Source organism: Brassica napus, chromosome C4 (assembly GCF_020379485.1).
Source record: "Brassica napus cultivar Da-Ae chromosome C4, Da-Ae, whole genome shotgun sequence".
NCBI lineage: Eukaryota > Viridiplantae > Streptophyta > Magnoliopsida > Brassicales > Brassicaceae > Brassica > Brassica napus.
Window position 1 is genome coordinate 12626519 of NC_063447.1, and position 70975 is coordinate 12697493.

The following is a 70975-nucleotide window of genomic DNA, read 5'->3' on the forward strand; positions in this document are numbered from 1 at the left end:
AAGAAGAAGAAATTATGAGGCACGTGATCTTTTGCTCAGATAATTATCTAATTCAATTTACCTTCTGCCTCGGGTCGACCACACACTCCTTTTAAAACAAAATTCAAAATCCAACCATACATAAATATCTGTAACTGAAAAAGAAGCGCTTAGTTAAGCTTTTTTAAGGACAAGTTAAGTCTTTTACACCAAAAATTACCTCAGTATAACAAATTGACTTGTCTTGTAATAGAAAGACAGAAACTACCTTTTTTCATTTACTACTTGCAAAATATACAAAGTATATGTATAATGTTTAGAAAAGGGATTTATAGAATATACAAAGTGTATGTACAGTATAAGGTTTAGAAAATACATATAATATACAAACTGTGTATATGTATAAGGTTTAGAAAAGGTATCCAAGTTATTTCCGTTTCCTATTATCGATTCTATTATTTGACTATTGTATATCATAGCGTGTTTCTAAATATTGTTTCTACTAGTATTGAAATATTCTAATTTCTTTTATTTATATATTAGATTTTCTTGTGATAAGTAAAAGATTACAATCTTTTACGTTTAAAGTATAGAAAAATTTTAGGAATCCGATAGTTATACACTAACCATGTTAAAAATATTAAGAACAATCTTAGGAAGTAAAGAATATTGTTAGTATTCTAATCGTAAAAAGAATACACTAAGAAAGGGTTTTCCTTTCGATTAATAATATTCAGGAAAAAAAATATCTAGGAAAAATCAAGAAAAAGAAACACTAAAAAAACAATCTTAAGTCGTTACCATCGTAGAGTAGAAAGACTGCAAAGCAATAAAGCATTTCTTAAAATAAAAAAAACATCAAACATGATTATCTACATAGTGTTGTGTACATAGTGTTGTGTACATAGTGTTGTGTACATATATCTACATACAAACATCATTACAATAATGTACACAAAAATGATTCATACTTCAATAATGTACATATCAATTGAAGTACATGTGGATAGTAAATTTTGTGTACATAGTGTTGTGTACATATATCTACATACAAGCATCATTACAATAATGTACACAAAAAATGAATCATACTTCAATAATGTACATATGAATTGAAGTACACGTGGATAGTAAATTTTGTGTACATAGTGTCGTGTACATATATCTACATACAAACATCATTACAATAATATACACAAAAATGATGCATACTTCAATAATGTACATATGAATTGAAGTAAACGTGGATAGTAAATTTTGTGTACATAGTGTCGTGTACATATGTCTACATACTTTAAGGGCGAACCGAGCAAAAAACAGAAACTTAACAATTGTTGCTCTCTAGATTTCACTCTGCTACGAAATAAAAATGAACACTAGAAATTTGGAGATGGAATCAAAAAGTCGTTTTTGCTACTTCGAAAGTCTGAAGAAAAAAAGATTAAAACTCGAAGGACCAAACATGCAAATATCAGAATCTTGACCATTGTTGCTCTCGAAGCTCAAACTCTACGACGGAGAGGACGAGCCACAAGGACTCCAAACGCCAATGAAGGTGGATCTAAGGTCTGTAGCGTTTTGCGGTGATTCTTCGACGACGAATGATGCAAGAGTGATGCATAGGTTATTTGCCGTTACGGTAGGAGCTAGCCGTTACGGTAGAGCTGAGCGCGGTGGAGTGATGCGGAGGCGATGCTTCAATGACGAGTCGGTGGTGAGCAGCAAGTTACAGACCAAACAACACATTGAGGGGTTAGAATTCACAATTTAAAAGTCGGGGTCGCAATTGAAAAAAAGAGGCATATTTTAGAATTATGTGGCCAAAAAAAGAGTAAAAATTTGAAATACCAAAGAAGAAGAAATTATGAGGCACGTGATCTTTTGCTCAGATAATTATCTAATTCAATTTACCTTCTGCCTCGGGTCGACCACACACTCCTTTTAAAACAAAATTCAAAATCCAACCATACATAAATATCTGTAACTGAAAAAGAAGCGCTTAGTTAAGCTTTTTTAAGGACAAGTTAAGTCTTTTACGCCAAAAATTACCTCAGTATAACAAATCGACTTATCTTGTAATAGAAAGACAGAAACTACCTTTTTTCATTTACTACTTGCAAAATATACAAAGTATATGTATAATGTTTAGAAAAGGGATTTATAGAATATACAAAGTGTATGTACAGTATAAGGTTTAGAAAATACATATAATATACAAACTGTGTATATGTATAAGGTTTAGAAAAGGTATCCAAGTTATTTCCGTTTCCTATTATCGATTCTATTATTTAACTATTGTATATCATAGCGTGTTTCTAAATATTGTTTCTACTAGTATTGAAATATTCTAATTTCTTTTATTTATATATTAGATTTTCTTGTGATAAGTAAAAGATTACAATCTTTTACGTTTAAAGTATAGCAAAATTTTAGGAATCCGATAGTTATACACTAACCATGTTAAAAATATTAAGAACAATCTTAGGAAGTAAAGAATATTGTTAGTATTCTAATCGTAAAAAGAATATACTAAGAAAGGGTTTTCCTTTCGATTAATAATATTCAGGAAAAAAGTATCTAGGAAAAATCAAGAAAAAGAAACACTAAAAAAACAATCTTAAGTCGTTACCATCGTAGAATAGAAAGACTGCAAAGCAATAAAGCATTTCTTAAAATAAAAATAAAAGACTGCAAAGCAATATCGGCATTCATAAATAGAAGCAGGAGCACCATTCACTAGAAAACTAATGGTTAATATATATAAATAAAGAGATAGTATCAAAGCTAAGTGTCGCTTCACATCCAATCTTCAAATATCAAAAGAAAAAAGAGATTGATGTGATGTGGTGATGCAGAACTACCAAAGAGCATAAACTGATAACATATAATTGGCTCTGGTGCCCTTAAACGATACCTGAATTAGATCGTTGCTCATGAAATGACAGTATTAATTTTATTCCGTAATTTACCCTACTTCCTCATCCCATGCTTGTCTGAAGCTTTGTCAGAATTTCACCTTTTTGTACTGTTCGTTTGCAACATCCATGTAGTTGTGTCAGTCTTCTCTCTAACCTATTATCCACTAGATATCTCTATCATCTTCTCTCATATTTTTTATCTTCTTATCTTATGATTTTTTTTATTCTTCCCTAATTTACTAAACACAATCCTCTCTGTTTTTAACTTTGATCTCTAATTATTATACAAAACTCTATCATTATATATATATATTTCGCTAAAAAATTTCGTCATCTATTTTATATGTGGCTTTAAATCTCTTTACGAATACGGTGTTCTCTGGAAATTTTAAAGTTACTGCAATGTTGATTTCTTCAGCCGGTGATAAAATTAAAATACAAGGTACAATATTATTTTGTCATTTAGATGTGTTTGCAAATCGGAGCTGAGATATGTTTTGGGACGTAGGTGAAAATTGTGTTGGATCTAAAGTTGGAGTAATTGATGAAGTCCTTTTCAAGATCTGAAAAATTTGTAAAGAGTGGAGTTTTTTTTATTCTGGTCATGATGAGTTCTTGAAGTTATTTTCCGATGTGGATAACTTTTATGTTAGTCATTATTATATTTATTATCTGATATTATTTAGATTTCAGCGAATTTTATATCTTATTTCATTTTGGAGATAAATGTTTGTTAGTTGTTACCAACATGTACCACAAATCATAAACGTTTTGTAAGCTGTCATATGAATACATATAATTTGTTAGTTGTTATATTATCGGGGACATGATTTATTTGTTTATATGTGAGTTATCATTTGATAAATATTTTGTTAGCTAATACACGACTTAGGACCCAAAGATGAATATTCATTAATATGTATGTTATTGAGTTGTTTAACATATGACGAATAAGTATACTTGTTAACAAAAAATGTAGTTGTTACATGGTTTATTAGATGTTACATGGTTTGTATACATGACCTATTGGTTGCTACGTTTTTGGGTACATAGTTTGTTCGTTTATAAGTTAGCTATTATCAAATACATGACTTGTTAAGGGTTACTTTTTTCTTGATATATGAGTTACTAGCTGATACATTATTTGTTAATTGATTCATCTTGTCGTAGTAGATACATTTTTTTTCTTTATTATACATTGTAACAAATCATATACCAGCTAACAAGCCATGTATCAGCTAACGAAACATGTTATATGTTTTGCCAACTGATATATGGTCTGTTAGCTGATAAAAAAAATTTGCTATCTGATAAATGCATTCGTAGGTTGATACATTATTTAATATAAAAGACTTGTCGTTAATTGATACATAATTTATATAGCTTATAAATTATCTGATAAATGGTTTGCCAACTTGTATACTTTTATACTTAGTTTGTTAGTTGACAAATGAATTGATACATGATTTGATTTAATATGTTAGTTTGTTAAATGATTTTTATCTAATACACATTCTTTGTTAAACGTACTTGCTTTATTAGTTGTTGTATACCAAAGAATAAATAAGGGAGAAGATTCAAAATTTTGAAAAATTGTTAATAAGAATGAGATAAGGAAGAGAAAGAGATTAATGAATTTTTGATGGTGACAAACAAATTTCTTATAGCATGTAACTCATATTCTTACCACTAATTGCATTGTTAACTATTAATAATAGTTACCTTCTTGGACATACCCCATATATATTAATTGAGAATCATTTAAAAAGTTGTAATCTTAAGTTTGTACTAATTAAAAAGAGACCATAATATCAATTTAGCATACATGACAGTTTAAGAATCAATTGAAAAAAATGTTGATCCAAAATCCAATTACTAGGGAACATTATATTATCCCAAAATATAAGAAGCGTGTGTTCTTTCCTTAAATAAAAGCTACGGAATTACCTAACATGAATAAAATATATATGACAATTAATAATTATGAATAATAAATATTTGATAACATTTTTTGCATTTCTCCTCATTTTTTAATTGTATATTATTAAAATAAATTAAACAATCACATTAACCATATTATAAAAAATTAGATGTTTTCTTATATGATATATTTTGAATTTTTTAAAACGACTTTAAATTACAAAAATGGTAAAAATCCCTTTAAAAATTTTGTGCTCGATGGCTTAATTTTTTGTTATAACAAGATTAAAATGATCATACAATCGTATTAATATAAATTTTTAATTAATATATATTCATATTAAATAATATATATATATAATGTCGTTTAAATTAAACTATGTTCCATTTAAAAATACATAAATATGTTAATTTGAAATTTGCATTGAAAGAGTATTAAGACCTTAATATTTTAATTTTGAAATTTTCATCGAAAAATACCACATCGAAAATTTTGAGGTTAATGCTTTAAATTTTTTGTTACATCAAATATACAAATGTTAATAAAACCATATGAATAGGAAGTCTCAATATAAATATTTATATTAAAATATACTATATTTTTATGTCAACATCTTTGAAATATAATTATATACCATATAAAATAAATAAAATGATTATTTTAATTTATTTACCATAAATATATTAAAAAACAAACGGTATTATTTTGATTTGTGTGATTACTATAATCTCCTATATATTAAGTATGAAACAATTGATTACTCCAGCAAGAGTAAGATTTTATTAATTAATATTTTTTGAAAATCTTACAAGAAATTGATACAACTATGATTTATTTAGAAGTTATTGAAATCACCTAGCGAGAACATGGATTCCACAACAAATTTGTTTTCCTAACCCTAACCTCCTTTCTATTTGTCACAACTCCAACACAGAATATCTGGAAGCATCGATTGACAATCTGAAATGGTAATATTTTTCTTAGTTGAGGCCATTGTTTTTCTTAAATGTGCCTAGAATAGCTTTAATGGATTAAGTAAATGAGCCACGGAATAGTAAAATGTGTTTTGGTTTAAAAATTGTTGCATACCCAAAATTAGTAGGAACCATCATCATTTTTCGTTCAAAATTTTGTCACAGTAAAAATATAGGATTGGGTAAAAAATCTGAATCCAAAAAACCGAACCAATGCCGATCCAAAGAAAAAATGCGAATGGGTTCAAAATTTTGGTATCTAGAAAACCGGAACCGAATCCGATCCATACCGTAATATTTTATGTATCCGAATATATCCAAACAAGATTTATATAGTTATAAATATACTAATTTAAAAAAAAAAATTAATATCTAAACGAATATACAAAATATATAAGTCGTTTTTAAGTTGTCCAAAATACTTGGAAATATATACAAATAATGTATAAGTACATGTTTAAAATAGCTAAATGATAGTTATAATACCTAAAATACTTAAAATATCGATTGATCTTCTATCCAAATATTTAATCGAAATCAATTTTGATGTTAAGTTTAAGTATTTTGGCATACGTTATTCAAATTTTTATGTTATATATTATTTTTATTTTTATATTTTGATAAAATTAAAGTATATATAAACTTTAATTTTGAAAAAAAAATAAATAGGATATCTGAACCCAAACCTGAACCAAACCAGCAAAGATCTGAACTGAACCAAACCCTCGAAGATCCAAATCAAACCAAATGGTACTTGAATGTAAAAAATATAATTGATAACAAAATATATATATTCTTTATAATATTATAATATATTTTTAAAACAATTCATTCCGCGCAGAACGCAGATTATCATCTAGTATTAACTAATTTGTTTGTTAACCCCTAATTAATTTTTTATTAACAATTGGATCTATATTTTTTTTTGGTTTTTTCTTTATTTTTTTTTCATATAGCAATTAAGTCGCCGTTAAAAGTATCAGTGGTCGTTAGTGATCGATATATCCCTCTAACATAAAATTTAACAACTAACAAACTATGTAACATAGTTGTTATTAACGACTAACCAACTATGTAGCGATGATTATATTTTAAATATTATATAACATATTGTTTTGAATATAAACCTATACACAAATATATTTTTGCATAAATATATAATTGTATTAAGTCTAGTAGTCAAAACAATTCATACATTAATATGTTAATAAATATTAAAATATTGAATAAAAAATGAGGTGGGTATTCAAAAAAAATGATCACATTAAAAAATGAAAATAAAAATATGTCAAAAAAACTGTTGTGTCAGTGAATTCTGTTGCGTGCGTCAGTGGACTCTGTTGCGGGCATTAGTGGATTCTGCTGCGCGTGAGTGTACTCTGCTGAGCGTTAGTGTGTCAGTATGTGTCAGAGAAGAATGACAATTTTAGAGGGGTGATTTCGGTATTTCCAGACACAAAAATCATTGCATTATATTTTTAAGCCACTTCATGTACACTTTCTTAATTACGATTGCTTTTATATATATTAAGCAAATTGTCCCAACTGATAAAGCCAAACAATACAATATAAAAATGAATCATTTTTTCTTCATTGCGTTAAAAACGATAAAGCCAAACATTACAATATAAAAATGAATCATTTCTTCATTGTGTTTAAAAAAAACAATCCTTTCTTTCTTCATAAAAATGACAAATTTGACCAAATAATTTGCATCTACCAACACCTCATGAATTTAGAGAAGACAATCACTGAAACACGCTATTTTAAGTTCAGTTGGTTTTGTAATTATTTAAGGTTAATTCTGTTAATTTAATTTGGCTGGTTTAATAATTAAAGCTAGTGGTATGAGATGGTAATTTTTTTAGAAAAAGTTAGGGTTATTTCAAATTTGTACTACAATTTTAATAGTTTAGATATGTAAAATTTTCTAGGTTTAATTTTTTGGGCTCACTGATTATCAAATTCAAACAAAAATATATTGAGAGAAAATAAAAATTTATTTTTTTTAACGCTGGATAATTATGCTATTACAAATATGAGAAAATATTTTTTCCTTGCGCCATGCTGCAGATCTCTTGTAAGTATTTTCTCCTATCGCACAATTCAGACTTCTTCGGAAATCGAAACCCATACCTCCTCGTGTAAAAATATCAATGAACTTTTGGTTAAACCACCGGACGAGAGGACTTCCACAAATATTTATCTTTAATATGTTTAAAACATATAATGCAAAACAATTGGAATAATAAAGTTCACGTTTTCAGACATGCTGCAAATCATTTATGTTTAGTCCGAAAACACATTCAATTCATACTGAAACATAATTACATTAAAAATTATATTTATAAAAAAAAATATTTTATTTTCTTGAATAAAATTGCTTCTATGTCATCTTCATTTTTCTTAACTATTTTTGGATGCTTTTTGAGACAGAAGATTACACTGCTGCGTCTAGACTTTTAAAGACTTTTGAGACTAACTTTTAAAAATGTGATTTTATATTCTTTCTATTCATAATATGTTATTTTCTAGAAATAATATTTGTTTCAAAATAAAGTTTTTAGTATTTTATGCAATTATGTTTATTGGATATTTTGTGAAAATAATGATTCTAAATCTTTTTTTTTGAGAAAAAATCTACATCATTTAAAAATATTGTACATGAAAATTATGTTAAAATTTATTTTGAACTCTTTGTGCTTTTAAATAAAATAATTTATATTATAAATAGATGGATTACATATTAAAATATTAAAAATTAGCTTTAAATTACAAGTAGCTAAAAAGTGTACATCATTTAAAAATCTTGTACATGAATATTATGTTAAAATAAAATTTTAAAAGTAATGAGTTTTAAAAATAAAGCGATTCAAGAGGTTCACAGATTTGCGCCTCACATCTACATAAAAGATAATGAAAAATAAGAGGTTGCGCAACAATATTTGACAATTAGTGTCTCTTTTCTACATAAAAGCAACTTTATTTGTTGATCTTTGCGTAACATGACCAATCCAACATGAAGAAATTCCAATCCAAGTTACACGCTAGAAAAATTGACAAGTTAACGTTGATTTTCACTTCAGAATTTTACTGTGGGCATAGTTACTTTACAAAGACTTCACTTATCTTTCTAAGTCAAGTTGTGTGAGATAATCACGTTTAACTTTATTTATACCACAAATCTTAACTCCCACTTTTCTTAAACCAAAAATTAATTCTTCTTAAACACTGTTCTTAAAGACCATGTCTGAATCCCGTATGCGTTTGCATTTTTTCTCGCTAGTCTTGCTCTGTTCCCATCCAAGCTTCGTCGCTACAGACTTCTATTTTAAAAGTCGTACTGTTGGTCTTGTTGCATGTCGCCCCCAACAGATTCAAGCTCTCACTGATTTCAAGAACGAGTTTGATACCCGCCACTGCAACCCAAGTGACCCCTTCAATGGAGTCTGGTGTGACAACTCGACAGGCGCGATGACAAAGCTACGACTCAGGGATTGCCTCAGTGGAACTCTAAATCCCAACAGTAGCCTCTTCACGTTAAATCATCTTCGTCACCTCGAACTCAGTGAAAACAACTTTGTCTCCTCTTCACTTCCTTCTGAGTTTGGAAATCTCAACAGGTTAGAGGTCTTATCTCTTTCCCACTTGTAGGGAATCTGACGAAGCTCTTGGCTTTAGACCTTTCTGATAATCATCTCTCAAAAGCTTTGAATCCCAACAGTAGCCTTTTTAAGTTGCACCACCTCCGTTACCTTAATCTAGGCTACAACAACTTCAGTTCATCACTCCCTTCTGAATTTGGAAATTTCAATAGACTAGAGGCCTTGCTTCTTTCATCTAATGACTTTTTCAGCCAAGTTCCTCCCTCCATGATTAACCTAACCTCCTTAACCGATTTGTACCTTGGCCGAAACAAGCTTACTGGTAGCTTCCCACTTGTACAAAACCTAACTAACCTCTCTACTCTAGAACTTTCCTACAATCACTTCTCTGGAACAATTCCCTTTTCTCTCATCACCATGCCTTTCTTATCACAGCTTGATCTGCGTGGAAACAATCTCGCGGGCTCAATGGAAGTTCTCAACTCTTCTTCCACCTTATCTAGCCTCGAGTTCTTGTACCTTGGGGATAACAACTTTGGAGAGAATATCTTAGAGCCTATCTCAAAGCTCATCAACCTCAAGCAGCTCGACCTTTCTTTCCTTAACACAAGCTACCCAATTGACTTAACCCTCTTCTCCTCCCTAAAACATTTGTTGTACGTCGACCTTTCGGGTAACAATATATCTCCACCAAGTTTAAGTTCAAATTCAGACATCCCACCAAATTTGGAGAGGTTGTTCTTATCAGGCTGCAACATCAGCGGATTTCCAAATATCTTGAAGATCCTTGAGAACTTGGAGATGTTAGACTTGTCCGAAAATAGCATCAAAGGAAAAATCCCTGAGTGGTTATGGAGCCTTCCTCGTCTGAGCACAGTGTCATTTGCAAATAATTTGTTCAATGGCTTCCAAGGTCCCACAGACGTTTTGGCAAATTCATCGCTGACGTGTCTAGATATAGAACGGAACTTTTTTGAAGGAGCAATTCCTACTCTACCACTCTCTATCAACATCTTGGCTGCCTCGCGCAACAGATTCACAGGAAAGATACCTCATTCAATCTGCAACCGTAGTTCCCTCACGCATTTGATTCTACCATACAACAACCTCACTGGCCCTATTCCTCCATGCTTGAGTAACCTGAGGGCTGTGATTTTGCGGAAGAACAACATAGAAGGAAGTATTCCTGACGAGTTCTACGATGGTGCGCCTCTTCAGTCCCTTGACGTTGGCTACAACCAACTAACCGGAAAGCTACCAAGGTCTCTTGTAAATTGCTCCTCTCTACAGTTTCTAAGCGTTGGCAACAACAAAATCAAAGATACGTTTCCTTTCTTGCTTAAGGCTTTACCGAACTTGCAAATCCTTATCCTCAGTTCAAACAAATTTTATGGTCCTATATCTCCTCCACCTCATCAAGGTCCTCTCGGGTTCCCTGAGCTACGAATACTTGAGATATCTGATAATAAGTTTACGGGGAGTTTGCCACCAAGTTATTTTGTCAATTGGAAAGCATCATCAGGCACAATGAACCAAAATGGGGGTCTATATATGATATATGATCAGAGTATTTACAGTATGGTTCACATCAGCTATATGAATTATATAGATTTGAAATACAAAGGTCTTTCCATGGAGCAAGAGTTGATCCTTACTTCATATGCCACCATTGATTTTTCTGGAAACAGACTTGAAGGACAGATTCCTGAATCCATTGGTCTCTTGAAAGCACTGATTGCACTCAACTTATCCAACAACGCCTTCACCGGACATATTCCTTTGTCTTTCTCCAGTCTGGGCAAGCTAGAGTCGCTAGACCTGTCAAGAAACCAACTCTCGGGGACTATTCCTAATGGAATAGCGAGCCTCTCGTTTTTGGCCTACATCAATGTGTCTTACAACCAACTCAAAGGTGAAATACCACAAGGAACACAGATCACTGGGCAAGATAGATCCTCCTTTGAAGGGAATTCTGGCCTTTGTGGTCTTCCTCTTGAACAAAGTTGTTACGGGACTAACGCACCACCATTGCCACAACAGCCAGAGGAAGAAAAAGAAGAAGAGGAAGAAGTGTTGAACTGGAGGGGTGCGGCAATAGGGTATGGGTTTGGAGTGTTGCTTGGACTGACGATAGCACAAGTCATTGCTTCATACAAGCCGGAGTGGCTCATCAAGATAATGTGCCAGTGAAAGCGCAGAAACGGTTTGGATTATTTTTGAGTCTGAATGTGATCTTTCCTTGTTTGTCAAGTAGCTTGTGTTATTGCATTGAAGTTTGTTTTTTCCTTGCGTTGGTTTTATCTTTATCTGATACTTTTGTTTAATTTCTTCTTCTATCAATTAAGTGTGGTGAATTTTCTATAGTCATATTCATATGCATCTCTGTGTTTTTGTTTATAATGAGAAAAATGGCTGAAGCAAGGACCATCACCACAAAGTCCTAATCTAATATTATTATTATTTTCCTTGAGAAAAAAATTAGGATATAGTAGGGAAACATCAGAAACCTAACATTGAACTTTGAGATTACAAAAAAAAAAAACATGTCAATCACCACGACCACAACAGTTTACATCTCTTAACAAACATTCATACCCTAAAGGATCATCTCTCAGTGCTGAGTTATCGTATAACTTTCCCCTAACAAAATTAAAGAAGAAAAGAAAAAGAAACCAGGAAAACAGAAAGAAAAAGAAGGGCGTACACGGTGAGGAGTTTCCATTAGCCTAGTAGAGCAATATGGTGCTGATAATCTCTCATAGTATAATCTTCTTATTGTTTCAAGATTTAGGTACACTTGAACCCATGACAAACCGAGAGAATAATGATCAGAATCAAGGCAATGATGATACCTAGGACTATGAGCTTGATCTTCATGTTCTCCCACCACATCTTTCTTCTTATTTTCGTTCCTTGTGTTCTGAAGTCTTGTGCCTGTAAAGATATACATATTTGAAATATTAGAGAGCAAGAACTAGAATGCCTTTATGCTTATCCATATATGTAAGTACTAACCTGTGAACGAAGGTTCTCAGTTTTATCCACTAGAAGTTCAATTTTCTCACCACGGTCAAGGACCTGCAAATAAACTAATTGCATAAAGCTCAGACATATTTACATTAGGAGCAGAGAAAATCCAGGCCAAATATGACAAATTTGCTAAAACTTATGAAACAGAATTGTGGTATTGACTATATGATTCTGACCTTCTCAATGTTCTCCATCATAACACCTTTCACCTCTGTCACCTGAGCCTTAACCTTAGAAAGTTTGTTAATCTCCTCAGGATGATCCACACAGTACTGCATGTGCCCCTTCAGTTTAGACCTACGGTACGACCAAACAAGTTACCAATCATATCCACAGATTCTAAAAGAGGACTTTTTGTAGACGTACCCAAACTCTTTGTTCAGGCTGTTGGGTTTAGCAGTGGTAGCCTTTCCACCGCCATATCTCTTGTTGAAATCTTCTTTGACACGCTCCAAGAAAGCCATTGTAATCTGCCTCCCAGCAGATTCAACGGCAACCACACAATACGCTACAGGACAAAATGACTAAAAATAAGAAACTGCTTCAAATATACACTAGGCAGAGAAAGAGCTAAGTACATAACCGCATGCAGTTGATCTTCATTAATAATTACCAAGTATCCTATCAACCTAGTACTTGATTCCCCAAAACCTACCTGACTCTTAATATCATCAATCATGAAGCATACAACAAGGTTTTCTCAAAAATAAGCCATACCCATACATAAAAGCTCAACCAAATCAGACACCTAAGAAAAACAGAGATCCAGAAAAACTAATTTCAGACAATTCATTTGCAAGAAACCTTAGCATGGTTTAGTTGCCAAAAAAAAAAAAAAAACTTAACCATGGTCCAAACGCACAAAGGACCTTCACAGAAGCATAAAGAATGCTACAAAATATTAGAAAAACGACCAAATAGATCCACTGTAATGGATTGCAATACGAACACAAAGATGCATCTGTGTCTACCAAAGTTGTGTAGTACGGATCAAGAGAAGAGAGAGACTCACTGAAGCCATTTTCGACGAGGTAATTGAAGGTGTGACCGTCGCAATTGTAGGTGAACTTGTTGTTGGAAGAAGGAAGCTTCTGGAGGCACTGTGCAGCGACAGAAGTAAAGTTTCCTTTAAACTCAGTATACTCGGCGAGAATCACCGTCCCACGAGCGACAAAGCTGTAGATCAAATTCTGTTGTCCCATTTTGTCTCGAAGAAGAGAGGGAGAGAAACAAACCCTAACGCACCAGAGATGAGATATTGAATTAGGTGAAAGAGAAGAAGAGTTTCTGTTTTTGTTTTTTTTCTTGGTGTGTACGGGAGGGAGTAAGAAAGATCCGAAACAGAAGGGGAAAATGAAAGGGGGAGAGAGAGATGGGGACGACGCTCCGCTGCGATCCCCTTTGAAACTTTTTTCAAGAGACAAAACTGAAAACACTCGCGTGAGGCACACGGAAAGGAGTTATCCCTTTTTATTATGCCGATTCGTTTGGTATTAATTGCATCATTTAATTATATAAGAGTTGTTCCTGGTTCACCTTATTTAATATCTAGCTTCACCAACCAATATGATTTTATTATTTCAAATTTGATATCTTTTAAAGGAAAACAAAATATTGTCAAGTTATATTATGTTTTTAAAAAAAAGTAAAAAAAATATAGTAATTACATAAAAAAAGAATTAAAAAAAAATATTTTTAACGTCGTCAGCAAAATACTAAACTTTAAATCATAATCACTAAACTCTAAATCCCAAATCCTCAACCCTTGGGTAAACCTTAAACCCCTGGATAAATCATAAACTCTAAATAAAAAACACTAAACAGTAAACCATAAACCCTAAATCCTAAACCCTAAACCCTTGAGTGTTTTAGTGTTTAGTGATTTTGATTTAGAGTTTAGGATTTATCCAAGGGTTTAGGGTTTATCCAAGGATTTTGGGTTTAGGGATTAGGTTTTATGGTTTAGTGTTTTGCTGACGACGTTAAAAATATTTTTTTTTAATTACTACTATTTTTTTATTTATTTCTTTTTACCTTTTAATTTTAAAAACATAATATAATTTGATAATATTTTGTTTCCTTTTTTAAAATATATCGAATTTGAAATAATGAAATTCTATTGGTTGGTGAACTTATTGGTTAACCCTAGGGGGTGAACCCAAGTATAAGTCATTATATAATTTAATTAAAGCGTTTCTGCTTTCTAGGTTGTCAACTTTTTTCTATACTAGATTTTACACTTGCGCGTGCCTGTATTAATAATTTAGTTTAGTTTTATAATAACTTTGAAGCTAACAATTTAATTGATTTATATAATTTTCTTATTTGAAATATGATTTGTTGATTTTAATATTTATGTTTATTTATTATTATATTATGTTATTAGCTATTTAGTTATTTGTATTTATAGATGCAATAATTATGTTTATAAACACATTCATAGTTTTTGAAATATTAAATTATATTTTAAAATATTATGTAGATTACTCAATGTATGTAAACTGTTAATAAATTATAATATTTTATCAAAAATTTATACATATTTTATTTGAATATATCTAATTTTACTTTATATTCAGAAAAACTTTATAATTAATGTGTGATTGTTATACATATATATATATATATATATATATATATATATGTAATAGTATAATATTGAGATTTAAAATTTAATGGCAACAAATATTTTGATGAACCTTAATTAATATTAAATAATCTTTGTAAGATGATATAAATTTAAAGTAAATATAATTAATTAAACAAATGTTAAATAATATTTTATTTATTGAATTAATATTATAGAGAACCTAAAGTATAATATTTATATATTACTTGATCTAATTATTTAGTTGCATAGCATTACAATATATCAAAATTTACTTTTTATATGAAAAATATTATTTTGGTACGATAGATAATATATGTTTGTTTCGGAGTTCCCATGAATATTTTTAAAATCCTTTATAAACTATCATATAATTTGATAAAAAAATATTTCTAGTTGCTAAATACTGGTGATAAGATAACGAACGTCTTAGATAGCGTACTCATTGTAATCTTGAGATTTTCTAAAATGTTATAAGTTTGTAAATTTGTATGTTTTGAGTTTGTTGATGATAAATTCATATTGATTATTTTTTCGATCATTCTTTTATGTTATCTTTCATGCTAATTTATTGCTCCTCGTCTTTATAATTTTATTAAAAATCTTAACCAAGTTATTTGACATGCTTTCTTAAACTCTTTATTATTTTTATTTAACTTGTAAACATTGTTCTTTAAATATTTTCTTCAACATAACTCAACAGAGAGCATCTTAAACTTTATATGTTATATGAAGTGAATCAGACAAATGATTATAAGAATTCATCATTGAGTTTGCTTTAATAACAATTGTTTTTAAAAATCTTGTAGATCACATCATGTTACATTTATTTCAGTATAGCTTATTTGTTTAGTTTCTATGAAGATTTTGACTGTAACTAACTAAAACAATATTTGTACAAACATAAAATTATAATGTTGACTAATATTTAAAATTTTAATGGATAAATAAATTCGTTAGTTTTTTGATTGATTAAAAATAATTTGAAACTCATAAATAAATTATGGCTTGTGATTCTCTCTCTCTATCTTTGTTCTCTTACTTAACATCTTTCAGAGAGAGCGAATGCAAATTTCAAATATTTTTCTTATATTGGAATTATTCTCTACTCTATCCAATTTTTTGGAGTGATACATTTTTTGTCTATTGGATTTTGTCTTCGGCTTTCTATGTCTACTTTCTCTTGCGGATGTTTTTACATTTTTCTTTGTACTATTTCTGATTCACTATTATTGTTCATTCACTTCAAGTCCTATATTCTTGACGCGTTCCTTGTTCATGAAGATTATGTTTGGTTTTTCGATTTGGATATTATTAAAGAAAACACATTGGATATTGATCGATAATTTATTTTGAAAATACATTTTTGAAATTTTAAGAGTATATTTTTATTTTGTGTTCCTGGAAGGAAAAATATTGTATCTATATCTATGAATCAATTTAATTTTGATGATTTATTTCCTAGTATACCTTATCTGATGTTGAATTCCATTTTGTATTATAAATTTTGGAAATTTTAACATTTTAAAAATAGTAAACTATAATTATGATTTTTCATATTTTGATTGTTTTTTTTTCTAATCCTATGTGTGTACTCTCAATGACTTATAGCCTCATACATGGTATATGTTATTTTTGAATATTTTCAGTAGTATATAGCCTAAACTTTGAAAACCATGAGTTAAATTAATTTATAATTGTTTGAAAGTTTTGTATTCTTAATATTAATTCTTATTTTGTATTTTATTTTAATGTTACATACTGAGACATATTATATATTAAGTAAATTTATTTATAATGTTTTACTTTTGTTAACTTACCTTGTTTAATATTGGTTTCTATTTTATTTTAAATGATCTTATGGAATTTTTTAAATCCTAATTAAAATATAATGAATTGTTTCTCACTGATTTATAGTCTTAGGTTATATATAATACATGTTATTCATGAATATTTTCAATAGCATATAGCCTAAATTTTGAAAATCATGAGTTAAATTTATAGTTATAATTTTTTGAATTATTGCATTTTAAAAATTAATTATTATTTTTAGTTATTTTATGTTAAATTTCGAAATTATTATATATATATATATATATATAAAGTTAATATATGTATAATGTTTTTACTTTTGTTAGTTTGTCTTATTCGATATTGATTTTTTTATTATTATGAAATAAACAGTTTTTGGAAAAAATTGACATATTTAAAAAATAACAAATTAAAATACTTATTTGTCATAATATGGTTGGTTGTTTTAAATCATACGTGAACGCTTTCAATGACTTATATCCTTAACTTTTATTTAATAGTTTACCTTATTTGATGTTGAATTCCATTTTAAGTTATCAATTTTAGAAATTTTAACATTTTAAAAATAGTAAACTATAATTATGATTTTTCATATTTTGATTGTTTTTTTTAATCCTATGTCTACACTCTCAATGACTTATAGCCTCATATATAATATATGTTATTTTGAATTTTTTAATAGCATATAATGTTTTACTTTTGTTAACCTACATTGTTTGCTATTGGTTTCTATTTTATTTTAAATGATTTTATGGAACTTTTTAAATCCTAATCAAAGTATAATGAATTGTTTTTCACTGATTTATAGTCTTAGATTATATATAATGTATTTTATTTATGAATATTTTCAATAGCTTATAGCCTAAATTTTGAAAATCATGTGTTAGATTTATAGTTATAATTGTTTAAATTATTGCATTTTAAAATGAATTATTATTTTTAGTTAATTTATGTTAAATTTCGAAATTATTAATATATATATATATATATATATATATATATTAAGTTAATATATGTATAATGTTTTTACTTTTTTTAGTTTGCATATTCGATATTGATTTCTTTTTATTATGAAATAAACAGTTTTTTTGGAAATATTGACATATTTAAAAATAACAAATTAAAATGCATCACCAGTTGGATAGTTAAAATTCTCATTGTTGATGAGAACCAACTTTCCAATGGCATCTATATAAAATAGGTATATCATTAGGACATTATGATAAAATCGTATATTTTTTATATGGACACTTAAACAATAAACCCATAAGTAAACTCCAAAAAAATAACCACTCTGCAAAACCCGTAATAAACAACTTCTTATTAAAACCATGCGCGAGGTCGTAGAATACCAAGGAAGAAGCAGAAGCAACCATAGTTTAGATTTCTCTTTTTTTTCACTATCTATCACTTTCTCAAAGTAAGTAGAAGCAACCATAGTTTAAACTCTCTTGAAATTTTTTTTTTTTGTCATCAACTTATACAGACTCATGAACCAAACCGGAAGATCTTGATCCATGTGAAACTTAGACAATTATTTATAGTCACGCAATACTTCATATATTAGAAATTAGAAAGTTTCTTATTTTATATATTAGTCAAAAAAGTTTTAATTGTTTTTGTCATTTTAACATTAAAATATACCTAAGAAGACATATTTTTTGGTTAATATTACTATTTTCTATTGAATTTCCATTTTACTTTGATAGTTAGCATTTTTTAGTAAGTTATGAAAAGTTAATATCTATTTTGTTAGTTTAGTATATTTATGTAATATTAATTTCGTTTTAAAAGATTAATTTTAATATTAACATTTTTAAAAATAGCAAATTAAATATCAGATGTGTCATAATACGATTGGTCGTTTAACATCCTACGTGGACGCTCTCAATGGCTTATAGCCTCAACTTTTATATAGTATAGATTTAGTTAAAACATATAGTATAAACATACATTTGAATATAACTTGTAATGCTTATCTATGCTAGAAAAAAAAGGAAATTGCACCGTATGACGTCCAAACAAATTATTATTAACTCAGTGACCAATTGCCCTATTATACCAATACATCTTAATTATTTTATATAATAATGTCCTTTTACCTTTGTATCCAATCGGCGCAACCTGCAAAAAGTAAATAAATATAAATTATTATTTTTATTTACAATAAAAAAGTGAATTTGTCTTTTTTTTTGACACAAATTGTAAATGACAATAATTATGGAAGATGCATTGTGTCCACCACGGAAATCACCAAATACATTCCCGGTGATGTTTGTGAAGTAGCAGCCCGGTTGTGACGTCTCTATCAAAGATGGGAGACAAAGGATTCACGGCTTCGGAACTTGAAAGTCGCGACGATCGTAACACCTCTGTGAATAGCTTCCCGTTTCAAGATTCAACAGTGAGTGAAGACAAAATGATTTTTTCATTTCTTTTCCTCCTTCTCGTAATCATAGATTTTCACAATCATGATTTTGACGCCGTGAATGAACCAAAATTGAAGAAAATGAACAGTTTTTGTTAAATTGTCTTCTATTCTATGCATATAGAATAGAAATGTAAAACAATATGTATTATTTTGTTCTATTCATGTTATGCAATGCAATATATTTGTTACATTCCATTTGATGATAAATAAATAATGTTCTATTTTGTTAAGAAATAGAATCTATCATTTTTTTAAGTTCTAAATATCATTACATGTTTTTGAACCTGTAAAAATCATGCAGTATTCTATAATGTATAGTTTAATATTATATAATATAATATAGCATAATATTTTGTACTTTTTTAGATTTTGATATTTGGGTTTAGGGTTTATATTGGAGTTTAGGGTTTAGTGATTATGGTTTAGAGTTTAGTATCTAGTAGGTGAGGAGGTATGTACCTTAACTTATTACATGTAATCATAAATATTTCATAATTTGTGTCAATGTGTAATATGCTATGTATTTTGTTACATTCTATTTGGATCTAGGGTTTATATTTTTTGGTTAGGGTTTACTGATTAGGGTTTAGGGTTTAGTTTTTAGAATTTAGTAACCTGATCAGTTGAGCGTTATTCACTCAATTATGTCAAATTATACATAATTAGGGGTTTGGGTATAGGGTTGTGGGATGGTTTATTATATAGGGGTTTGAGTTCAGGTTGGAATCATATACTACTTCGACATATAGAATAGAACAAACACAAACTTTAGTAAAAATATTTATATATTATATTTGGGTTTATGGTTTACTGATTAGGGTTTAGAATTACTAATTAGGAGTTTGGGTATAGTATTTAGTGGTGCGCGAGGGTTTAATATGTAGGGATTAGATGTTAGGTTGAAACCCTATACTACTTCGACGATATAGAATAGAACACACGCAGACTTTATTTTAAAAATGTAGTAAAAATATTTATTAATTATATTTGGGTTTATAGTTTACTGATTAGGGTTTAGATTTACTAATTAGGGTTTGAGTATAGTATTTAGCAGTTGTGAAAAAGTTTAATATGTAGGGGTGAGAAATCAGGTTGGGATCCTATCCTACTTCTAAATATAGGGTTTAGTGATTGAGATTTAGGTTTAGTATTTAGAATCTGAAAAATATAGTTGGAGCCACCATTAAATTTTTCCATGAAATCATAGGCATTTCATTATTTCACAAATATATATTATGTTATTTATTTTGTTCTATTCTATTTGAGTTTAAGATATATATTTAGGTATATGGTTTATATTTGAGTTTATGATTTATTGATTAGAGTTTAGAGTTTAGTATTTAAGGGCTCGGGTATGGTTGATATAAGGATGAGTATATATGGGTTAAGGTTAGGGTAATATTTAGTACTAGGGTATGTAGGTAAGATTATAATTTTATATACTATTTCGGCGACGTGGAATAGCACACACAGTACATATGTATATGGTCAATAAACAGCTGACGTGGATGGTTTGTTTTTCTTTCCTTTGAAATAATTTTTAGGCACACCTACCATATATTATAGAGATACGTGGGTATATAAGACACAGCTTTACCGGATAATAGCAAAAGATAAAGATCTAATCGGATGAATTTGGAAGTAAATGTTTTGTTTTTTCATTATGTCAAAATCATAACCATTTACTTAATTATCATCTCAAAATTGGCTATTCAGCAAATTGACATCTCAAAATAGGATGTAAATTGTAGTTATATTCAAATGTATGTTTATATTATATGTTTTTAAACGAAAATATTAAAGTAATATTATGATGAAATTTCAGAAATAAATCGCTTTTTAAGATTTGTTTATGTTTATGACAATCTATATTATATGCTAATGTTTTGATTCCATGATTTTGACTGAGACCAAGTTGTTCCTAAGTAATCTGAACTATCTGTTTTAGGTAATGACTAGTATTGATCCCATGCTTCGCATAGGAATTTTTTTTTTGCTTACAAATAAAACCAAATTTCTGTTTTATATAACTAAAAGGTGACATGTATATATATTTCAAGAACAAAGACTTCAACAAAATCGTTGACGAATTTGATTGTCTCATTGATGCAATAGAGTGGAAAATAACATATTTATCATTGCATCTGTATTGTTATACCAAACATAAAAAAAAAACATATTGTGTATTGCAAGACTGCAGTTATATCAAGCAAAAAAAAAAACACTGCAATAATAAAAAATATATATAGTTTTTTTGTCTAAATGGTAAGATAACAAAAATATAGTTACCATATAAAATACCTCTGTTAATTTTGTCTTAGAATTGAATTAACCTTCCCATGTCAGCGGTTTTTCCATCTCCAAGACTTCACATTCCTCTCGCCCCTATGACCAAGCATAAACCAATAGGAAAACAATTTATCAATCTGATCCTTTCGTGGTGAATTAATAAAACGTATTAACCTTTTTCGATTACCACGTTTGCATGTTTCGTATGTTTTCTATCTTCCTCTTCTTTCTCTCTCTTTTCTTCCTATAGTCTCTTTTTCTGGTTGAACCTCCAGCAATTCAAATCCACCACACCCACTTTTTCAAGAAATATTCTTCGCCATGTAGTGTTCCATTGAAGCTAACAAATATGTACAAAGAAGGGAGATAGTGTCACTGGAAAATATGGGTTGTTAAGATCCAGTTACATAATGTCAAAAAAAAGAAGATCCAATTAAATAGAAATCGAACTCTGCATTGGCTCGGAACATTTCATATGTACGACCTCAATTATGAATTAGGGTTTTCAGATGAAAGAAGGATCAAATGAGTTTGATATTCTCTGTTTCAAATCAGTTGGGAATTTCTCAATTGTTTGTTTAACGAATTTGAGAGATTATAAAGTATGAAAAAAGGATCGTGGGCAAAGAAGAGAATCATGGGTTGTCTCAAATAAAACTGTTATACGGTTTCTGTTTTTTTTTTTAATTATAGTTTAAGCATTATTTTGTTTAAATGATTTTTTTTCTCATAATTTTATTAACTCATTTTACACATGGCAGTCTCTGATTTATCAGGCGACTTGTACTTTAGTATATAGAGGATATTTGCGCCAATGCGCCTACACTGGGTCATATGAATGGTTGATAATCCATATTTTGTTTTAAACGAATTTTCTATTCATTTTTTTTTGTTAGACTACGACGCAAATTGGTGAACATGTTCGAATTAACGGCTCGAAGAAGTATGAATTAAGACATTTCGTAATATTTCCTTAATTCGTGCATTTATACTTCTTTGTGTAAGATGAATGCTAGCTTATTCGAGATACAGGGGAAGAAAAGAAGCAACAACTAATTCAAAAACATCAGATTGACATCTGAATATTAACCGTTTATTGGATCATCCATCAATGTTACATTTCTTACATGTTAATCACTTACATATTGCTTTAAGAAAATATATCAAAGCAAGTAAAACTTTTAAAAACTGACTACAAATTTCCATTACGAAGTCATTAACCCTCTTTTATCGATCTCTTGTCTATAAAGAAACAAGAATGCTTACTGAGTTCAGATTCCACGGTTATGTGGTCTTCCTCTTCAAGAAAGTTGCTTCACCACAATCACACTACCAACAGAAGAGGCAGAAGAAGATATATTGAAGTGGAGAGCCTGGACTTTTGTTTGAATTAGCTATATAACATGTTGTTGCTTTGTACAAGCCTGAGTTATTCATCAAGAACTATGGTCAGAACAGGTATTAACCCCTCTTTAAAGTTGATCTGTTTCTGTTTATTATTGTTTTTTTGTACTTTGACCTTTGAATATGTGTCAAGTTACTCAAAAACATAGTTACTTCCATATCAAACAATGTGCTCATGTAACCTTGGAATCATAAGAAACAACATAAACTGTGACATCTTATTTATTGACAATCAAAGCAATTTTTTACACGTAAACTTTTGTCGTAAACTTTTACAAACGGATTCCATCTATTCCTCACATTCAACTCTTCTTGATACACTGATTCATGACCTGTTGATGAATCTACCAGAGACATTCTTTTGTTCAAACAACTATCTTCACATAACTAGTTTCCTCGTCTTTGTAGGCTCTCTTTTGAAGCCCTGACCGCGTATCTGCTGACCTTGACTAGGTTTCTGAAGAATCATATCGATTGTAGACGCAGCTTTACGTTCTTGTTCTCTGATCCTCTGCGTCCAAAGTTGAAGAAGAGCTTTTGCAGCATTACAAATCGTACGGTCCTTGTGCTTTGTAAGTACCTGAAGCCTCTCAATCATCCTCCTTGGCTCATTAGGTTTTGGAGTGACGTTCATCTTCATGAGTAATGAGATAGCTTCAACACACCTCAACGCGTCTGATTTGCCAGAGAGAATACCCTTAGCGTTGGCCACGTCAGCCGCTTTCTTCGCTGCTTCGAACAGCTCCACCATCTCCGCGGAATTAGGGTTTTTGCAAGCAGCGAGTCTCCTCGGAGGAGGAAGCAAGGTTTTGGTTGTAACCTTACCACCACCATCATCTTTGTACTCTTTGATGTCCCGTTCCGTTTTTGCAAGCAGCGTCTCCGTCTTCTTCTTATTCGGCTTTAGAGAGATTGGTCTCTTCTCCCTTGTCTGTAGAGAGTGGACAACCACGAATCGAACAAAGACTGAGATACTTCACTGATCTTAGGGCTTTTATGAGTTCTCAGAGTCTCCAACCGAAATATTGACTTAGAAAATCGTTGAATATCGTTGACGGAGAGAGACGCAGACTTCAACCTATTCAACGCGTCAACACAGAGTTCGATGCCGCCTTGGTTTCGTGTAAGATAGCTGGCTTCGATGGCTGCGGAAAACAAAGCTTGTAATTCATCAGATACATCCTGCGTCATCTTTCTCGCGTTGTTGCTGTTGAGTTTCAGATGATTTGTGTGATCCAATTATGGAAAAGAGGTTTCAGGTAAACGAGAAGAAGAAGTTAGGGTTTTGTAAGATGGAAATAAAAGAAAGAGAGTAAGTCAGAGAGAGAGTTGGATATATATATATATAGAGAATGTGACTTCTGTAAGAAAAGGAAACTTTAGTAGCTTAGGATCCAAGCAACTTCTTTCAGTTTCCTTTTTACTCACCTAATGGTAGTTTCGTCTAAATGACGCCCAAATCAATCTGTATCAGACACATGCAGCTAAAAGCAAATTAATCCCCACATAAATTAATTAAACGTTTTAATTTTTGTTTGTTTATTAAACTACGACTCTGAATATAATTTCCAAATATTTTTGTTCCTTATTTAAAAATTCTTTAATTTTTAAAATTCAAGTAAAAACAATTAAATCTGTTCATGGTTGCGAGTTTCCTTTTTGATTATTTATCCCTCTTTATCAAAGATTTATGAAGTTGCTGCTCTGTATTGCTTATTGGTCATTTTTCAAAATTTGTTTAGTTCAATTAAGATGCAACATTCTCTTCAAAAACAAAAGATCCTTTGAGAGTTTCCTTTTGATTTCTTCATCTCTGACTCAAAGATTTAGGCCTGTTTAATTATGTAAGCTTTACACAAATTTCTGAGGAAGAGGAGAAATTGTATTGTTATATTATTATCATCCCCAAAAAGATCCATCAGGCTACAACAACACAAACACAAGCGGAAATTTTATTGGCTCTAAGCCTCTAAACTCAACTCTTTTCTTGAATCAGTCATCACCATAGGCCTTGAAACAATAGCGTTCGCGGTAAGGAGCGTTGAAGAAAAGATCAGCCTCCAACCATTTCGGGTACCTAACAAGATCTCCGGCTAAAAACTGCATAAACCTCTCGCTGCCTTCGGGAACAACACGGACCTCTCCTTCTTCTATGTAAACCAACTGATCCACCTGCCAGTCCCATGGCAGTTTGCACTTCCCAGTCTTCCAAACCGACCATCTGGAAACCCCGAGCTCATCTAACCGTCTCTGTGACACTTTCCGCTCCACTTTAACGTTGTATAGCTCTTCCAACGGTGTCTGCATAGAGGTTACCTTAAAGGCTCTGTGAAGGGAGAGGTTATTTGTTTTCTTGCATTGAGTGAGAGAACCTGCGAATGGTGTGGCCATCATAAGACTTGTCATGGCTCCTTCTTTTAATCCAATCTTGTGACACCGAGTTTGGATCTGCGCATAACATAGAGAAGATACATACGAATGTTGTAAAGCATAAGACTTTAACATCTAATCAAGAAAAGGTGAAATAAAATCAGGATCCAAAGAAATTTGGTTAAATACCAATTTGATAATTCGATCGGATAATTGAAATCTCTCCACAGTAGTTAAGACAAATCATATACATAACTCAATAAGCCAAGAGAAAAGGTTACCGGAGAAGAGAGTTGAGTGAGCTGATGGAACTTCAGAAACCTTGTCCTGACCCAGACAGAGCCTTATCCATCCATTCAATCCCCGACTTGTGTAAATTACAGAAAAGGCCCTATTATTTAGTTATATTTTAATTGTCCGCCAGAAGTTTCTTTTGTATTAATTTGGCACCCATATGTTTTTTGTTTTGTTTTCAGATTCCCTGAGACACATGCCACAATCTTCCAGTATTTTTACCGACAGTGTTGATTCTGCAAATTCAGCAGTTCAATGGGTTCGCTTGTAAAATTAATTATCTTATCAGAGCTGAACATGGTAAAGGTCTGTAGTTTTGAACAGTTATCTAATTCTTTTTTCACTGTCCATTAACACTTCACTGAAGAGCAAGCAATGTCTGCGAATCAACAAGCCATTGTTTTCCCTAGCTTCATCGACTAGCTTCTCCATGTACGTACCCCTTATACTTTTTTGGAAACTGACAAATTTCTTGTAGAGATTGGGAGGTCTGGTTCTCACACAATTTCTTCAAGATATAATACAGTCTGGTCCTTTAGAAAAGGACATTAGGCATTGTCGTGCTGACCAAATTAAACCACAGATCATTCCACTGATATTCACACAGTTATAGCGTTCATCCAACTCCCACTGCACCCTCGGAGGCATCATACGCCCTTAGAATAAAGTTGTTTAATTCTGTTTCTATTATGTTCTGTGTTACTTTAAACTATTTAATGACAACATAGGAGCTGAAAATATAGCTATTTCAATATCAAACAAAGCATTCATGCAGTGCGAATGCAATTGTAGAAACATAAAAAAAACAATATAAATTATCTTTATTGACACGAAGCAAAAGCTTAGAGATAATTTATAGGATGATGAGTGTTACTTTAAACTATCTATTTTATGATAACAGAGTTGCTGGAACCACTGACTTTTAAGAAACTTCAATATCAAACAACATGCTCATGCAATGCAACTGTGGAAGCATAACAAGAAACAAAATAAATCTTATTTACTGACGACTATTGAATAAGTTTCTTACAAATGGTTTCCATCTTTTCCTCACTTTCATACTACTCTTGATACAATGATTTACTACTACAAGCTATATTGAATCCAACAGAGACATTCTTTTGTTCAAGCTACAATCTTCACATCACTAACTTCATCGCCTTTGTAGATTCTCTTGTGAAGCCCTGACCGCATGTTCGTTGAACTCTACGAGGGTTCTTGATGGCAGAAGACTCTTTACGTTCTTGTTCTCTGATCCTCTGCCTCCAAATCTGGAGAAGGGTTGTTGCAGCACTGCAAATCGTACGGTCCTTGTGCTTGGCAAGTCTCTCCAGCCTTTCGATCATCTTCCTTGGCTCATTAGGTTTAGGAGTGACGTTCATCTTCATGAGTAATGAGATAGCCTCAACACACCTCAACGCGTCTGATTTGCCAGAGAGAATACCCTTAGCATTGGCCACGTCAGCCGCTTTTTTTGCTGCTTCAAACAGCTCAACCATCTCCTCTGTTTTAGGGTTTCTAGAAGCCTTCGCTGGAACGTTCTTGCAAGCAGGGACTCTCCTCGGAGGAGGAATCAAGGTTTTGGTTGTAACCTTACCATCTTTGATGTCCCGTCTCGATTGCTGAGGAAGAGCCGTGGTAGTAACAGGCTTGGTCGTAACAGACATGCAAGCATCGGTCTTCTTTGTCTCAGCCCTCCTTACCACAGGTTCCCGAGCGAGAGTTTTGTGATCTTGTTTCTTGTCCGAAACCAAAAGATTGGTCTTTGCCCTTTTATTCGTCAAAGACCCGGTATTTGCCTCTTTCCTCTTCAGACGAGCTTTGTTAAGACCGGCCGGGTTGTCTGTCCCTTGCGAGTAGAGCGTCTTCAACAAGGAAGTAAACAAAGATTGAGACACTTCCCGGATTTTAGGGTTTCGATGCCTTCTCAAAGTCTCGAGTTTGAAAATCGACTTGGAGAAGTAAAGAATATCTTTGACGGAGAGAGACAGAGACTTCAACCGAATCAATAGATCGATGCAACGATCGACTCCACCAGGGCTCCGAGTATCGTAAGTGCTCTTGATGGCAGCAGCAATCAAATCCTTCATCTTGTTCTTTCTTCGTTTGTTGATTCTCTCAGGTGGCTTAGGGTTTGATGAATGATAAACTAGAAGTAGAAGAAGAAATATTGGAAATAATGAGAGTGCTAGTAGAACATATATAGCAATTGTGGTGAGTCGCAAAAAAAAAAAGGAAATAACGTAATTGCTTAGTACCCAAGTAACTTGTCAATTTCCTTTTTTTCAATTTTCTGTTCTTAGTTTCCTTTTTTCAATTTGGAAAAAAAAGGAAAAAGGGTAGTTTTGTCAAAAGTTATTTTGGGGGTTAATCATAGTTCCATCTCCATCGACGAGCTGGCCTCGATTACAAGTTGTGATTCTGTCCATTGTTCTCAAGAGCTTCGATTTTTCAGTTTTCTGAAGTTTTTTTTGGTACCATATCAGATTGTAAAGTTCATCATATCATCCATCTCCAAGACATCATTGTCCATACATGCATATTACATATATATCTTCAAAAGCTTTCATAAATGTATGCTTTCTCTAGCTCTTCATGCATATATATATATATATATTCACAGAATCAACATCCCAGTCTTTCGATTTGGTTCACATGGCTCTAGAAACTTCTTTCACCTAAGCTTCGCATAAACACCAAAGGCTTTGTTTTCTGAACAGACAATTTGCAAAAGTATAATATTTCCCTATTATTATTTTAATAAAAAATATTAAAAATATTAAATATTATTACTATTTTTAATAAAAATATTTAAATTAATAATTTTTTTAATTATTACTATTATCCGCGGGTCTAGCGGATCATCCGCGGGTTTAAACGAGGCGGGTGCGGGTTTCATATTTTCTTCTTGCGGGTCAAACGGGTCAAATTTTTTGAGTCAAAAAAATCAGTCAATCCGCAGGTTGACGGGTCAAGCGGAGCAGGTCTGACCCGCAACCCAACTCTAATCCCTGAAGTGCAGGACCAGCCCTGGACCATGATAAATGTAACATTCGCAACAGAATCCCAAAAAAAAAATTTTAAACCACTAAATTAATAAAAAAAAAATTTACATAGACACGGCCACATCGTACCACCAAAATCTCGGGGCCAAGTGTCATCACTTATACGAAAGTAACATTACAGTATACTTTTTGTTTGTAATATTCGTACATCCAGTTTACCCTTTTCGGGATCAGAATGTCTTGTGCTATAATTGGTATCAAGAAAACAACTATACCCTTTTTCCATTTTTCAACTGCATAATAATTTGGTTGATTAAAGTTGATTTTCTTATTGCACCCTAAACAAATGCGCATGCGCGAAACACTAAAAATAAATTTATAGTCATGTACTCATCTTTCTTCATACTTTTTCTATATGAGAAAACCGTATCTCTAGGTTATAACTTAGAAATTAAAAACACAAGCTAAGCTAGAAATATATACTCAGATTATCTTGGACAACGCTGGATTTCCAGCAAGTTGATTAGGCTTGTAAATCTTACGTAATTATTAAACCACAAAACGAATCATTAAACCATAATAATTTTCAACATCAACAAATAAACCATTTACTTTGTCAAAAAAAAAAAACAAATAAACCATTTTCAGCATTAAACCATAAATATTTTCAGCATCAACCACAAAACGAATCATTAAACCATAATTATTTTCAACAACAACCAATAAAATGATTTATCCTTTTTCTTTTGCTTCCATGATAATTAAGCATCAACATCAAATACTACATTTGCCACCCTTTATATGTTTATATACTAATGATCGGCTAATTATTGAAAAATTTATATAACGGACGACTGCAGAGATGAGAATAATCTCTAAGTTCTAATTACTTGCTAGGACATTTTCTTTGGATACAGCTACGAGTATATCAGGCCTCTTACATCCATTGATTTGGTTATTCTCGATATGTGTTTTACTCCCTCCCGTTCTCAATATACGTGATGTTTTATGTTTTAGAGAAGTTTTGTTGTTTCATAATAGATGAAGTTTGCACAAATCTATGTAACTTTGACTTTGTCAAAACCTGTGTAATCAAATTGATTTTTTTTATAATTAAATAAACTAATTTTACTTTTGATAAAAAATAGTTTTTTAAATATTTGTGCATTGGAGTAAAACATCAAGTAATAAGAAACAGACGGAGTATTACGTAGTAAAAGAAAATAATCTTTCCGCCGACAAAAAAAAAAGAAAAGCAAAATCATCTTGGAAAACATAATATTACTGCACTTGATAATTACTACATCTACGCTAATGATAGTATGGTATGAGATTAAACAAAAAACCATCTTACTATGTTATTCATCATTTAAGGAATCATATTTTTGCGAACATACAAATACACACAAAGTATACTTATATCTACAGACATAAACACCATATGATCAATTGCCGTTGATCTGGATATATATTCAAGATTATGCTTACCCAAAACTTAAATAAATATTTCAAAAACTCCTAACCATGTTATATGGGAGTATGTATAAATCATCTAAGTGTATATATATATATTACATATATTCTCCAGTTTAAAAACAAGGAGAGGGAGAAATAGACCCTTTCTATCGCTTGTTATGCAAAGGGTTTGACCCCGTCGGAATCTTTCTCTTCTCCGGCTTGAATTCTCCGGAACCGATTGTATGTGTAGCATAAGAGTGGAAGAACCCTATGTCTCTTCTAGAAGGTCCGGAAGAAAAGGTTTGTCTTCCAGCAGCATGAGTTCTTGGGGCTTTAGAGACAACAAAAACGAGAGCGAAGAGAAGAACAAAGATGCATGTACGTCGGAGTCGAATCATTTTTTTTTGTTTTATTTAGTATATTTTGTGTTTCTCGTAAGGTAAGTGAAGGAAGAAAACCTTTTTGAAGAGAGATGGTTGCGACGACTTTGAGAATTTAGTTGATGCAAAGGCTTGCATATGGTGTTGTATTTGTTGCATTATTTATTCATGTGCGGACATGGATGGTCCACTTCATAAAATCTTGTCATTTACAAAAGTTTTATAACATAAATCTTCAAAAAGTTAGTGTTAATATTCACCAGTTCACTAATTAAGTTTCGAACCCAAATATAAGTGAAACTAAAGCTAAAAATGCGACATGAAGTTTGACCAAAAATATAACACAAAGCAAGAGGATATGAGCACTACAAGAAAACATCGACATACTGAGGGAAAAAATCGTCGGTATGTCGTCGGAATAACGTTATTCCGACGACATACCGACAAAACAAGTCATCGGAAATAACTTCTCGGAAATTCCATTTTCCTCGGAAATCCCTCGGAATTTTCCGACGGAATTCCGAGGAAACAAATTTCCGAGGACCACCAGTTCGTCGGAAATCTCCTCGGAATATACCGAGGGAGAACGTCCTCGGAATTTACCTCGGAAGTTCTGACTAAATGTTCCTCGGAATTTTCATCGGAAAATTCCGAGGAAACGAACTCTCGGAAAATTCCGAGGAACAAGGGTCCACTACAAGAAAACAGCGGCATACTGAGGGAAAAAATCGTCGGTATGTCGTCGGAATAACGCTATTCCGACGACATACCGACGAAAAAAGTCCTCGGAAATAACTCCTCGGAAATTCATCTTTCCTCGGAAATCCCTCGGAAATTTCCGACGGAATTCCGAGGAAATGAATTTCCTCGGAATATTCCGAGGACTTTTTTCGTCGGAAATTCCTCGGAATATTCCGAGGAATATGTCGTCGGAATATTCCGAGGGATACACTTCCTCGGAATATTTCCAAAATTCAAAAAAAAAATTATAAATTTATTTTTTTAAATTGAAATTCAAAAATATAAAATTAAAATTGAAATAGAAAACATATTTAAAATACAAAAAATAATAAAATAGTTTTTATAAATAAAAAAATGTTTTATAAATACAAAATTAGTTTTAATAAATATAAATATTTTTATAAATATGAAATCATCTTTTTATAAATACAAAATAGTTTTTATAAATACAAAAAATAATAAAATAGTGTTTATAAAAAAAAAAATGTTTTATAAATACAAAATTAGTTTTAATAAATATAAATATTTTTATAGATATGAAATCATCTTTTTATAAATACAAAATAGTATTTATAAATACAAAAAATAATAAAATAGTGTTTATAAATCAAAAAATGTTTTATAAATACAAAATTAATTTTAAAATATGAAATCATCTTTTATAAATCCAAAAAACGAATTTATATACAAAGAACGTTTTGTATATTTAAAAATAGTTTTTATAAATACAAAAATAAAAAATAGTGTTTATAAATCAAAAAAATGTTTTATAAATACAAAATTAGTTTTAATAAATATAAATATTTTTATAAATATGAAATCATCTTTTATAAATCCAAAAATCGAATTTATATACAAAAACGTTTTGTAAAATCGAATTTATATAAACGTTTTGTAAATACAAAAATAATTAACAATTTATAAAAAAAATTCTAAATCAATTCAACACAACCAAATCACAATTCTAAACCTATTACACAACAAATCACAATCCTACCCAATCACCCTAACAAAAATCTATCAAAAAACTTCTAAAATCATCAAATCTACTTAAAAACCTAGCAAATAGGACCTAAGAGAGTGGGATAAGGTCCTTACATGATTTGTAAAGGAATGGAAAGGATCCGCCGGAGAGATCGTCGCGAGAGAAGGTGGAGAACGCCGGAAGGAGAGAGAGATCGCCGGAGAGGAAGAAGAGAGAAATGGGGAAGAAGAGAGAAATGGGGAAGAAGATGCGGTTCGAGTTTATAAAACCTTGGGTCTGACGGATATTTTCCGTCGGAATTCCCTCAGTATTTTCAATTTCAATTTTCGCGAAATATTTGGCGGCTTGTTTGCCCGGTTAAATGAAAATATTCCGAGGAAATTCCGACGGCCACTTAAATATCCGTCGGAATTTCCTCGGAATATTTTCATTAATTCGAGGAAAAAGAATATCCTGTGCATGTATTTCTATTAATTTATATTGTTCCTCGGAATTTCCTCAGAATATTCCGAGGAAATACCGAGGAACTAGTGTTTGGGGTTTCAAAACATCAATTTTTTTTGCCGTATTTCATTTCTTATACAATTGTAATGCATACCATTGAAGATTCTTTGTATAGATGAGCATAAACCATGAAATAACAAATTTCAAAACGAATTGTAAGTATTCCCTTTACCGTTCATTAAAGTGTATAAGTGTTTCTCTTATGTTGTGGGGATTTCGTTCATACAATCGGAAAAGTGTTTATTATAGGGTAATGAACAAATTTTTGACTTCATAATGAACGTAAGACACTTAATAAGGGTTATATAGGTGTTATTCAAACCGCAAAACGTTGTTTTCGGTTTAAAAACCCTATTTCCTCGGAATTTCCTCGAAATATTCCGAGGGAATTCCGAGGAAACCCTTTTAATTCTGAGGAACTAGTGTTTGGGGTTTCAAAATCTCGAATGTTTTTTTATAAACGGATCGATCGATGTATTTATGTCCAAAAACGCATCGATCGATCACTAAGATGGACCAAAGCGTAACAATGTGATCGATCGATGAGATTATCCCATCGATCGATCAAGGATATCAAGTGTTCCTCGGAATTTCCTCGGAATATTCCGAGGAAATTCTGAGGAACTAGTGTTTGGGGTTTCAAAATCTAGAATGTTTTTTATAAACGGATCGATCGATGTATTTATGGCCAAAAACGCATCGATCGATCACTATGATGGACCAAAGCGTAACAATGTGATCGATCGATGAGATTATCCCATCGATCGATCAAGGATATCAAGTGTTCCTCGGAATTTCCTCGGAATATTCCGAGGAAATTCTGAGGAACTAGTGTTTGGGGTTTCAAAATCTCGAATGTTTTTTTATAAACGGATCGATCGATGTATTTATGTCCAAAAACGCATCGATCGATCACTATGATGGACCAAAGCGTAACAATGTGATCGATCGATGGGTATATGTCCAAAAACGCATCGATCGATCACTAGTTCGTCGGAATTTCCTCGGAATATTCCGACGGATTGATGTTTCCTCGGAATTCCGTCGGTATATTCCGAGGAAATTCCGAGGAAACCCAAAATTTGGGTTTCCTCGGAATTTCCTCGGAAATTCCTCGGGAAATTCCGAGGATTTCATTTTCCGTCGGAATGTCCGTCAGAATACCGATGTTTTCTTGTAGTGGTCCCTCGGTATATTCCGAGGAACATGTCCCTCGGTATATTCCGAGGGTTTATTTCCTCGGAATTTGAACCCTCGGAAAATTCCGAGGAACTAGTCCCTCGGTATATTCCGAGGGTTCATTTTCTCAGAATTTGAACCCTCGGAAAATTCCGAGGAACTAGTCCCTCGGTATATTCCGAGGGTTCATTTCCTCGGAATTTTAAAAAAAATTATTTTTTTTTTAAAAAATAAAATTTTTGAAATTTAAATTCGAAAATAGAAAATTAAAATTAAAATTGAAATCATATTAGTTAATATTCAAAGTCGTACAAATAAAAATAAAACATTCCGAGTTTTAGAAAGAAAAAAAACTACGGGTCTGGCACGTCCGGGAACACCTCGTTCGGGTACATCCTCTGCATCATCTCCATCATTTGCTGGTTCAACCTCCTCTGTGCCTCATAGCCCGCCTGTTGAGCCGCCATCTGGGTCTCCAACAAAGATATGCGATCTTCCTTGTCCTTCAACTGAGCCGTAAGTACTTATGGATCAACAAAGGGCGGTGGTGCAGAAGAAGGAGGAACCGACCGGGTGCGACGACCCAAACCGACCAAACGTCCCTTCTTCTTTGGAACCGACTGAAATAGAAAATAGCCAAATTTAAATCAAGAAATAAATGAATTAAACTTTTAAAAAAAGAACTTACGGATTCAACGATTTCGTTGATTCGAAACCGGGACAAGTTGGTCGAATCCGTCGTAGCGTCATCCTCGGTTTGAAGCTGAGACACTTCGTCCTGCACTTGAGTTTGGACCAGGGTGACCACTTCCCTCACAAGACCGTCATCAATCTGACCGGTCTTCTTGTTGGTATACGCCCTCTTCATTAGGGCGAGATCATCAACCGACTCGCCATCATTTTCTTCCGCCTTGAAAAAAACATAAATTAAAGAAACATTAAAAATTAGAAGAAATGCACAAAAAAATAAAATTTCAAAATTTAAATAATTGAAGAAAAAGCGACTGAACTTACCATGCGATCTCCCAGAGAGGCAATAGATTGAGCACCCAAGTTATGCTTGAAGACGCCCTTCCCTTTACGGTCGCTCCTGCGGTTGGTGGAGTTGGTGGAAGAAGTTTCTTTCGTCTCTTCCTTATCCCAATGTGCACACAACTCCGTCCAGACCGTGTTGTTTATCGACTTTGGGACCTTTTAATAATAAAAAAAAAAAATAGTTAAATAAATTAAAAAATCGTTTAATAAATTTAAAAAAATTGTTTAATATATTAAAAACAAACCTTGTTGATTTCCCACTTCTTCTTCCACTCGTGGATCTGCTTCCCATAGTTGTCCATAACTTTATGGACGAAGTGGTGATAGATAAAGAGCGTCTCATCGGAATTCCAGTTGAACTCTTGCTGAAAAAAACACAATTAGTAGAAAATTTATATTAAAGATTAAAAATATAAGTAAAAAATTAGAATACTTACCGCAAACTGACGAAACCACAGATGCTGCTTGTCGGTAGGGAAGTGAGTGAAAGTCGGATGTCCCCTTTCGAGGGCCGAGTACATCATACGGTTGATCCATGCGCTGATCCTGTTCCCGTATCGGTTGAACCTAATAAAAAGAACAAACGGTTAATAATGAATCAAATTTTAAAGAAAAAAAAATATGTTTAATTACCATGTTTGACCCCGTCCATGTGGATACGGAGTGAGATAGGGAAGATGGTCACGACCGGGCTGTCGAACCAACTCCGCAACACTCATCACTCCCGGAGGACCCGGAGGAGCAGGAGCGGGTACAGCAGAGAGAGATGTATGGTAGGAGCTGTGGGGCGAAGGGAAATCCTGAAAATGGCTGGAATCCCGAGACTGGCTCCCCGTACCACCGCGACCACGACGCTGTCGAGGCCGGGTCTGATCATCATGAGACCTGTAAATTAAAAAAAAAATATTTAATAAATATAGAAATATATAAATTAATTCCTTTTTAAAAAAAAAATCTCAAATAATAGTTTTTAATCACAAAAAAAGTTTTATAGATATTAAAAATGTTTAATAAATATAGAAATTTATATACTATAAATGTATATATATATATATTTTTTTTAAAAAAAAATTCCAAATAATAGTTTTTAATCACAAAATTTTTTTATTGATATTAAAAATGTTTAATAAATAAATAAAAATAATCTAATAAACAAAAAATAGTTTTAATAAATAAAAAATAGTTTAATAATTACAAAAAATAGTTTTAATAATATTAAAAATGTTTAATAAATATAGAAATTTATAAAATATATATATATTTTTTTTAAATCCCAAATAATAGTTTTTAATCACAAAAAAAGTTTTATAGATATTAAAAATGTTTTGTAAAATCCAAAAAATCAAATTTATATACAAAAAACGTTTTGTAAAATATAAAAAAAATCGAATTTATATACAAAAATCGTTTTGTAAAATACAAAAATCGAATTTATACACAAAAATCGAATTTATATACAAAAATCGATTTTATAAATACAAAAATAATAAAAAAAATTATAAAAAAATTCTAAATCAATTCAACAAAACAAATTATTCAACCAAATCACAATTCTAAACCTATTATACAACCAAATCACAATCTTAACCAATCACCCTAACAAAAATCTATCAAATCTACACAAAAACCTAACAAATAGAACCTAAGAGAGTGGGATAGGGTCCTTACATGATTTGTGTAAGAGAAGGGGGAGATCGCCGGAGATATCGTCGGAATTCAGGGGGAAATCGTCGGAGAGGAGAGAGGAGCCGCGCAGAGGAAGAAGAGAGAAATGGGGAAGAAGAAGCGGCTCGTGGTTATAAAACCTAGGGTCCGACGGATACTATCCGTCGGAATTCTAATTTCAATTTTCGCGAAATATTTGCCCGGTTAAATGAAAATATTTCGAGGAAATTCCGACGGATACTAAAATATCCGTCGGAATTCCGTCGGAATATTCCGAGGAAATACCAAGGAACTAGTGTTTGGGGTTTCAAAACATCAATTTTTTTTTGCCGTATTTCATTTCTTATACAATTGTAATGCATACCATTGAAGATTCTTTGTATAGATGATCATAAACCATGAAATAACAAATTTCAAAACGAATTGAAAGTATTCCCTTTACCGTTCATTAAAGTGTATAAGTGTTTCTCTTATGTTGTGGGGATTTCGTTCATACAATCGGAAAAGTGTTTATTATAGGGTAAGGAACAAATTTTTGACTTCATAATCAGTCTAAGACACTTAATAAGGGTTATATAAGTGTTATTCAAACCGCAAAACGTTGTTTTCGGTTTAAAAACCCTATTTCCTCGGAATTTCCTCGGAATATTCCGAGGGAATTCCGAGGAAATCCTTATCTTCCTCGGAATTCCGTCGGAATATTCCGAGGAAATACCGAGGAACTAGTGTTTGGGGTTTCAAAACATCAATTTTTTTTGCCGTATTTCATTTCTTATACAATTGTAATGCATACCATTGAGGATTCTTTGTATAGATGACCATAAACCATGAAATAACAAATTTCAAAACGAATTGAAAGTATTCCCTTTACCGTTCATTAAAGTGTATAAGTGTTTCTCTTATGTTGTGGGGATTTCGTTCATACAATCGGAAAAGTGTTTATTATAGGGTAAGAAACAAATTTTTGACTTCATAATCAGTCTAAGACACTTAATAAGGGTTATATAAGTGTTATTCAAACCGCAAAACGTTGTTTTCGGTTTAAAAACCCTATTTCCTCGGAATATTCCGAGGGAATTCCGAGGAAATCCTTATCTTCCTCGGAATTACGTCGGAATATTCCGAGGAAATACCGAGGAACTAGTGTTTGGGGTTTCAAAACATCAATTTTTTTTTCTGTATTTCATTTCTTATACAATTGTAATGCATACCATTGAGGATTCTTTGTATAGATGATCATAAACCAAGAAATAACAAATTTCAAAACGAATTGAAAGTATTCCCTTTACCGTTCATTAAAGTGTATAAGTGTTTCTCTTATGTTGTGGGGATTTCGTTCATACAATCGGAAAAGTGTTTATTATAGGGTAAGAAACAAATTTTTGACTTCATAATCAGTCTAAGACACTTAATAAGGGTTATATAAGTGTTATTCAAACCGCAAAACGTTGTTTTCGGTTTAAAAACCCTATTTCCTCGGAATATTCCGAGGGAATTCCGAGGAAATCCTTATCTTCCTCGGAATTACGTCGGAATATTCCGAGGAAATACCGAGGAACTAGTGTTTGGGGTTTCAAAACATCAATTTTTTTTTCTGTATTTCATTTCTTATACAATTGTAATGCATACCATTGAGGATTCTTTGTATAGATGATCATAAACCAAGAAATAACAAATTTCAAAACGAATTGAAAGTATTCCCTTTACCGTTCATTAAAGTGTATAAGTGTTTCTCTTATGTTATGGGGATTTCGTTCATACAATCGGAAAAGTGTTTATTATAGGGTAAGGAACAAATTTTTGAGTTCATAATCAGTCTAAGACACTTAATAAGGGTTATATAAGTGTTATTCAAACCGAAAACAACGTTTTCGGTTTAAAAACCCTATTTCCTCGGAATTTCCTCGGAATATTCCGAGGGAATTCCGAGGGAATTCCGAGGGAATTCCGAGGAAATCCTTATCTTCCTCGGAATCCGTCGGAATATTTATTAAAAAAAAAAAAAACGATGCTAGTCTGTTTCCGAGTCATCATCACCAGATGAATCTGAATCTGGATCTTGGTGAAACTCTCCAATCACTGGTTCATCCTCTACGTGAACGACGGCTTCCTCTCCGAAATCGCTTAAATCGATTACAAGGCCAACTCCAGCTAAATCTTTTGCTGCACTTAAGTTGCCGGATGTGCTTGGTTGTAGTGGGTCTTCCAGCTCAGAACTTCCCTGAACTCGGCCTCTCGGGTTGAGTCTTGTAACAGTAACCCATGGATCATCTCTGTTCCTTACCCTGGGGTACTTGATATAACAAACCTGTAACATTAAAAAAATTATTAGTAAAATTATAAATTAATACACATGATGATGAATCATTCTAAATAATTAACATTTAATTACCTGATCGGCCTGAGAAGCAAGAATGAAAGGATCATAATATTGCAGCTTTCGCCTCGAATTTACTGATGTAACACCAAATGCATATGTTCTCACACCTCGATCTAGAGTGTTGTCGTGCCAATCACAATAGAAAACAGTACAACGCAATCCAACCATGCCCAAATACTTGATTTCCAAAATCTCACGTATTTGTCCGTAGTATACATCATCTCCTGATGCAGAAGAAACGCCAGCATCATAAGTCGTACTCGAACGTCTCCTCTTCTGAGTTGTGAATGCATATCCTCGAGTACAAAATCTCGGATATGACTTCACAACAAATTTTGATCCAACGACCATCTCGCGTATCCAATCGTCAAATGTTTCACCTCATGCCAAACCAGCAGACACCTATATTAATAGCACATATATATGTTATATCAATAAATGTGAATTAGTATAAATATGTGATAAATGATATTTTAATTTGTTTAAAGCACTCACATAAGTAAACATCCATCCAGAAAATTCTCTCTGCTTCATTTCTTCTAGCTCGTCCTCTGTGGCGTATGTATATTCGAACCGCTTTTCTGCCACGAAAATCCTGTACATATGATGACAATAATGTAATTAATTAAGATTTAAATTTCAACTTGTTAAAAGAAAAATTTGTAAGCTAATTTATTTACCTCTCATATTGAAGAACATCTTCGCAGTTGGTGAGCAAATATGTTTGCAAATTATTGCGCTCCTGCTCAGTAAGTCGACGGTCCTTTGGTTTTCTGCTAAGTCGTCCAACGTCTGTGAAAATGTCTGGAACCGTAACATGATATGTTGCCCGTTCGCCTCTATCATCATGCCGAGCAGGTCTTCTGTTTTTGGTCTGAACTTCTGCTGGAAAGTAGTACTCGGCAAAGTTTGAAGTTTCTTCATTGATCATCTGTGCGACTATAGAACCTTCCAACCTACTTAAATTTTTCACCATCTTCTTCAAATGGAACATATACCGCTCATACAGATACATCCATCTATACTGCACAGGACCACCAAGTTCCAATTCTCTTGCCAGGTGAATAACAAGATGCTCCATAATATCAAAAAATGAGGGAGGAAATATCTTCTCAAGGTTGCACTGAATCACGGCTATGTTAGTCTTCAAATTTTCAATACCTTCAAGAGTCACTGATCTCGTGCATAAATCGCGGAAGAAACTACTTATCCCTGCAATTGCTTCATGAACATTTCGTGGTAATAGTTCCTTGAAGGCAAACGGAAGGAGGCGCTGCATCATTACATGGCAATCATGGTTTTTCAAGCCAGTAAACTTTCCTTTCTTTCTGTCGATACAGTTACGCAAATTTGATGCGTAACCGTCTGGAAATTCCACATCGTTTGAAATCCAATCAAAGAACGCATCTTTTCCCTCTGCATCAAGTCGGTATATGGGAAAAGGAGCCCTACCATTCTCATCAACATGAAGTTCTGAACGAGCACATATATCGACTAAATCCAGTCTTGACTTCAAATTATCCTTTGTTTTACCTTGAACATTAAGGATCGTGTTCATGAGATTGTCAAAAAAGTTCTTCTCAATATGCATGACATCTAAATTATGCCTTAGCAGATGATCCTCCCAGTATGGCAGATCCCAGAAAATACTTTTTTGTACCAGTTATGTAGGTCTCCAACAGCATCTACCGGAAAATGCTCATGTCCACCGACGTCTGGCGTCTTTTCTGCACCAAAATCTCTTAGTTGTATCTTCAAATATTTCCCACAAATTTCTGGGGGTGAACTGTCAAACACCCTCTTGTTCTTCGTAAACAAATTCCTACTCCTACGATATGGATGATCAGGTGGTAGGAATCTCCTGTGACAGTCAAACCAACACGTTTTCCTTCCGTGTTTTAGTTGGAAAGCATCAGTGTTATCTTGACAATATGGACATGATAGCCTTCCATGCGTTGTCCATCCAGATAACATACCATATGCTGGAAAATCACTTATTGTCCACATTAGTACTGCCCGCATTTGAAAGTTTTCTTTACACGAAACATCGTATGTTTCAGCACCTTGAGCCCATAGTTGTTGCAACTCATATATTAGTGGCTGAAGAAACACATCAAGTGATCTCTTAGGATGCTCTGGTCCGGGAACGAGAATCGAGAGAAACAAAAACTCTCGTCGCAAGCACAAGTTTGGGGGTAGGTTGTATGGTGTAAGAATGACGGGCCATAGAGAATACTGTCTTCCACTCTTGCCAAACGGGCTGAAACCATCAGTACATAATCCAAGGTAGACATTTCTTCTCTCATACGCAAAGTCGGGATACTTTGATTGGATATGCTTCCACGCTTTTGCATCTGAAGGATGTCTGATCTCACCATCTGTTGAGTGCTTCGCATGCCATCTCATTGGTTGCGCTGTGCGTTCAGACAGATACAACCTCTGCAACCTTCCCGTCAAAGGCAAATACCACATCCTTTTATATGGCACTGGAACTCTTCCACTCGTATCTTTATAATGAGACTTTCCACAAAATTTGCATGTAACTCGCTGTTCATCCGCCCTCCAATAAATCATGCAGTTGTCGCTGCATACATCTATTACCTGATACGATAAACCAAGACCAGCTACGAGTTTCTGAACCTCGTAGTATGAACCAGGAGCTACATTATCCTCGGGTAGAATACCTTTTACAAAATCAGCAATCGCATCCACACAGTCTTCAGCCAAATTATAATCTGTTTTAATGCCCATCAATCTTGTAGCAGATGATAAAGCTGAATGACCATCTCTGCAACCTTCGTACAATGGTTGCTTTCCAGCATCCAACATATCATAAAATCTCATAGCTTGTGCATTGGGTAAATCTTCCCCTCTAAAATGATCATTTACCATCTGCTCAGTACCTACACCATAATCTACATCCGTTCTAATTGGTTCTTCTAATCTAACCGCTGGCTGAGGTTCGCTAGTACTACCATGTTCATAATCAGTTTCTCCATGATGATACCAAATTTTGTAACTTCGTGTAAACCCACTCAAATATAGATGAGTCCAAACATCTCACTCTTTAATAAACTTTCTATTTTTACAATTAGAGCAAGGACATCTTAACATACCTGTTTTTGCTTCCGGTTGTCGGTGAACTAACCCCATGAATTCGGTTATACCTCGTTGGTATTCTTCCGTAAGCAATCTCGTGTTCGGATCCAAATGAGGTCGATCGATCCAAGAACGAAAATAATTTGAAGAAGATATGTTTTTTATGAATCAAATTCGTGTGTAAAGAGAGTAAGAGGGAGGATGAATATATGGAGTGAATGAAGAGGAAGAGGGGTGCTTGTATTTATAGTTGAAATCCTACCGACAGCCCGAGGAAATTCTGACGGAATTCCGACGCCAACGGCTAGTTCGTCGGAATTTCCTCGGAATTTTATAATTCCCCCAACGGCTCTCTAACGGCTATAATATATCCTCGGAATTCATCGGTTTTTTCCGAGGACTACGTTTTTCCTCGGTATTCCATAACAATATTCCGACGGATTAGTATTTCCTCGGAATTCCGTCGGTATATTCCGAGGAAATTCCGAGGAAAACAAATTTTGTGTTTTTTCTGAATTTCCTCGCAAATTCCTCGGGATATTCTGAGGATTTCATTTTCCGTCGGAATGTCCGTCAGAATACCGTTGTTTTCTTGTAGTGGAGTAGAAAGAGACTGAACTTAGAGATTTAGGTAACTAGACAAACGTTTTGCCTTATTATTTTGTGGATTGGAAGCAGAGTATACTGCTCCCACCATGATTAGACGGGATCAAACAGAGCCACAAACCATATATAGCTGGCCCAAATCACACCTGGAGAGTCTCTAGTAGAGACTACTTTAAACGGAACTGAGTCTTAAAACTGCATTCTAATGGCACTCTAAATAAATCGATCATCACCCAATTGAAAGAACTGATCAACTAATTTAAAACTAAGGAACTGAAACTGAATTAAGCTATGGCAAATCTGTAATAATTTTAATACTAATAATAAAATTGGAAATTAGACTCACATCTACTGTTTTTATGAATGTAAGAACATTGGAAATGGATGGTTCTCAACTTATAGTTTCTCACAAAAACAAGATTAAATAAATGAATGGATATCTTTAATGTTGAAATACATATTCAAAGTATTCAGAAGTGATAATTTGAGTTTCTATTAGATGGGTATCTTAACATTTAAAATACTTATTAAATTTTTTTTATCATTAGATATTCACCTGAAATGGAGAAGTTCCAACAAAATATTTTGCATCTATTAGTTTTTATTTGTTCTTTGTTCAAGAAATAAAAGTCAAGAACATAAAAGATATAGGGTGTGATTGGTAGTGGTCGTAGGTGATGTCCATAGCTCCATTTATTTCTGTAGCACTAAATTCACAGCAATCAAACTTTAATAAAAATTTCAAAATCACAACTCTTGAAATAACCTACAGCAAAATTCTAAAGCAATAAAATCTAAAGCCACAGCAAAAATTCTAATGATTTTTTTCCACGGCAAAATTTTTAAAGTTACACCTAGGGGTGTTCAATCCGGATATCAGTTCGGTTTAGGTTCGGTTTTTTTTTTGGTTTTTGGTATTTCGGTTAGTAAAATATAACTACCATTCTAAATCCATATTTACTTCGGTTCGGTTCGGTTTATATACCGTCGGTTTTCGGTTTATTCGGTTTATACCAAAAAACATAATTATTTAGTTTGAGATCATATAAAATGAATTTTAGAGTCATATTGTCAATACATTCATTTATTAAAAATATATTACATGTTCAAATAAATGAACAAAAACGTAAAAATGCTTCTACCATCAAATAAAATCATCAAATCTATAATTAAAATCAGAGCATGGAATTTTAAAAATAAAAATATGAAACAAAACAGAAACATGAAAGAAAAGTTTTTCCACTCTTCCGTATTTAGTGTTCATTAAAGTCATGCTTTTTCGATTGAACATGAAACTCTGTTTGTTTATAGATAAGAAAAAAGTTGTGAAAATTTTCCATTAATTATTTTCCATCAAATTTATCATCTTCATATTAATTTAGTGAATACTAAAATAAAGCAAAAAGATAAAAAAAAAAAGACTTAGAAAATAAGATGTCTGAATTACGATGTATTCAAATGTTTTACAAATTATATAAGGTTCTTTATTACTATAACATTATGGTAATAGTTATTAACACAAATTTAACTTATATAACAAATAGATTTTCATGTATTGTTATAAAATAGATACATATTTACATGTTTCTACTTTTAATCGGTTTTGTTCGGTTTATTCGGTTTAATCGGTTATATACCAAACCATATCCAAATCCTACGGTTTTTATAAATTATATCCATTCGGTTTATATGGTATATACCAAAATCAAAATATATTGTCTATTTCGGTTTGGTTCGGTTCGGTACGGTTCGGTTTTACCATATTGAACGGCCGTAGTTACACCAATTACCAATGGGATCCATATTTTTCAATTTTTTTCTGTAAAAGCAGTAATGGGCCGAGATATGGCCTTAGACCGGACGGAAACCCAACCCACACTGGAGTCCCTGATAAACCGTCTAATCTTCATCTTCATATAACGAAATCTCGACCCATACCAAAACTTTCGAGTATTCTTCTTCAGCAAAAATCGAAGAGCGAGCGATAGAGAGGGTATTGATTTTGTAAGCTATGGACAGAGAATGGGGTTCGAAACCAGGAGGCGGAGGCGCCGCCTCGGCCCAGAACGAGGCCATAGATCGCCGGGAGCGTCTCCGTCGTCTTGCTCTCGAAACCATAGACATTGCGAAAGATCCCTATTTCATGCGCAATCATCTCGGAAGGTATGCGTGTTTTCTATATAGACTCTAATAGCAGATTCTACTGTTGGAGGATGATTGTGCTTTTTTTAAAAAAAAATTATTTATGCAGTTCATCAAGATTCATGTTCCTATTTGGTGTGGATTGAAAAAAATCTTCAATTAGGGTTTTTTCTTTCTTTTTTGTGATTTTACGGAATTAACATTGTTTTGGTGTGTTTGATTGATGATGTGAAGCTATGAGTGCAAACTATGTCTAACGCTGCATAACAACGAAGGAAACTACTTGGCTCATACTCAAGGTAAGAGGCATCAGACCAACTTGGCTAAGCGAGCTGCTCGTGAGGCTCAGGAAGCTCCTACTCAGCCTCAGCCTCACAAGCGTACAGTCTCTGTTCGCAGAACAGGTAACACCTTGTTTCTCTTGGGGATGTGATTGGTCTACAAGTTATTTTTTTGTCTTATTTGGAGGCTTGTGTAGTTGCAGGAGTGTTTGTCTTTGCTATGGTTACTGTTATTGGGTAGATAGGTTTTGCTTAGTATCAGCTGGTTGATGATTTCTCCGCTGCTTAGTTATCAGCTTTAAATGACTAACTCTTGATCTTGTGTATGTTCTTGCAGTTAAAATTGGTAGACCAGGGTACCGTGTTACAAAGCAGTACGACCCCGAGTTGAAGCAAAGATCCCTTCTCTTCCAGGTAAGCATATACATTGTTATAGTTGAACTTCATGAACTATCATTTGAGGGTGGACACGTAATGGTATTTTAACCTCAACTTTGTTATACAGATTGAATATCCTGAAATAGAGGACAATGTTAAGCCCAAACATCGTGTCATGTCTTCATTCGAGCAGGTGGGTGTTACATGTCCTTATTTATGTGTCTCATATGACCTTCACAAGCGTTCTCACTCTGATTAATGATTCTCTTCCTTATTGTTTTTTGTGCAGAAAGTTCAACCTTATGACAAGAAATATCAATACCTTCTGTTTGCAGCTGAACCATATGAAACCATAGCCTTCAAGGTAATATGCTTCTTTTCTTAATTTGTTTCATTCTGGTATATTCTAAAATTGCTTGATGATAGATTCTTACATTCATTATGGTTATTGATATTGATATGTCAATTCAGGTTCCAAGCACAGAGATAGACAAATCAACCCCAAAGTTTTTCTCTCACTGGGATCCAGACTCAAAGATGTTTACCGTAAGTGACTTCTTATCATAACAACTTGGATACGTTTTTGTTTTGATTAATGGAAATTAATGACAAAGAAACTTGTGATAAACAGTTGCAGGTGTATTTCAAGCCGAACAAGCCAGACCCATTCAAGCCTCAGTCCACTGTTGAATCGAATGGCCTTCTGCCTCCACCACCACCGCCCCCTCAAACTCAACCGCCACCACCTCCTCCATCTGGTTCACTGCCACCACCACCACCTCCGATGGCTAATGGTACTGGGGCCTATCCACCACCTCCACCACCACCATCTGGAGGTTACATGTGAAAGTGAAAACTAGGAGGCTAGAATCAACTACAAACCGTTTGAACACAGCACTCTTTATCACTGTTTGTCTCAACTCTCAAGAGAGTGTACTAAAATACCGAAATCTGTTTTGACATGGATTTTTGAAGCTGATTTCTGCAGATGTAATAACGATCTTTGTTATGTTTTAGTTCTCTGTTATCAATTTGTCAATTTGTTTCTGCTGTACTCGAAGCATTTCATAGATTACATCGGTAAACTCATAACCACGTCTTAACCAACCCAATCAATTATAAAGAACTGAACCAAGTCCTCTATTATGAGAACTGTCATTTGTTTTTTGCACTGGAAGCATTTTAATGGATATATCGGTTTTAACTTATAACCATCTAAAACCGAATCGATTAATCTTAAAGAACCGGACAATGAGTAAAGTCGAAATTTGTTTGAAAATTGAAACGATGTTTTGGCTCCTGATGACGTAAGAAGATAAAATACAGCGACGGGGGTAATTATGTAATATACCCATTCAGCAGCGTCACTGAAATTCAAAACACCAAAGCGGAGGGAAAATCAAAATCCCTAATCCCCAAAATCTCTTGAATACACATTGCTCCGCCCAACCCAGCGGAGATTTTCGTTTCCGGCGAACAGTTTTTCATTTCTCTTGCCGGGAGCTTCAGCCATGGAGGAAACCTTAACTCCAAACCCTAAGCAAAGGCCAACTTCGACGGCGACGACTCGGATCCAGGCTCCGACAAGTCCCTTCTTCTTGGGATCCAACAATGACAGGCTTGAACGTGAACAAGCTCGCGCCGCCAGAGTCGCCGCTAGCCGTCGTAGATCTGTGGTTTTCGGTCGTGGGCCTCAGCTTGAGAAGGAATCAGATCCGTGCTTTGACAAGCAGCAGATTCTCGAGTTGTTTCAGAATTGTATCAAATTGGCCAGTGAGAACGTAAGAGTATCCGACGAATTTATTCGTGGCTAAAGGTTTCTTTCTCTTCGAATTTGTTCGTGGCTAAAGGTTTTTGTGTTTAACAGAAAATCAATCAGAAGAATACGTGGGAGTTGAATTTGATCGACCATCTTTGTGAGATTATTAAAGTTGAAGATGAGAATAATACTGAAACCAATTTTCAAAAGGTAAAGCCTTTCGGTTTTGTTCTTTTTTTTCAAACGCTGCTAAGACTTCTAAGAATACCCACAAAGAAAAATTTGTTTGAAGAAATGTTTGTGTTTGTGCATGGCAGGCAAGCTGCACTCTTGAAGCTGGAGTTAAGATTTACTCAATGAGGGTTGACTCAGTTCATTCTGAGGCATACAAGGTCTTGGGTGGTATTACTCGAGCTGGCCATGATGACACCGGAGGTTAGTTCCATAGCTTGCACACACTAAACTATCCTACCTTTAGCACTTGGTTAAATCCGCTTTGTCAATTTATGGAGATGTGTTCATTTACCTATTTTGGTCTGTTTCGTGGGCAAACTAGTCTGTGGTTTGACTTCTATATGAGAATTTGAAATCACTGACAATCGATTTTTAAACGGACTTCTGAATAACTATAATTATTGGCTATGCAATACATTAATTTCTGATTTTCTTTAGCTCTAGTTTCTTATCTTATGTTTTTTTTTCTGATATTTCTTCACGAACCTAGACAACGAGGATGCTGCTGGTTCTGTAGTTACTGCAACTAACCAAAAGAAACAGGCAGAGAAAAAGGTACTTCATATAGAAATCTGAATTCTGGATATGGTAGTTGACACTACTTACTGATGAGTTTATACCTGCAGCTCTCGCCTTTATCAACACTGGAACCATCCTTTGATGCTCTTAACGTGAAGAAGTTCGACGGTAATTTACTTACTTGGCTTAACTCCCTTTGTTCTTTATTAAAAGTAAATTCCGTCTGATAACGTTTTGTATGTCTTACAGTGGCATTCGCCGTGGATCCCCTTTATCATCAGACTTCAGCACAGTTTGATGAAGGCGGCGCAAAGGGTCTCTTGCTAAACAATTTAGGAGTCTATGGAGGGTGTCAAGTTCTATTTGACTCACAAGAAATCCCTGGAAAGCTTGTGTCTTCTGCAAATCAGCATGATAAATCAGAAACAATTGATCTATTCTTTGCTAAAGGTATGCCTTTGTTGGCTGATATGCCTCTCGCTGTACCATTGTACATGTTTTGTTTCACTAATTTTTCTCTAATGCCGTGGTTAATATGCAGAATGTGTGGAGAAAATGGTGCTTAACATGCGGCAAAAGGATGAGATTGTACCATCTCTTCGGGCCATAATCAATCAATTTGATGAAGAGAATCAGAGACCATCTGATACGTTTTGTTGTAGTCAGAAGTCGACGGAGTCATTTGATATATCACATGATAATGAAGCTAGCTATGCCGACAATGATGATGGATACGATAACTTTGGAGATTCTTTTAATTATGAGGGTCAGTCTGGTGCTGCTGAGGAAAACTTTGGCCTCAATGATGCGGAACCAGCATACTCAAATTTTCCGGAGGTTCCTACCATCACTCTTCTTATGTTCACTGTTTTTTCTTTTCTTTGGTAACTCAGAAAACTGATGCTAACATTTTAACATTGCAGGAAGTTGAACCAGCCTCACTGCAAGACCTCGAGTCAGATGAAAGATTTGAGAATGTTGACGACTATCTCTTCTTGTCGTTGGGAATTTCATCTAAACAAAATTCTTGGGCAGGTCCTGATCACTGGAAGTACCGGAAAACAAAAGGTATGCGCTTATATCTTCAGTTTCAAGCTCTACGAGAAGTCCTCTTAGATATCTAGTTTCTCTGAGGGTTTACATTGTCTGCAATCTTTAGCAGGTCCAGATGTTCACCCTGCTTCCGAAAACGGATCTTCTCCACCAGTGAAGAAAACTAGGAAAAAGAAGCAAGCAGAGCCTGAACTAGATTTTACAAAAGCTTTGGAGGAAGATATTCCTGATATCTTTGCCCCCCCAAAAAACCTAAAGTCTTTACTTCTCCCAGCAAATAGAGCCCCTTGTCAAACAAAGCTGCCAGAGGATTGTCATTATCAACCTGAGAATCTAGTAAAGTTATTTTTACTACCGAATGTGATGGTATGGTTTGCTAAACACTCACCCAATTACTTTTTTCTCGTTGTGTTTCTCCTTTCTTTATCTGTTATGTGTCATCTCTACTGAAGTTAATTCTTTTGAACGGTAACAGTGCATCGGGAAGAGGAGAAGAAAATGCTCAGGTAAAAATTTCCAGTCTTCAAACATCACTGGTGGTCTCCTTCGCGGTTTATGAGGCACATACCAGCGTCTTTGCTTTCTTTACCGAAATAAAAATTGCCTTTACAAAGAAAATGTTTTCAAAAAATCATCAGCAAAATTTTTTCTCGGACGAAGAAACTTAAGTTCCACTTGTTTTGTTATGTGCATATTCCAGGCGAAACAAGGCAGCAGTATGATGATTATGAACATGCGGAATCGTGGGAAAATGATAATGTCTATGATGATGGCCCCTTTGATAATGGAAATGATCAAAGTGATGCAGAGGATACTACCAATTCATTAATCTCTCAGCCACGCCAGGTATGAATATGGACTAGCATATGGTTATTGTGTTACAAATCGTTTCAAAAGGCTGTATTGATCTATGGTTGGCAATGAAACATTGTCCTGTAATTGTCCTGCACAATTCATGCTTTAGGTCAACAAAATTGAGGTCCAATATGATAAAGCTTCAAAACAAGTTGATGTGCAAGTGCTGAAGGAAACTCTATGGGAGTGTCTTCAGGAATCTCCTCAACCACCAATTGAGGTTAGCTAAAATAAACATAGTTCCTGCTTTCTGTTTCTATTATCCTGAAATCACTCTGATAAGATCTCTTTATGGTCTCCTTGAAACATATTTGTAGTTCACACCAGCCATATTATGTTATGATCTTTACAATCTAGCGTTCCGCACACATATCCTGTTTAATGCACCTTTTTCTTATGGCTCCATGCACTAACTAATTCAACAAGCTTGGGATACCATCTTCTTCATTGTCTTTTTTTTCTTCCCAATATTGTGATGAAATTGACAGAATCTGGTTTGTGGCAGGATGAGGAACACCAACAAGAACCACCAGAAAGTAGATCTTTCAAAGAGCTGCTGGCTAGCTTTCCAGATGATTGCAAAGCGGCTGGCACAACCCAAGACATCTCACCACATCTATGTTTCATCTGCTTGCTGCACTTGGCGAACGAGCACAATCTCAGCCTCGTTGGCTCTCAAGACTTGGAGGATCTAACAATAAACTTTGCCTGAAAGAAAATGAAGCAAGACCAAGAAGAGAATGTTTTATGTAGCTACGCCTACTAAGTTTTATGCTGTAGTTCAATGTACTGACTTGATTTGTAATAAGCTTCTTCAAAATCCATTAAAACAATATGTTGTTTTGGTACAATGTTTCATTCAATTTGATTGACTTGATTTTTCTCTTTCGTGTGATCCATAAAAACTTAGGTGTGTCTCTAAGAAGCCTGAACACTGCTTTTGGATTTAACAGATGACTTGGTGGCTCCCTCTTTCCATCCTTTTTGACGAGCTCTGAGTTCCCACATAGAAGTCAGCTTCTTCTGCTCCACAAGTGCTTTTTCCGACTTCTCTCTTGCTTCTTCACAGGTCTCCATACCGGAGTTGCACTTATCCGCCTCCTTTTGGTAAGAGGATGTTATCTTCTTGGCCTCTAGCAAGCCTGTGTCTACTCGTTTGTGTTTCTCCATCGATGCTGCTTCACGTTGCTTCAGTTCCTCTGTTAAGAGCTCAGCATAGTTCTTCTCTGTGTCTTCGTTCACCTCTGGATCATGCTTTGCACAATCTGCACGTCAAAGGCCAACGATATTCATAACCGGATCATTTACTACAAACATAGACGAGAAATATACAACATAGTGTTAATGATGAGTAGAGAAAGTAAACCGGAGACTCACCTCCAAAAGATCCATTGCTGAGTCCTGTAGAAACAAATAAAAAAAGGATTAAGCGCTTGATTCTGTACCATTTAATGGAAGGTGACATGGTAACTAAGAACTCTTAAAATAGTAACAAAGCAATGATCACAACATATCTGAACCTCAATGAATTCGTTATGGCAAATCATATAAATCCAAAATAGGGTATATAAACGCAACACATAACACTGCTATTCAACAAGTAAGATGCTCAACCACACAGACCTCAAAGACTCAAACTTGGTCAAATAGCTTGTTTAAAACAAAGAACAACAATCTGCAAATTTCAAAGCCCTCTGATCCAAACTATAGCCTAACTAAGAGATCATAAACTGATCACTGCTTATTGACCCAAAAAAAAAAAAAAAAAACTGATCACTGTTTTACTCAACACACCAAAAAATCTGGGAGAAAAAAATAAACACTTTGCAAAAAAATCTCAAGAGACACACAGTACTTGTAGATGATCAACACAACTAAACATAGTATAGCATTTGTAGTCTATCTCCAAAAGAGATTCGAACTCAATCCTTAATCAAGCAGAAGCATGAGATCTGGTAGCTCAAGCTATATATAAACCTTTAAATCAGATCTAGCAAAGATTCAATCAAGGGCAACACACACTAAAAGAAAAACGAAACCTTTACCTTTGGGGATGGTGAGAAGAGGCACGGAAGAGCAGTCGCAGACGCACGGAGAGCAAGAAGAGGCGGAAGCGACCAGTGCCTCGGTGAGGTGCCAGTAGAGAGGCGGGCCGAGTATGTAACCAATCATGCTCAGCGCCAGCAAGGTCAGTCCGGCTTTTAACGCCGCCGTGTGCTTCGCCATACGAGTAGATCTTACAAAAAGACTTCAAATTTCGAGATGGATCTTGCAGTGGAGACAGAACTGGATTGGATTGGAGAGAGACTGATTGACGACTATATCACACTCGTGTTTTGTCGGTGGTGTTTAATTACCGGTGCTTTATATGCATTAACGTGTTTTTCTTTATAATAATACACATATATATAATTAAAATTACATTTTTAATATTCTTAAAACATATAATAGACCCGGTCCGGATTTTAACCTAAGATTTCATTACCAAAATCCAGATCCATGTTTTTTAACGGAGGAAGACCAGGATTAACCATGTCCTTAAGAAGGTTCTTAGCATTTAATTGTAATTAAAATAAATGAAAAATAGAAGATACCTTAAGAGTTGATTTTTAATTTTTTTTTTGACATCGAGTTGATTCTTAATTAAACGGAAAAAGAAACGGATTTTGGAGACACGTGTCAGAAAAAGAAGAGTTTGGGTTTCTCTTTCTCTCTCCCGAAGGATGAGTTCGACGATTGAGTCTATTCCATCTCTTCCTCGATTGATCTCTCTTCGATACGGTTGCTGGAAGGTCTGTCGGAAGCTCCGAGGGTGAGGATCGGCGAGATTCTTCTAAGTTTGGTTTGGAATCCGTGATCTGCCCCGTCGATTCGATGCCTGATATGGCTAAGAAACCTGCTAACAAAGGTAGATCAACTCTCTAGCTATCGTAGAGGAATAACTGTTTAGAATCTAGAGAATCTTACGTCCTGCCATTGGATTCATTCTCTTGCGGTTGATATCGATCGCTGATCATTGTTCTGATCTTGGATCGCAATGTGTTTGAGTTACTAACGTCTTCTTGTTCACTGTAATTGTTGATGACGGTTGGATCATTGTTCTGATCTTGGATCACAATGTGTTCTGATCTTGGATGGCTATTTGATTGACTTACTGAGTTCTTTATTGTTCACTGGACTTATTGATGATGGTTGGTTGGATTACTCTATGATCTCTCTGAAATTGATATACATTGTGATCATTATTGTACCAATGCAGGAATCTTTGTTATACGGCAGACACCAAGAGAGTCTCTAAACCCTTTTCCACTGAAATTGATATACTCTATGATCTCTCTTGATATCTTTAAATGTTCAGAGTTGTATGGTTGGATGATATCTGGAGAGAGAAGATGAACATGTCTACGAGGTTCATCGTTCTGATCACCATATCACTAGGTTCGTTCCCTCCCTTACAGCTCACTCTTAAATGAACATGTCTTGATTCTGGTTGGTGTTAGATATATGGTTAGTGTTAGTGTTAAATGTGGTTTATTTTCTCATTGAAACTATCAAATGCTTACTGATGATGGAACATTTTGTCGTATAAAATAGTGATGAGCCTTGGAACAGATGCGACGGAAGAAGATGGAGCACTTGTTGCTTAGTTGTTTGGCTCTGTGGGGAAGATGTTCAAAGCTGATGAGAAAATGTTTGATGCTGTCACTGGTCTCAGGTACGTAACGTTTCTGAATGCTCAAGTTGTTAAGTCACCGATCAAGTAATCATGTTACCATCTGAAGACTTCAATATTGTTACAGTGGAAGTGGACCAGCGTATATATTCCTAGCCGTTGAAGCTTTAGCTGATGGAGGAGTAGCTGCTGGTTTACCCCGAGAACTCGCACTCGGTTTAGCTTCACAGATGGTGCAGGTAAAACAAGAACTTGATGATGTATACATGTCTAAGTGATGCTTATACTTTCAGTTTTTTTTTTCAGATTATCATGTCTATCACACAGCTTTTGATTCCTATGATTGGATGATTCACAATGCAGATCCGTTGTTTCATCGTCATGTTGCCAGTAACGTTTTGTTTTCTTCGTTCTTGTTCTAGTTTTCTCATGGATCCCCTTCTTTCATCTCATATATTCATATCTTGGTGATTGATTTTGCAGAAGTTAAAAGAACAAGCATACAACAATGTTTAAATTTTTTTTAAGAACCTTTAACTAAGAAACTAGCATTGTAGCACAAATTTTAGATGTTTCTTAACAAAAGTTCTTAAGATTATATTTATTACTAAAAAATTATTAAGAACCCTATTGGAGGTTTTAGGGATAATCATGCTCTAAGCGGATTTTTTACGGTCTTGGATAACAGTTTTCACGCTACTGTGTTCATCATTTTTGATCATAAAATAAAATAAATAAATAAATCAATTGGAAGGGAACTTAAGAAATCAGTGTGTCCCGTAAGAAAATAGAGTTGGTTGCTAGGCACATTTATGTAAGCCAAATTAAGGCGAGAGGCTCCCTGGTCTATTGGAAGCACTTACTGAGAGTTGGTTTCTTGATATATCTTTCCACTCAAGAGACGTAAGGTTGGCCAAAGACTGAGGAACATGGCCTGTGAAAGCATTACTTGATAGGTTGAGTGCAATAAGAACGTTTGCTTGCTCCATGTTGTTTTGCAAATCTATATGATCCATAAAGGTATATGAAATAAGCCGTGACTATTACTTTTTCTGCTCGTATTCATTTGATGCAAAGCCAAATGATGGGGACTGGATGGATTCAAGCTGATTTATTTGGTGCATGCATGGGTGATGAGGCTCAGAAAGTGTGAAACAATTGTCGTCCATGATTTTAGATAACAAAAAAAAATCTCTGAAAATTACCTATAACTCAAAGACCCACTCAGAAACTCTCTGCAAGGGGTGGACAAATGTGGCCGGGACTTTTGATTTCCATGGTCTCTTTACGTTCAGTTCTCTTTCCTATAAGTCCTAGTGTGGCTGAACCAACTACGAAGAGCTCAAAACAAGAATTTAACACCAAAAAGGCTTATTCTCTTCCTCAAAAACGTCATATAAATGTTCCCCAAAAAAAAAACGTCATATAAATATTAAAAAGAACATGAAGCTTTGTATCTTAACAACCAATTCCTGTTTTGTTCCTGAAGGTGAATATAATATTGATAATAATAATCATCATATGAGAAGTATCAACCATCAAGTTGCTAATTAAGCAAATCATATTTCTCCCTCTGGAGAGAAATCAAAACATAAAATACTTGAAAGGGGAAGAAGATAGAAAACAGGTTCAAATGTATCCCAAAAGAGAGAAGAACAATGCTGAAAGAAAATAAAAAAAGAGTCATCTGAAGAAGATATTAAACCAAAACAACAAACATAATCTTCTGTCTTCTTAGTTATTACTTAGCGTCAAGCTGTAGTAAAACTGTTTTTTCTGCTACTTCATAGCTTTGCTTTGCATGTTCCGAATCAGCTGCTTACGGTAGTTAACAGCGTCTGGGTCCTCCTGCGTAAAAAAACACACACAAAAACACTCAGAGTCTTGACTATTACCGCATCAACCAAAACCATACAGAGCTCAACAAAGTGTTTCAATCTTACAGCAAGTAAACTGGCGAAGGTCCCGTTAAGCAGCATGACAGGAGGGTAACGCCATAATCCTTCACGAGCCCTAATGCATACGAGAAAACAGATTTGTTGTTTGCTTGATCATAAGAACTTGAAAAAAAAAAAGAACATGAAATGATCAGAAGGTGTGGGCACAAAACCTGGGCTTCTGGGAGAGCTTGGCGTAGCAACCAGCAATAAGATTGAACAAGCTAGGAGAAGGGTTGGTCATGGAAGAAAGATACACAAGCAGCTTTTTGAGGAGACCGTCTATGAGGAAAAAACGATCAGCCAAGACGCAGCAGTACTGAAGCCCCTCATTAGTTGACAGAATCTTGTTCAATATGAACACAGAAACCTGAAAGAAGTACATTGGTTCGTAACGTTTTCTTTCTTCTTTAATATATAATCTAAGAGTCAGTAGATGTGGCGAAGAAAACTTACTGTCTTTGACTCTGTAGAGCCAATCTCGATAGCTTTGGTGCAATAACGTAAAGCACCATTGTCCATAAGGAAACGAACAGCAGCTCCGTCTATAGGCTGTAAGACAAGTGAGATGTTCAAAATAATATTAAGTCTTTTTGTGACAAAAATATATGCTGTGAAAGAGGATACTATATAATGTGTATGTACCGCCTTCAACATATGAGCAAGGACACCCAATGCACCAAGCCTTAGGCATTCGAGAGGCTTATAGGTGAGATCAATGTCCATCAAAGGAAATAAGTAGTGTGGCATCTCAGCTACAACAACCAACATAGGACATGAAATTCAAAGACGATGTATTAACATGATATACAATGATGTCGGGTGCAACTGAAATGCTTTTTTGTGGAATAAAATCTTCATGAATACTTGATTTTCTTTACAATTTCATAATGTTTACCAGTTAAAATAAAAAAAATGAAAATGGTTATTCAATTTTTTCCATAACATTGCATATCATTCTGGATTAAAAACAATATTTATATTAAAAATATTTTCACATCTAAAATATTGGAATACAAGTGAAATGGTAATTTCATTTCATTATATAAATTCCATTAACAATTATTCATTTGATCATATCTATTCCTTTCACTAATGATCAAATGGAAAAACATACCCTTAAGGAAGTAGCCTCTTGTCTCCGGATAATGAGCTACGCACTATAATAGGCAAAGAAAAGTGATAACATTATAGAGCCAATTATAAGCTGTTATCAAAGAAGTGGTTCTCAAATGAAAGAAGAAAAGTGTGAGGCCAAACAATACCTGGAACAAAAGCAGAATATTGTACGCTCGAGGTGGCTTCCCCTCCTGAGAGTGTACTGGAGCTGAGATGTGTGGGTAGATTTTCACGATCTCCTGCAGAGATTGAATAATTCTAATTGAGTATCACAAAGAAAGAAACCTAAAACAAAAGAAAGTAAGATTTTTAAAAAATATCAGTATTAGTCAACTACGAAACCAAAGTACTTGGTATTGGACCTGCAACATCATGGTCATTGTACAAGGAGATTTCCATAATAGCAGCGGCAAGATCTCATAAGTGTTCCTATGCTGCCATGGGTGAAAAGATAGACAGTGATAGTATGTGAGCATCTTTATAAAAATGTTGTATACATTTAAAAAAATATTTTTTTAAAAAAAATTAATATATATATATATATATTATTTACAGATTAGTATATCGACAAATATTTAAATGTTTAGACAAATATTCACAATCGAATATTCGGATAGGAAAAACATAGATCCGGATACCATAAAATACTGATATCCAGATCTATCCTATTACTAGTCAAGATATACATATTTACAGAGATGTTAAATAAACGGTCTCTAAATGATCAAAATAAATGCTACACTAAGAAATTTTGACTTTTCTAAGTTATGCAATTTTGTGATTCCATATGTGTTAGTTTTACTGAGATAATTTTCTATACCTACATTGGACCACAAGTATATATGTTTGGCTATCATATCTTCCATCCATAAATTTGGAAGAAAAAAATAATAATTTGAATAACATTTGTGTAGATTAAATTAATTTAGAGTGCATAACAAGTGGTAACTACTGACCGCACATATTTTAATTTTATAATACAAGAATGAAACTTACAGACAAACGAAGAATTAGCTGAAGAACAAAATCTTGACTTATCATACCATGAAAAACTAAGAAATTTGTGGTATTATGACAAAAAATCTTCTAAACCTAAAATGTGAAAGCAAATCCAACTAGATGATGTCGATAATCATCAAATTTAACCAAACAGAAACAAAATAACAATTGCATATTTCTTTACAATGAGAAGAAAGCCTATGTAACAACATAATGCAGATAATCGCCTAGACATAAAAAATGAAAATCAATCCGTTGATATATTGCTGATAATAATCAAATTGGATACAAGAAAAACGGATCAACAACTTGACATTTCTTATGACGAGAAAGATCACAACTCTCCTAAGCCTGAAGAAAAAAATATCATGAAAGCCAGTCCAGCGATAATCCTCAAATGAATACAAACAAAATAGAGTATGACAACTGAATGTTCCTCATAGGCTCATTCTTACAAGGAGGCCAAAGTTTGACTCAAAATTAATAATATTACATGTAAAGCAACCAACACTAAGATAAGTACAAAAAACGTCACATGTTGAGGTGAGATTAGATTGCGAAGGCAACACAATTTCAATCATTTTCTTATGATAACAAAGGAAAAAGGACATAATGTTGGGATAATTGGTTAATCTATGAAGCAAGAAACAAAGAGATCTCAAGATCTCCCCCAATCGGGAAAAAAGTTCTTTGTCGAAAACTAATCAGTCCATCAAATAACAAATAGAAAGCATGCTCAATCAACGCAACTAGATAGGGAACAAACATATCGACATATAAACTAAAATCATCTAAACAAATAGAGAGTAAGAGATGGAAGAATATTTTTTTGCACTTACAGTGACGAGGTTTTGGAGCGCGGAATTAGAGACAAATGGAATCTCATTATGAAGATCATTGATCCACTGGATAATTGTGTCCATGTCCGGAAAAGGTACGACTGTGGTGGTTGGAGCAAAGGAAGAAGCAGATGGCAATGTCAACTTGCTTGTACTGTAGTCCTCGTACAGAGAATCTGGTAGATTTGCCATTTTCCGACGTTAATTTATCGGAAGAATGTTCTCTTGGCCTATTTTTTATGTTTTTATTCAACTCTGAGTGTTGTTGTAGTAGATGAGTGTAAAATTTATATAGAGGCTAAGGGCCTAAGCGGTATGCATGGTTTCAATATTATAATTGACAAAAGTACCTTTTAATGAACTTTTCTGGTTAAATCATAAAGTATAGAGAAAATATATAACTAAATAATAAATGCAAAAGGAAAATAATAATAATACATCCAAACAAAGTGATTACATGGAAAGAAATTTTGAAAAGATATTTGTTAGTTTGTTTTTTGTTGAATATGAATTACTTCTTGTTTTTTGTGACAGAAACTTTAATATGCATTCTGACCAGGAAAAATACTTAATTTGGATTAGCTTATCCAATCTACGAAGTACACGTGTAACAAATCTACTGAAAATATTACAGTGAGTTAAAATTCTCAGTTTACATTTTTATTAATATATAGCCCAATGGGCAAGGCTACATACAATCTCAAAATTGGGACAGTCCGAATGTTACAAAATAAAGCCGTAAATTTTTTAGGATCATATTCTGTTTCAAAAAAAAAAAAGAGGACCATATTCAACCAGCATGTATATTTAGGCAGGAACGGCTAGCAGGGGACAAGCAGTGTGACCGTCCCGGGCCTAAGCCCATATCCATGTATATTGATAGTTAAAGGGTTCAATTTTTTTTATAAATTTATATGTTTATATAAAAAAAATTATAAATATAATAAACAAATTTGAAAAGAATCAAAAATTATTTCATATGTATATAATTTTATTTTCATCACAAAATATTAATGATTAAATTTTAAAAATATTTTAACCATTATCTGAATATAAATTTTAGAGGGTAAATTTTTTTTTTGCCCTGTATTTAGGACATTAATCTTGTTTAGATTGAATATGGATATAGCCATTTTATCTCTATTAGATACTAGAGCCGCTGTCCACGCTTCGCGCGGATAACATGTTTTATGAAAAGGGAATTTGTATATTTTTGGTAGTTTTTAGTTTAAGAAAGTGCAAGTTTATTTTTATTGTTGTAGGATTAACCCTAGAGTTTCTGTTCTAATGCGATGCGGTGGCCAGTTTCTCTTTTTTAAACAATAGTAGTTTGAATAATACATTGTGTTGAGCAATCAATTTCTGTATGAAAAAAGAGTATGTTAGTGTGCCTTTTTTAATTGACATAGGAAACGGTGACACAAATTTAAAAACAATTGATTTTTTCATTTGGCTGTCTTAAAACAGAGAAGCGAAAACCATAAATAAGATGGTGGACTTTTTGACGAATAGGGTGGTAGATGTGATGGGATTTTCTTAAGTCGGAGAGCCTGAAATTGATTTTCAAATAAATCAGTTAAAATAACTTAGTAATAGAAATGAATTTACTTAATTAATAGAATAGAGATACGTAATTCCATCATCAGGGAAGGAGTTTTAACGCTAATTCATTTCTGTTGAAAGCTAGAATACTGCATAGCAAATAAATGTGAATTATTAGATAGATAACCACTTAAGAAACATTCGATGAGATTCTGAGTTTAACTTTTACTTACTCTCATGTGAACGAAGGCGGTTGAAGATTTCTTTGTAAACTATGTTCTTCACTTTTTGTTTGTGTGAGTCTTCGCCTTTGATGATTTTTAGTCCTGTTTTGCTTGTTACACGTGAGAGGGCCACATAGAGTTGACCATGTGCGAAGACCGGTCTAGGTAGATATAGGATGACCGCTTTTAAGCTTTGTTCCTGGCTTTTGTTAATTGTCATTGCATAACACAATCTGATAGGGAAATGTCGTCGACGTAAAGTGAACGGCAGCTTTGTCTCATCATGTAAGAGAACAAGTCTTGGGATTAAAACTTCGTCTCCAATGTGTGAGCCAGTGATTATGTCTGCCTTAAGAACTTTTTCGCCTATGTAGGTTAGGATCAAACGGGTACCATTACATAATCCCTTTTGTTGATTTATGTTTCGCAGAAACATAATGGGGGCCCCAACTTTGAGAGTGAGTTTATGAGAAGGCAATCCTGGAAATTCCATGGAATTGAGATACTCAATCGCGTATAACGTATCGTTTTGATCAGACTGAGTTTCCGAAACCTCGAAATTATCGTAGCTGTAGTAGTCTCTTGACTCCCCGTCGGTTTTGGAGATTGTATATGCATTGATTTCATCGACTGTGTCATTTCGGGGTATGAGTATAGCTTTATCAGTGTAGGAAATTTAGAAGGCTTTTATTTTGTTGACATCACCATATGCAGCATCGACAACTTGCTTTAATGACTCATCCTTAGACTCTTAGACCAATGTGTTGTCGACGATTACCATTTGTTCATGGTAGCCATCATCCTCATCTTCTTGTACTGATCCTGGACGACCTTCCCCGATCTTGAGAAGCCACTCAGAGAACTCTTTCTCGTCGTGATTGACTTGCATATTTGTTTTTAAAGAGAACTTGTGGCAGCTATTTCATAGATATGAATGACTTATCGAAGCTAGGACAGTATCAGCTCTACTACCTAGTGGAATTACTGGTAGGATCTGTCTAAAATCACCACCTAACAAAACTGTCTTGCCGCCAAAAGTTTGATCTTTTGCGGGTGGATTTTTTATAGACATCATGTCTTTCAAAGTTTTGTCTAGTGCTTCGAAAGCATGCTTGTGCGTCATCCCAAATTATGAGGTCCATTTTTTCAATTAGTTCAGCCAGCATTGTACCTGGTTTGATGTTGCAGAGCTTGTCTTCGTCGAGCTTCAAAGGAATATTAAAGCACGAGTGAGCTGTTCTTCCGTTTGGTAGTAGCAATGCGGTTATTCCTGAAGAAGCAACCGGGAGAACGATTTGTTTTCTCGAGCGAAGTCTGGATATTATGGTCTGATATAGGAATGTTTTTCCTGTGCCCATGCGCCATATACAAAGAATAATTTTCCATCTTTTTTATCAACAGAATCTAAGACTGATTCGTAAATCGCACGCTGCTCGGCATTAAGTAAGTTGTTCTGCCTGTCATGCCTCAGTGTTTCCTCGGCAACATCGTAATCCATTTCTTGGTTCCACAAAATGTTCCCCAATTCTTTTAGCAAAACATGTTTGATCTTTGGCATCTCTTTAATATCATTTAATGAGCGGTCATGCATGCACATCAATTTTTCCACTTCAATTAACGTGTATTGCTGAAGGGTCTCATCATCCAGTTCCAGATTTGTGTGACCTAAGATCCTTTGTCTCTTGTGAAGTATGTCCTCGCTCATTGATTTCCATGAGTGTTCCCATAGTCCTTTAGGGCTTGCAACGAAGCAATTGTTTAAGAATGTGACAAACATATCGCGGAGTTGGTATGGGGTGGCTGTTCTAGCACCCACCGACATATTCTCGAGCCATTCAACATCATTGTCCAAATAGCCTCATGCGTGGCAAACTGATTTGAAGTCAGGGTATTTCACGTCGGTAAACGTTTTCAGCTCGTCATAACTTCTAGGACCCCTAATCTTATTAATGAGGATCCTCAGATAGTATCGATCACCTGCCGATGGATGGACAGCCACGATTCGCCCAATGGTTTTTCCTTTCTTACGTTGAGTCCAGACTTTGATATTGTTGTTCCATACAAAATGTTATGGTATTTGCACATAAGTTAACATACGCGCAAACTCTGACCTTTTGCATAAGACCATCCATTCGGTGAATATCCTCTTCTCAATACCTGGCTTGCGGATTACACGGCCGAGGTTATCAGTTGCTTTAATTGTGATATTATGTTCGCTTCTAAGTGAATGATAAGCTTCTCAACTGATGGCTTTCTTTTGTGAATGTGGAATGCGAAGTTCCGCCACATAGATTCACAAGCTGATAAATACCAAGCATCGATGTAGTCTTGGATCTCATTCTGTTGTTTTATTACTCTTTCCTTTGGTTCGCCAGATGCCACTGTGTTAGAGGTTGTTTCCGTATTTCCTTTTTCAATTACCGCGGATGCTCTGTCAACACCCTTGGTTATGTACTTGAATAAGTACTTCACTGCACTTGTACGATTACACTATTCAACATTAATATGAGCTTCGTACTTCTTCAAGAGCTTAATATTATGAGGTACGACAAACATGTTGTTTAGGATTGCCCCATCCTTTACCACAGACTCATTTTCATTCCGACGGCGACGATATAATACATACCCTGAGTTGTCAATTGAAGTACTGTCATTATACGGCCGAGGATACTTTTTTGTGCACACATTATTCTCCATACATGGTGACTTCCGATTAAAGACCCCACATGGACCATGGATCATGTGTTTTGTTACTAAATTGTAAGCTTCTGGGTCTTTCTCTTTGTTTGGGAGCTCGGCTGAAATAATCTCATCTACTTCCTCTGCACTTGGTGTTCTGGAAGAGTTTCCAAACCACAATAATTTATGTGCATGAGGGATTCCTCTTTTTTGAAAATCTTTCCTGTGGAGAGCTGCCGTGTATCGCTTGAAGAAAGTTTCTTCTTTGAAATCCTTGAGTAGCTGATCTAACTTCATCTTAAAGACTCGACATTCAATGTCTGGTCTATCATTGGGGGAGTCTCCACCATATTTCTCAAGATGATCTTTAATCTCTCTCCAGTTTGGATTGGCCGTCATTGTTATAAACAGATCTGGATTCCCATATTCTCTGCAAATAGCCATCGCATCATGGTATTTCTCAACTAAGTATCGGGGTCCGCCTGTGAAACTTGGCGGCAGTATGAATCTTTGACCAATAACTTTAGCATCAGTGTCACCCTTGCTAACAACATCGAGTACATTACTGTAAAGCTCGACTCTCAAAACATCTTGATTATTCCTCGCCCACCTTAGCCGATCTTCTTCGATTGCTGTAAAAACGTCCACAACATATTGATGGAGGAGACGGCCGCCTCTAACCAATGTCATCCCTTGGTTAAGACGTGTCTGGATCTGAGCAGCGTAGTATTGGCGTATGGTTAGGAATTGCCTTGTTTTCGAGATGCCTGTCTCAAGATGTAATGGGATCTCGGGGTGAAAACCATACTCACCATATGGAAACAGAAGAGGATATTGGAGGGTCATGTATAGAGGGTGATCATCACGTATCTGCTGCAAAGTTTCAGATTGGAATTGGACCACTATATCTCGTACTCCAATTGTTGATGACATATCCCCTACAATAAGGCCTGCGACCTCACTCGTACTCGGAAGATCGTATTCTTTCCCTTTCCCTTTATCTGAGAGCAACTTAATATTAAACTCTGTCCCGTTGCTCTTGTAGTAGTCACGTGCCCGTCAAAAAATCTTAGCCAAACAATTATGCTCGTCAATCATCTCGATCAGGCGCTCTAAGGTTGCCTCCTCAAGATTACATTATGTTAAGGTTTCCCCCATCGCATTTAACCGGTTTTTGATTTCGTTGCTCGTATCAAATATATAAAGCTGGAGATATTCTAGGTGACGGCCTTGTCGCGGTATAAGCGACCCAATTCTATGGTGGGTTTGACCTTGAATCCGTATAGTGTAAGAACCGGGTGCATGAACCACACTATAATCCATTTTCATTCCAATGGAGGTGAAAGCCAGTATAGAATTATAGACTCGGATGGTATCTCGAAACCATCTAGTTTGAATAAGTTCTTCTAACAGGTCTGGGGGTTTTTTGATCGGTGGAAGCTTTTATTTGGCTGTGGTTACAGCAAATTGTGAATGTTGGTTCACCTGTTATGGAGTCCGTACCAGTGCTCTTTGAAGTCCACATTAATGCACCACATTTTGTGCATACTATGATTGGGTTATCTTCGGCTTTAGATGTGGAACATTTATCTGTGGTAAAATGTTTTCAAGTTGTTAAACATAGCGTGTTTAATATTTTCTAGTTAATAACGTTTCGTATATTTTAAGAACTATAGTCTAACATCTATATATAGTGATATTAATTTTAAAAAAGTTTCCTTATTTAGATTTCTTATTTAATTTTGTGTATATACATTAATTTGTTTTTATATTCTTATAAATTTATCTTAATTTTATTATGGTGTATATAATGTATATTCATAGAATTTGAAAGTGGTATTAGATATAAGATTACTATATCTCAACTAAATATATTTAAGTGTTAACAAAATATAAAGCAATTCTATTATGAATATAAGACAACCATTATAATGATAGGTTCTTATTTATATAAAATTTATAGGGCAATTCTCATAAATAGACCATTTTCAAGTTTTGGTCACAAAAATAGACCACAAGGAGGAAAGTGACCAAAATATTTCATTTAATAGGTAAAAAGACCCTAATACCCTAGATATATAAAAAATAATAAAAAAAATTAAAAAAAATTAAAATTAAAAAAATAATTTTTTTTATAGTTTTAGATTATATGTTTTGCAAATTCGAACTTAAAAAAAAATTGAATTTATTTTTCCAATTTTTTTTTTAATTTTTTAATTTTTTTAATTTTTTTTTAATTTTTTTAGTTTTTTTTAACTTTTTTAACTTTTTTTAACTTTTTTAGTTTTTTTTAATTTTTAATTTTTTTTTTAATTTTTAATTTTTTTTAATTTTTTAATTTTTTTTTTTTTAATTTTTTAATTTTTTTAATTTTTTTAATTTTTTTTTTTTAATTTTTAAATTTTTTAATTTTTAAATTTTCCGAAACTTTTTTATTTTTTTTTAATTTTTTTAATTTTTTTAATTTTTTTAAAAAAATTTTAATTTTTTTTTTGAAATTTTGTTTTCGAATTTTTGGGCAGCTAGAAGCATGATGGTAACAAAAAGATGAGCCATGGAAATTGCCATTATTGGTTGTTATTTTCAAATTTTTAATACTTATTTTTTATTTATAAAATTTTAAACCTCAATCTCAAATCTCCACCCATTAACTATAAATCTAAGGTTTAGATTAGTTAAGCCTAGGGGTATAAATGTATATTTACCTATTTAATGAAACATTTTGGTCATTTTGATTCTTAGAGTCTATATTTGTGACCATAACTTTTTTAGTGCTATCCTTGAGTATTTCCCAAATATATATACATAGAAATTATTAATTTATAGTTTTAATTGGATTATATATTTTCATAGAATTTTCTATCACATTATTATCTTTTTATTATTCTATATATTTGCGTAAAGTTTTGAAATGGCAGAAGGTGAGTTAGAGAAATGGCAGAAGGTGAGTTAGAGAAAAACTTGGGCAAATTTTATGTTTATCATTTCAAAAATTACAACTTTTCATCTTTACCATCACTAAAGATACATTTTCAAAAGTATCTTCTTTATTTAAATTTAAAGAATAAAAAATAATAATTAAAAAATTAAAAAAATAAAAACATTAAATAATATTTAAAAATTATTTTTTTTAAGTTTTCGGATTACATTTTTTCAAAATCGAACTTTTTATAATTTCTTTTTTCTAAACTATTTTTCAAAATATTTTTCGAAAATCGTAGTTATGTTTGAAACTATTTTTAAAAGTTTTTTAAATATTTATTTATATATTTATTAGAATCCTAAATTTTACCTTCCAAATACCCTACCCCACCCCTCAACTCTAAACCCTAAATCTAGATTAGTTGACCCTAAGTGTAGATTAGGTAACTCTAAGTGTATAAGTGTCATTTACCTTCATTAAAATTAAAGCTTAAAGTGGTTAGTGCAAACATGGAAAGTTATACTATTAATGTGCTATTTGTGGTAATTTCCTAAATTAATTAATTTATAGAAATCATTATTTTATCGAGGAATAATTTATAGAGGTTATATTGTATTGGTTTTGCAAATTTTTATTTTTCCGTTCAATAGAGGGTTTTTATATTATGTACCTTTTTTTTTGTCCGAGTATTTCGCAAGCATTGTTGTCGCGATGGAGCATCTGAATGTATGCATAAACAATGAATATTAGATTTGAAAATGTATTTATACAACTGGGTTTTGTTATATATGATGCTTACTTTTTGACTGTGCGGAAGCTCGTTTTGATAGCAAGATGGTCTTTCTCATGCTAGGTGCATTTTTTTGTTTGATTAATAAGATTTAAAGTTATTAGTTTAAGAGGATATAATGTATGAGGTAGATATTGGAGTATCGTTACGTACCATATGTGTTACAATCATCACAGCCACCTATTTGATTAAATATAAAACTCAGTTTGTTTTATTAGCAAATATTGATAAAAGTATGGTATTACACTCCATATAAAATTACAGTCGTAAAATTTAGGTTTGAATGTTGGTCGATCATTGAGAAGATGAACTGAAATATTCACCATTTTAGTAATATCGAACGGAACTTTTAATTATAAAATGAAATATTTTTGAGACTAAAGACATACCTTTTGATTTCGTACGTGATCCATGGGATGGCCTCGTTTCCTTTTGTACGCTTGTCCGGCTGAAAAGTTTGTTCGGTGAAGTCGAAGTGAAACAAAGTGTCCAGACGTAGGTTAAAAAGTGGAACAGAACCATTACATATCGAAATGGTTGTTAATTTTAATTTTTATATATTTTAGGACTAATGTTCTTTGTACGTACATGTTTTTCTTTCAGTTGGTAATGTTCAACAAATTTATAAAATATATTACTTTCTTCCTATATAATTACTATCACAAATATGTATTTACAATAGAAATTAGTTTATTAAACCTTCAGTTTCATTGCATGTTTACTATTAAATTTTGGCATTTATGTTTCATTTATCTGGGCCATTTTTTTAATATATGTTTAATTATATTCAGCTTTTACGTTTTGTGATATTCAATTCTTTTCATATTTATATTTTTATATTTTTTTTGCAGAATCCGCTAACAGAAACTAAATTATGGTTTGATTGGATTGGATATTCCAATTCCTTGACCAAAAAGGAGCTTAAACTCCTCAAAAAAACAAAAAAAATTACTCGATCCTTCATATTTTTTTTCCTCAGAAAAAGAGGCAGAAGATCTCTCTAGAAACCTCTTAGATCTGAAAATCGTTTTCGGTGACCGGTGGTTTTATCGCCGCCGGTTACCAATCTCTTTTTGTTTTTTGATGTAAAATACTTACTCGATCTATAGATCGATTTGTTTGCTTCGCTTTGGCGAATTTTCACTTCGCGTTGGCGATTTCTCTTTTCGCGTTTGGCGAGCTTTTGAGGTGTTAATCCCAATCAAATCGGAACTGATTATCACTCTTATGTTTCTTTCCGATATTGATTGAGTATATATAAAGATCCCCCCTTTCACAACTAATATTAATCCCGTTTGCTTTTGAGCTGGGTTCTCTCCTTCTGTGGTTTGCTCAGATCCCTTTTCTACGGGTGTAAAGCTCACTCTTTTAAAGCTATTTCTTAGCATATGAGTGACGTATCACGTATGAAAGGAATGATGGAGATGTTGGTTTATCTTGATCGTTGTATGAGGGATTTAGTAGAGTTGGCATCTTTCTTGACTGAAGATGGTCCAATAAAAAATCTACTCTAATTCGATTAAGTTTTCCATGTGGTCAAATAACCAGAGATTGTTGGGGTCTCAACTTGGAGCAACGGTTATGGTGGAAGGGTAAGCTTAGAAAGTACAATCCATGGCAACAATCGACGTGTTTGAACAAGAGAAAGAAAGCTCCGCCGGTGAGAAGACGGTTGGACGTCATCGGAAACATGAAGTATGCCGGAGAAGCTGGAATTTTCAAGATGGAAGTCTCTTTGTTGACACGTGTTCTTGTTGTAATATAGTGTTTACACGTACCCTCTCTATAATGTGCGTGTTGCCTTAATATTGTACTCATCTAAACTTATGGGAATTAATAAAATCTAAGGTTGACAAAAAAAAAAAAGAGGCAGAAGATTATATATTTACTTGCAGTTTCTATGGGTTGATCATTGGGTGGGTTATCCATTTCGTTGAAACAGCAATCCTTTCAACCAAACCAATTATCAAATAGGTATATGTCTTTCACATTTTGATTCAAGAAGGAAAAGCCATAAAAAAGATAAAAAGAGTTTTGTACGTAAATGGACCAACACCGATAAAGATCAAGTCTTCCAAATTATAACAAACTGAACAGTGGAATGAAATAACATAATGTTCCCCACTAAAAATAGAGCAAAATATGATAAGCTTTCATCAAAATCTCTACACTCTAGTGAAACCAATAATGAGTAATGAATGACCAAAACAGAGAATGCTCAAGGCTTTCATATTATAAAAACAAAGCAAACTTGAATGAAAAATAATACCAAAGGCACATATAAACAGAGCAGAAAATCTCTATTATTAAAAGAGAAATACCCATTAAAAAATATCCCTAAGTTTTCTAACTTATTTACACTTGCCACTGAGAATTAAATTAAACTACATATTTTAATGCTTGTCTTTTCCAGTTAAATTAATGAATTTTCCTTAATCAAATTTAAATTTAATGTCATTAAATAAACCTGCCTATTTTAATGCTTATCTTTTCCAGTTAAATAAATGAGTTTTCCTTAATCAAATTTAAACTTAATGTCATGAAATGAACCTAAAAATACATCATATTTAACGTAGCTTATTACGTACGAGTACAACCCAATGATGAACTTGAATTTTATTTTTACGAAAACGTGAATCACTTGACTTATGTAATGTTTAAAATATATTAACTACAATATAACAAAGGAGAAATTGGGAAAAAAGGACATTTAGAACTTGGGTTTGTCTTAATAAGATTTTGTCTAAATTTTTTTTTGTCTATTTGGGATTTTAATTAATGTTAATACAATTATACCCTTTGATTAATCAAAATTTAACTCATTTATAATATATAATATTTGTTAATTGTTTTATTAATACAATTTTATAAGTAAAAAAATAAAAGGTAAATTAGAAAAAGGGAACAAACCACGCTAACTGTTAAGATTTGAGAGAAGGTTTGTGAGAATGTGTTGTATATTTCTTATTGCTTACACCACTATATATAGTGGTTAATACAAGGTGGAGTCAAAGGGAGAATTGATTACAAAGATACTCTACATAATGACATGGTCAAACTCATAAAGACTAATGGACTCTAGTCTTGAACTTGTATGGTCTAGGTTATGGATCATCCACTTCATGATTCATAACACTCCCCCTTGGATGCCATAACCATATAGGGCTTGTAACATGCTAATGTTGCCTCATTAAAACCTCTCCCGGAAACTCAAAACCCAATGTGGTAAAAGGGAAACCAGAGAAAGGAAAAAGAGTACAACACACATTACCCCCCCCCCCCGATTTAGACATCACCGAAGGTCCTTGAGTCTTCGCATGCCAATCTGCTGCGTGAGCTTCCTGAATGTGCTGGTGGGCAATGACTTGGTGAAGAGGTCGGCTGAGTTCTCACTAGACCGGATCTGAAGGATGTTGACCTCTCCAGCTTTCTGCAACTCATGAGTAAAGAAGAACTTGGGTAGAATATGTTTGGTTCAGTCACCTTTGATATACCTGTCTTTGAGTTGAGCAATGCAAGCAGCATTATCTTCATATATGATGGTCAGACCATTGTCCTTGACCATTCCACTATCTGATCGGATGTGTTGGGTCATAGACCTCAACCATACACACTCACGACTTGCCTCATGCATGGCAAGAATTTCTGAGTGATTAGATGAAGTGACTGCTATAGTTTGTTTCATGGAACGCCATGATATAGCAGTACCACCATGAGTGAACACATAACCAGTTTGGGACCGACCATGGTGTGGATCAGATAAGTAGCTTGCATCTGCAAAGCCTACCAAACCATCTTTGGTTCATTGGTATAAAATAGACCCAAATCCTTAGTTCCTCGTAGGTAACGTAGGATATGTTTAATTCCGTTCCAGTGTCTTTGGGTCGGACAAGAACTAAATCTTGATAGGAGGTTTACGGCAAAACATATATCTGGTCTAGTGTGGCTAGCCAAATACAGTAATGCTCCTATGGCACTGAGGTATGGCACTTCTGGACCCAGGACATCCTCATCGTCCTTCTTAGGACCGAATGGGTCTGTGTCCAAATCAAGGGACCTCACGACCATTGGGCTGGTCAATGGGTGAGCCTGGTCCATATAAAATCTCTTGAGTACTTTTTCAGTATATGCCATTTGATGCACAAGGATTCCTCCTTTCATGTACTCAAGTTGCAACCCCAAACAGACTTTGGTTTTACCTAGGTCTTTCATTTCAAACTCTTTCTTGAGATATTCAACTGTTTGGGCGATTTCCCCAGAGGTTCCAATGATGTTCAAATCATCAACATACACTGCTATGATAACAAATCCATTGTTTGCAAACTTCTTTATAAAGATACATGGACTGATAGGGTCG

General features: G+C 33.6%; 7 protein-coding genes, 1 long non-coding RNA gene and 1 pseudogene across 13 annotated transcripts; 4 read left to right on the plus strand and 5 right to left on the minus strand.

Moving 5' to 3' along the window:
* The first annotated feature begins 8145 nt into the window (after positions 1 to 8145).
* On the plus strand, positions 8146 to 11764 carry LOC106451294 (annotated as a pseudogene).
* A 188-nt stretch (positions 11765 to 11952) lies between these two features.
* LOC106451295 (putative vesicle-associated membrane protein 726) lies at positions 11953 to 14093 on the minus strand. Its single transcript, XM_013893209.3, has 5 exons — positions 13440 to 14093; positions 12794 to 12935; positions 12604 to 12724; positions 12413 to 12475; positions 11953 to 12331 (listed from the first exon to the last, which is right to left on the minus strand). Exons 1-5 carry the CDS (start codon positions 13627 to 13629, stop codon positions 12185 to 12187), a joined length of 663 nt encoding a protein of 220 aa, XP_013748663.1. The 5' UTR covers positions 13630 to 14093; the 3' UTR covers positions 11953 to 12184.
* A 9257-nt stretch (positions 14094 to 23350) lies between these two features.
* LOC106377704 lies at positions 23351 to 24162 on the minus strand. The gene is made up of 2 exons (XM_048755479.1): positions 23947 to 24162; positions 23351 to 23902 (listed from the first exon to the last, which is right to left on the minus strand). Exons 1-2 carry the CDS (start codon positions 24160 to 24162, stop codon positions 23351 to 23353), a joined length of 768 nt encoding a protein of 255 aa, XP_048611436.1.
* A 623-nt stretch (positions 24163 to 24785) lies between these two features.
* On the minus strand, positions 24786 to 28037 carry LOC106453579. Of its 3 annotated transcripts, XM_048754151.1 has the most exons (3): positions 25623 to 28037; positions 25344 to 25419; positions 24786 to 25272 (listed from the first exon to the last, which is right to left on the minus strand). In XM_048754151.1, exon 1 carries the CDS (start codon positions 27723 to 27725, stop codon positions 26775 to 26777), a length of 951 nt encoding a protein of 316 aa, XP_048610108.1. In that variant the 5' UTR covers positions 27726 to 28037; the 3' UTR covers positions 24786 to 25272; positions 25344 to 25419; positions 25623 to 26774. The 3 variants fall into 3 exon arrangements, with proteins under 3 accessions (XP_048610108.1, XP_048610109.1, XP_048610110.1); XM_048754152.1 differs by having other exon boundaries at positions 24844 to 25419; positions 25623 to 25717; XM_048754153.1 differs by having other exon boundaries at positions 24844 to 25419; positions 25531 to 25665.
* Positions 28038 to 44581: 16544 nt separating this feature from the next.
* On the plus strand, positions 44582 to 46527 carry LOC106352941 (splicing factor 3A subunit 2). Its single transcript, XM_013792595.3, has 7 exons — positions 44582 to 44835; positions 45049 to 45218; positions 45433 to 45509; positions 45601 to 45666; positions 45763 to 45837; positions 45945 to 46019; positions 46105 to 46527. Exons 1-7 carry the CDS (start codon positions 44684 to 44686, stop codon positions 46318 to 46320), a joined length of 831 nt encoding a protein of 276 aa, XP_013648049.1. The 5' UTR covers positions 44582 to 44683; the 3' UTR covers positions 46321 to 46527.
* Positions 46528 to 46847: 320 nt separating this feature from the next.
* LOC106352937 (condensin complex subunit 2) lies at positions 46848 to 50778 on the plus strand. Of its 2 annotated transcripts, none has more exons than XM_013792593.3 (13): positions 46848 to 47254; positions 47341 to 47442; positions 47550 to 47667; positions 47957 to 48021; positions 48093 to 48153; positions 48235 to 48435; positions 48527 to 48822; positions 48909 to 49053; positions 49148 to 49404; positions 49514 to 49544; positions 49739 to 49884; positions 50003 to 50113; positions 50399 to 50778. In XM_013792593.3, exons 1-13 carry the CDS (start codon positions 46985 to 46987, stop codon positions 50603 to 50605), a joined length of 2010 nt encoding a protein of 669 aa, XP_013648047.1. In that variant the 5' UTR covers positions 46848 to 46984; the 3' UTR covers positions 50606 to 50778. The 2 variants fall into 2 exon arrangements, with proteins under 2 accessions (XP_013648047.1, XP_013648045.1); XM_013792591.3 differs by having other exon boundaries at positions 46850 to 47254; positions 49145 to 49404.
* Positions 50688 to 52265, minus strand: BNAC04G12250D. The gene is made up of 3 exons (XM_013792596.3): positions 51939 to 52265; positions 51271 to 51294; positions 50688 to 51158 (listed from the first exon to the last, which is right to left on the minus strand). Exons 1-3 carry the CDS (start codon positions 52117 to 52119, stop codon positions 50812 to 50814), a joined length of 552 nt encoding a protein of 183 aa, XP_013648050.1. The 5' UTR covers positions 52120 to 52265; the 3' UTR covers positions 50688 to 50811.
* Positions 52266 to 52552: 287 nt separating this feature from the next.
* LOC106352943 lies at positions 52553 to 54164 on the plus strand. The gene is made up of 5 exons (XR_001271755.3): positions 52553 to 52801; positions 53153 to 53331; positions 53488 to 53608; positions 53694 to 53805; positions 53873 to 54164. It is a non-coding gene; the product is annotated as an uncharacterized LOC106352943 (long non-coding RNA).
* Positions 54165 to 55041: 877 nt separating this feature from the next.
* LOC106352940 (CCR4-NOT transcription complex subunit 9-like) lies at positions 55042 to 59177 on the minus strand. 3 transcript variants are annotated; one of them, XM_022700774.2, is made up of 9 exons: positions 58461 to 59176; positions 56985 to 57056; positions 56769 to 56861; positions 56621 to 56663; positions 56149 to 56258; positions 55960 to 56055; positions 55677 to 55873; positions 55510 to 55579; positions 55042 to 55414 (listed from the first exon to the last, which is right to left on the minus strand). In XM_022700774.2, exons 1-9 carry the CDS (start codon positions 58650 to 58652, stop codon positions 55346 to 55348), a joined length of 942 nt encoding a protein of 313 aa, XP_022556495.1. In that variant the 5' UTR covers positions 58653 to 59176; the 3' UTR covers positions 55042 to 55345. The 3 variants fall into 3 exon arrangements, with proteins under 3 accessions (XP_022556495.1, XP_048610113.1, XP_048610112.1); XM_048754156.1 differs by having other exon boundaries at positions 55042 to 55579; positions 58461 to 59177; XM_048754155.1 differs by having other exon boundaries at positions 55042 to 55579; positions 55960 to 56258; positions 58461 to 59177.
* Between the last annotated feature and the right edge of the window lie 11798 nt (positions 59178 to 70975).

Bases quoted from the DNA above. Each gene is read 5' to 3' on its own strand.
- LOC106451295 (XM_013893209.3), bottom strand. From the start codon at position 13,629: ATGGGACAACAGAATTTGATCTACAGCTTTGTCGCTCGTGGGACGGTG. The intron at 12,936-13,439 runs GTGAGTCTCTCT...TTTGTCCTGTAG, and splicing joins CCTCGTCGAAAATGGCTTCA to CGTATTGTGTGGTTGCCGTT. The intron at 12,332-12,412 runs GTTAGTACTTAC...ATATCTTTACAG, and splicing joins CTGAGAACCTTCGTTCACAG to GCACAAGACTTCAGAACACA.
- LOC106377704 (XM_048755479.1), bottom strand. From the start codon at position 24,162: ATGACGCAGGATGTATCTGATGAATTACAAGCTTTGTTTTCCGCAGCC. The intron at 23,903-23,946 runs GTATCTCAGTCT...CACTCTCTACAG, and splicing joins AAAGCCCTAAGATCAGTGAA to ACAAGGGAGAAGAGACCAAT.
- LOC106453579 (XM_048754151.1), bottom strand. From the start codon at position 27,725: ATGAAGGATTTGATTGCTGCTGCCATCAAGAGCACTTACGATACTCGG.
- LOC106352941 (XM_013792595.3), top strand. From the start codon at position 44,684: ATGGACAGAGAATGGGGTTCGAAACCAGGAGGCGGAGGCGCCGCCTCG. The intron at 44,836-45,048 runs GTATGCGTGTTT...GATGATGTGAAG, and splicing joins ATGCGCAATCATCTCGGAAG to CTATGAGTGCAAACTATGTC. The intron at 45,219-45,432 runs GTAACACCTTGT...ATGTTCTTGCAG, and splicing joins AGTCTCTGTTCGCAGAACAG to TTAAAATTGGTAGACCAGGG.
- LOC106352937 (XM_013792591.3), top strand. From the start codon at position 46,985: ATGGAGGAAACCTTAACTCCAAACCCTAAGCAAAGGCCAACTTCGACG. The intron at 48,436-48,526 runs GTATGCCTTTGT...GTTAATATGCAG, and splicing joins TGATCTATTCTTTGCTAAAG to AATGTGTGGAGAAAATGGTG. The intron at 49,054-49,144 runs GTATGCGCTTAT...TGCAATCTTTAG, and splicing joins GAAGTACCGGAAAACAAAAG to CAGGTCCAGATGTTCACCCT.
- BNAC04G12250D (XM_013792596.3), bottom strand. From the start codon at position 52,119: ATGGCGAAGCACACGGCGGCGTTAAAAGCCGGACTGACCTTGCTGGCG. The intron at 51,295-51,938 runs GTAAAGGTTTCG...TTGTTTCTACAG, and splicing joins TCTTCTCACCATCCCCAAAG to GACTCAGCAATGGATCTTTT. The intron at 51,159-51,270 runs GTGAGTCTCCGG...TTTGACGTGCAG, and splicing joins CAGCAATGGATCTTTTGGAG to ATTGTGCAAAGCATGATCCA.
- LOC106352940 (XM_048754155.1), bottom strand. From the start codon at position 58,652: ATGGCAAATCTACCAGATTCTCTGTACGAGGACTACAGTACAAGCAAG. The intron at 56,862-56,984 runs GTCCAATACCAA...CAATCTCTGCAG, and splicing joins CAATGACCATGATGTTGCAG to GAGATCGTGAAAATCTACCC. The intron at 55,580-55,676 runs GTTTTGTGCCCA...CGTATGCATTAG, and splicing joins AAGCTCTCCCAGAAGCCCAG to GGCTCGTGAAGGATTATGGC.